We start from the raw sequence: 70,810 nt of genomic DNA on the forward strand, positions 1-70,810 counted from the left end.
TCTAGGCCTCAGTTTCTTTATCCACTGTATGAGGACAATAATCCCTGTTCCACATTCCTCACCAGGAAGTCATGAGGATCAAGTGTGAAGGGACTTTGTAAAATGTGAAGTGTTGTGATCATGTAAAGGTTTGCTTTGAGGAAGGAGTGCCCCTGACCCAGGGCTCTCACAGTCTGCAGGAAAGGCAGCCCCACACGGTCACCTCTGTACAAGTGGCCAGTGCTCCTCTTCTCTCACCTGAGTCTAGGTTCAGGAGACAATACTGAGAGAAACTGAGGGCCCTGACCCACTTCTTCAGCTTCATCCCTCTTAATGAATTCTCTCTTAGACCACATTGTAGCCCTGCTGAACTAGTAGAAATTTCCCAAGCCTGCCAGGAGCTCTCTGTATGCTGAGGTTTTACCTGTGTCATTTCTTCTCCCTGGACACCATTCCCAACTTCTCCACCTGGTGTATTCCTGCTCATCTTTCAGGACTCATCTTAGATGTCCCCACTTCTAGGATGCTTCTCTTGACCTGGTTCAAGGCCTCTTACTTCTCCTCTTGATTAGTGCATCAGTCTCCTGCTTGAGCTCTTGGCCTCCAGCTTCCCTTTTCCACTCAAATCCCCCATGCTGCAGCTTGCAGCCTTTCTAAAACACAAATCTTGTCATGGCACTCCCTGCTTAAAATAACTGGTCAGTGGAATGATCCATCAATCAATGCTTCAAGGGCTTCTCCTTGCCCTCAGGAAGACATCCAAAGCCTTCAGCTGGAACTCAACTGTTTGTCCCCACTGGTATCTCTGGCCTCAGCTCTCCCCTCTCCTGATAGCCCTGCATGAGCAGTACACCCCAATCACATCACTCTTGTACCATATCTTGCTCTCTCGTGCCTTCCTATCTTTGCTCATCCCATTGTTTCTCATGCTCAGTTATGAGGACTTCCTGCCTAATCTTTAAGGCCAGCTCTGATTTAATCTCTTTTGAGAAGCCTTCCATGGTGGCCCCAGGAAGAGTCTGTGATTTCCTCTTCTTCCCTCTCCTATATGACTACCCACTTTTGCTACTATTTACCAGCTTGTCTGCTTACACTGGGAGTTTCCTGTACTGGACACATGGCTGTGTCCCCAGCAGTGCCAGCACAGGGGCATAGAGCAGCCATGCAGGATTTGTTGGTTGGTTGAATAAATGAATGAATGAATGGTGATTGAATTCACCCCTGAACCATCACTTTCTGGCTAGCCCAAGAAAAGCTATTTCCAAGGGTAAGCCCATTTTATAGCAAAAGGGGAAGCAGAAGGAAGAGACTGCTCTGGAAGGGAGAAAGAAAATCAATAAAAATGTAAATCTGGTTGAGGAAAGCTGTCCCAGGCTGGCTGTGGGGAGAGATAAGACTGGGCTGGCTGAGTGCTGGCTGACAGTGGAAGAGAGATTAGGGGACAAGCAGAGCTGCAGCCAGGGCAGGGCAAAGGGAGTGTGTTTCCCCTCAGTGATGCGTCCTCAGTCTTCACCACCTGCTCCTACCGCCATGCTCTATGTGCCTCTTAAATTCTTTCAGGGACGGGAGCAGGGAAAGGCAGCTTACAAACACTGATCATCAGGTGCACTGCCTATGACTGAGTATGCCATCATTATTTGGTCTTCACAATTTCTGGGAGACAGGAGATAGGAATGATCAACTGACTTTACAGGTGAAGAAATGGAGAGGCAGAGAAGTTAAATCACCTGTTCAGGGTCACACTGTGAGTCAGTGGCAGAGTCCAGATTTGAACTCAAATCTGACTGACTCTAAAATTCTGTTTTTACGCCACTCCACTGAAGGTCTACAGCCAGGCTTCAGATGGTTCTCAACCTCTGAAATCAGATGCACAATTATGTATAAGTGTGTGTGCACTTTAAATGGAGAGTCTGTACCTTTTATCAGATTTTCTAAAGTGGTTGTTCCACACCTCCTCATTGCTTATAGCATGCTGCCTACCTGAAGATGGTGGCCTTTGAGCTGTGTCTGGAAGATTGGGCAGGGCTTCATTAAGTGGGATGGAGAGGCAAGCAGTGGGATGGAGAGGCAAGCAGTGGGGTGGGGATGAAAGCCAGCTGGGCAGAGGGAAGAGCACATGTAGGGGCGTGTTAGGGGGTAAGAATTCAACATGTCCAAAGAATGGTGAGGGTGCTGTGGGGTTTTTCTCACTTATTTGTGCTCCAATCATGGCTCCTGGCTCCCAGCTCCTGATGGGCATCTGTCTGCCCTGCAATTTCCCTGCATGAGTCTCCAGGACAAGCATCAAGATGTCAATTCTGGTCTAGTCCTGTTCTCTGCTGGATTTTTACCACCATAGAATCTAGCAGGGGGACTTAACACCTTCTCCTCCAGTTCCTGGGGACAGGGTGAGAAGACAGTGAGCTCACAGACACAACTAATTGCAGCTCCTCATTGGCCAGAGGCCATATCAGGGAAGAGGGCTGCTCCCTGGGCCCCTACAGTCCCTGGGAAGACATCTGACCCTTACCTTTTCCACTTCTGGCTCTCAGCCCACGTCTCCCTTATGATTACTCCTGGAATCTCCTCACTCTAGCCAGTCTGGATGATTTTAAGCACAAGCACCTCATCTTCTTTGAATCTCGGCTCAATGCAGAGGTGGACTCAGCGTGAAGCTAATGCTGCTTGAACATCAGAGCCTCTTTGCAGGCCCAGGGAGAAGCCTCTGCAATATGTTCATGTTGTCATTTTCTTGGGAAATTTGCAAAGGTTAAGATACCTTCGCTACAATCAGTTTAGATTGCTAGTTCTTTTCACTCCAACTTCCCTTGTGTCCCAGTTTCCCTTTACATGAGGTGGCTGACATGGGCATTTCTGGGATTTGGCTAAGGGAGAGTAGAGTTGGGGATTAATTTAATTTGGAATCACTGGGATATATTTATGTGGTTCTCAGTTACCTCTGTGTATGGATAAATCATTGTTAGCCACCTCTGTATAGAGAACGGCTTCTAGGAATCTTCCTACCCACAATCCAACTCATTTGGCATTGTGACATCAAGGTGTCATATCCAGAGGTCATCTTGTGACATGAATGTGCTTTCTGCTGCCTAGCCTTGGAAGTATATGAACAATAGAGGAGAAACAGGTTTGCAGTGTACAACCAGAAGCTAGTCTATGCAAAAAACTTTCAATCATTAGGGGAAAAATTTCTGGCAATGTGCACAGCAGTTAGTGAAAAATCTTATGCTATTTTCCTGAATTGTATGATATACTTGTTTTGACTTCTTTTTTCATTCTAAGTAAATATTCACCTTCTTACCTAATTTTATGTTCTTTTTCTTAAAGAGATCTCTCCGGATTGTATAAGCTTCAGTTCCCACAAAATCTAGATCTAGCCCTGGCTCCACCATTTATTTTGTGCAATCGTGGGCAAGTTGCTTATCCTTTCTGAACTGTTTCCTCTTCTGTAAAACGTGAATGACAATTTGGACAGGTGAGGACTCAGAAAGTCTCGTGACTTTATTCCATTTCTGAAACCATTACTGGAGGAAGTACCCAACACAAAAGAAAATTAGACCACAATATACAGATAGGGAAAGATGTAATATACAAGAAATGATAGTGAGCAATGAATGCAGTAAAACTTAAATCTACATAACTAGAAATAATATGGTGGTTGCAGACTGTAATGTAGTTTGTAAGAAAGGATCTTTGTAATAGAAGAGACACTGTGCAAGAACAAATATAATAATAAGTTATATCTGTAATTCCAGATTATTTCTGCAGAACCTGGGAAATAGGAGGGAAGGAGAAGGAATATGAACACACCAACAGCCTCATCTTGTTGGGAGAGACTTTGAAATTCTTAGTATTGATAAATATAGACTCAGATATTTGTATCAACCAGTAAAATTCCCAATAAAAATGGGAATTAGAACTTCTGAACCTCCCTCTTCTTTGATGTGGGATAGCCTCAAAGCCCTGCCACTGAAAGCTGAGAGCTGTGCAGAGGGCTAGAATCAGCCCCCCAGCTTCTCCCCTATACAGGGTTTTGGAAGCCTCTGCTGACAACTCCCTGCCTCCTGCCTCCCAAGCAGCGAGTCCCAGCCGGGTCGGGTATGTGTGGCAACAGAATGGGTTGGGAACAGATCAGAAAACTCTCCCCATCCCAGGGAGATAACCAGGTCAGATGAGACTAGCTATAAAACAAGACAAGGCAAGACAAGGCCTGATACAAACAAGGACCAGTTTGTTCATACCTAAGCATCCCATAGACCCACTCATCACACAGAGCTAGGCATTACTGCTCCCAGCATTACAGATGTGGGCATTACAAAGAACAGGTTCTTACACCAACCTGACATCAAAGAGAACCAAATTTACCCCAAAACACTGGTGTTACAGAACCAGACATTATTTACATAGTCCCAGGGGACACAGAATCAGAAATCCAGGAGGAAACGGTGAAATTAGGATTCTAGTCACAAAAGTCACAGTTACTTTGGTAGGCTCAGGTCAAATGGGTGAAATCTTGGCAATGCATGGGTAACAGCTAGTGCTAAGTGTGTTTGGTCTTTGAAGTTAGAAAATTCGTAAGTGTGTCTCCCTCTCCACCAGAGCCCTTAAGGCAGAGAATAGGCCTCACCCAGACAATGGCTCCCTGAGGGCAAGGGCTGGGGCTTCCTGAGTCCAGAGAGTGAGTCTCTCACACCAGGTTTCCTGAAGACCTCACCCAGCCTGAAAGTCCTGAGTAGACCCAGTTCCTTCCCCAGTGGGTCTCCCCAGAGCTCAAGGCTCTGCCTCCAGGGGGCGCCAAGTGGATACTTCTTGACTGAGGCTGTCTTGGCCCCACCTCCAGGCTGAGTAGGGATGGGGAAGAGATCTGAGTCCACCCTGGTCACACAGATGGTCATGGCTGGAAGGGGCCTGAAAGCCGACAACTTCATCTCCATCTGACAGAGACGGAGGGTGAGACTCAGAGAGGGTGCTCCAGATGAGCAGCAGAGCAGGGCCAGGACCCAGTATGTGGGGCAGCCTGGCCTGCTATTGTCCACTTCTCTATCCTAGGGCCCTGGGAGAAAGATATGCAGTCCTTCCACCCAGGAAAGCCTTGTTTCAGGTCAGCCTGTCTGGCTGGAAGGAAAGGGGGAAAACCCTCATGCGTCAGAAGTGGCCAACACAGCAAACCCCCAAACTCTTTGGTTCAGATGAGCAAAGGCCCAGAGAGGGTCAGTGGCTTGCCCAAAGCCATACCGCAAGTTAATGAAGGACTCAAAATTGGAAAACAAAGTTCCCAATACCCAATCTCAGGCAAAGGGCTTAGAGGAGGTACTCGCCATGGCTGCCACTCTTCGCCAGGTTGGGGCCCTGGGACAGCTCACACTCTGGATTCCTCAGGCTCCTTCTTTGGCCCTGAATCTAACAGCTGCTGCTGTAGGCCAGGGCTGGGTATGGTCTCCTTGGTCCCCTCCTCTTTGTTCTGCTGCCTTAGGATGGCCAAAATCAAGGTGAAGCAGGCCAGTGAACCTGTCTTGAAGAAGAACTGGAGGCCGAGGAACCTGGGAGAAACAAGGGACCTTGAACTCAGGACCTCCGCATTCAGGGCTTGGATATTCTTGGGCTGGAGCAGAGTAGGGTCAGCAATCATCACCCATTATACAGTTGGAGACATTGAGACCTTGTAGGGGAGAGGCCTCCAGCTTTATGACAATGGACCCTGTCACCATGGCCTTGGTTAGGGAAATGAGGGAACCCCTGGAGTTGGCCCCTGTGGGAGCCCTTCCCTGAAAGGGGTTAAAGACTCTGAAAAAGGAACCCTGGGTGGGGGGCAGAAGCCTAGGCATCCTCCCTGCCCTGTCCTGATTGCCTCATGGCCTGGGCCAGCCCTGCCTCTCTCTGGGTCTTCCTAAGGGCTCAAGGGGCCTGACAATTGCAACTTTGGATCACCTTCATCTGCTGCAAGAAAAGGAGGATGCCCTCTCCCCTGTTTATCTAATTCACCAAGGCTCTTGTTTGACTTTTCCTCCTCTAGGAAGCCCTCCTGGACAATCTCAGCCCACAGGAACCATGTGCTTTTCAGAGCTGGAAGTGACCAGCTCCCTGCTCCCAGCCCTGCTAGTAAGTTCCTCTCCCCAACTGCCCATCCATCCCAGGGCCAACAGCCTCTCTGCCTTCGGGTATCTTTGGGCTCCCCATTGTACAGATGGAAAGACTGAGTCCCAGAAAAGGCAGGTCTCACAATGAGGGAGACAGAGCTGGGCCTCTCCAAGGCTTTCTGTGTCCTAAGTAGAGCCATCTTCCTACCCTACCCTAACTCCCTGTCTTTCTTATAGCTGGGCTGCTCCCCTGATTCTTCCCACACTCAGCCAGCACAGACTTCAGTCAGGTCCAGCTTTGCCAGTTACCAGCTGTGTGGCCTTGGGCCACTTACTTAAATCCTACTTTCCTCATCCATCAAAGGGGGAGATAGGGTATAGCTTGTGGGACTGGTGAGCTCAGCACTGGATAGAGCACCTGTCACCTTGCAGGTGGATGTCAGTGGACCTTCCCTCCCTGCTGGTGTTCTGCCTGGGACCCTGAGGGTATTTCCAGAAACTTTCCCACAGCCTCCTGGGAGCCCCAACCCCGGTCTCACCGGTTTCGAAGCAGGTTGTGGTCATAGTAGCGGCAGACGGCCCGACGCCCACAGCTCTGGGCCCAGTACACACAGGTGGTGTCGATCGCACTGCCATGGATCACAGGGCTGGGCATCCAGGCTGGAGGAGGAGGTGCTCAGGGAACAAGTGGAACCTGTACCCACCCCCTTGCCACTCCCTGGCATATATAACCCCTTCAGGGAATTTGAGCCACTGGGGGCCTCTTGACCCATTAACTCTTCAGCCCTCAAGCCCACCCTTTACCCTGGTATTTACCCAGGCATGTCTCCCTGATGGGCTATTTAGCTGCTTGCACACCCACCTCCAGGGTACCTAGGTTGGATCTATGACCCTGTGGGCCAGTGAACCCTAAGGTCAGGGACTGGGTCCCACTCATCCCTGTACCCCTCCAGCACACAGCGGGTATCTGGACTAGTGGTCCCCAGCAGGTTCTTTACCCAAAACTCTCTGGAGCATAAACTGGATCCCCACAGCCAGAGTCTTGTCTTCTTTCTTCACTCCCCTAACAAGCAGGGATACAGCGATATGAGGATTGAGAGGATTTCAGCCCTCAAGGGGCTCTCACCATCCACCTCTCTCCCACTGCCCAGCCCCAGCCTGCCCTCAGTCTCCATACTCTGTTTCCCTTCAACCTGCAGAGCCAGGTCCCCATGTGCTAGGCACAACCACTGACCATCAGGGCCCTGGGCTACCCTCCTTGTGTTCCTGGTCACAGACACATCTCCTCTCTCCCCACCCTCTGGTCCTACCAAATTCTCCCCTTCACCCTACACTTGGCAAAACCTGGAGCTGGGGAGCCAGACACGCCCTCTAGCTTCCCCGATCTGTAATGCCTCAGCCTAGGGTACCCTGGCAACCACCGGTTTCTTCTAAGTAATCACAGGGGCTGGCATTTGTGGAGTACTTTCTACAGCTCAGTCATTCTGTGCTGTATCCCCCACATCACCCCCATATGGTGGGTATAACATTAGGCCCACTTTACAGATAAGGAGACTGAGGATATTTAGATGGGTTAAGTGACTTGGCCAAGACCCCACAGTCGATAGATGTAAGGGGTCAGAATTTGTGTAGCACACTGCCTGTATTAACTCCTTTTAATCAGACTGCCTGCTGGGACATCTTATTCCTCTACTTTTGTTCTTACAGCCAGCCTTCTTTATAGTTCTACGTGCCTTCTTATATTGTAAGGTGCTCCATCCCCCTTCTAATTTTCTAGAAAACAGGTAGAGAATAAAATAACCTCAGCATAATGAAAATTTGGAATTATTCTGCTTTGAGGTCCTCTTATTACAGTCCCCACCCACCCCAGGATATGCTGACTTTGGCCTCAGATGACAATTTGTCGGTCCCAGCAGGACAACAGCCAGAAACATCTTTGACCAAGAGGTAGTACTCAGCACGGACTGGGTCCACAGTGGACACTTAATAAGTGCTTATTGAAGTGGCATTCAGAGTCATGGACCACATTAATGGGGTCTGAATTTCTAGATGCACCACCTGTGGCCGGTTCACTGCTGGTAGGTTGGGGTGGGCAGTCAGGTGATGCTCCTCCACTTCCTCCTCATTGTGACTAGAGGCCAGGGCATGGCCTTAGGTATGGCCTTCCCTCCTATGGAGCAAGTCAGGGCCTGAGCTGGGGGTCCTGGCCCCAGTACTCTTCCGTTCAACACTTGCTACATGACCTGGGGCTAGCTCCTGAATTTCTCTGGGCCTCAGTTTTCTTATCTGTAAGATGAGGAGAAAACTTCATCTCAGTAGGTTGCCATGAGGATGAAAACAGGACAGTGAGAGCCTGGTCTGCTGTGGGGGCCCAGGACACCTTCTTCTTTGAAGGTTTCCCTCAGGATTCCTTGTCCTGCCTATGGTTAAGGATCTCTTGGTATCCACTAGTTCTGGCCTACCCTGCTTTCACCTTAGGATGAGCATGAAGGAGGGTGTGTGGGTGACACTGGCCAGTGCTGCACCCAGGCTGACCAGGATCATGAAGGGCAGCACCAAGTGGCTGCAGGTTGAGTCACAGGAACCTGCTGGCACAGGGCCACCCCCTGCCACGCAGCTGCAGTTGGCGTAGAAGACCTACAGTAGGGAGGGGGGAAAAAGAGCCTTCAGGAACCTCCAAGGACAAGCAGCTGGTCAAGGGCCTGAGGCCCCAGGACGCTTATGAGAGACCCATGGACACAAAAACACTGGGGCAGAGCTGGCTGGACACTGGGATTTCTGACCCTTTGGCTGAGTCAGGATGCCTTGAGCAGCCAGACAGTTACCTTGACACAGGCTATCTGCACATCTGCACATAAATGGGCTGAGCCTGGGATGAGGCTGTGGGGAGAGGGGGACATGGAGAAGAGAAAAAGGAGAGGCAACTAGAAGAAAGTCACCCCCAACACACCACACATACACGCACACAATCTCTCACACACACACATATCACTCACTACATATACGAACTCACATACCGCATATACTCATTCTTTCACCTGGTGATGTCGGAATGTTCCAAATTCCTGGCTGTCTATGCAAGGACTCAAAGCAGCAAAGAGTGTTTTGGGGGAAGGAATTCAGATTTTTCAGTTTAGTATCTCCTCTTCCTGCTTTACTGAGGTGTTGCAGGGCACTAGTTTCCAGAGCAGATTCTCAGGGAGAGATTCAAGCACAAGATGGACAGAGACAGTACTGTGGGAGTCCTGGTTCAGCAGGTGAGGGCCAAGGAAGGCTTCACCAAAGAAGGGGTTTTGGATTTGGGTGTTGAGGAATGCATAGGAGTTCACCAAGAGGAAAATCAGAATGAGTAGTGGGAGAGTCAAATGTAAAATCACAGTGGCATATAAGACCCCAGTCAACCTTTCCTCCTGCTGGGAGCAGAGTGCATGCAAGAAAGGACAGAGGGGAGGCCTTTGGGAGGTACGCTGGGGCAACACGTGAAGAGCCTTGGACACAAAAGAGAATCTGGACTGCTGTTTCCAGAAAAACAGTGGACTAGGTACCCTGCCAATCATCCTGCTGACAGTTTAAAATGCTGAATAAAGTGTTGAAAACATTGTCCTGAATACGTCCACGAGCTGGCAGAAAGGGAAAAAATACTCAGGTTCAGTAGTAAGTGAGGTAAACTCAGAGGAGAGCAGAGTCCTGAAACAGGCTTTGGCCACAAGGTGTTTGCAGAATTTTGTATGATGGAACACAGCTTTCTGAGGTTTGGGGGTCTACGGGGCCTGAGGAAGTGTCCTAGCCCTCCCTTCTGTCTGATAGAAGGTCTGATGGGAGACCCCCAGAAAACTGGGACCCTTCCAAAGCCTGAATGAAGTATGAGGAAAAGCTAACCCCTTTCCAAACAGCAAGGGAATGTCCCCAGGCTGGTGTGGGGGTGTATTTGATTGCAGCCTGAATTCCCACTCCCCCCAGGTGGCCTGGAAAACCTCCAGATTCTGTCAGAATTGGTTTGGACCAACAGTGCCCTGAGGCAACTGACAGGAAGGAAGCCCTGGCTTTTCTTTTCTGCCCCATAGATCAGTTTCCCAACCAGTGTGCCCCAGGGGCCCCTGGCCTCAGCTGGGAGACCACATGTGCAGGGATCGCATCAGCTCTTAGCGTCACCTGGCTGGCTCCAGGCAGCTGGAACCCTCTGGGCCTTTAACCTCCAGCCCTGACGGCCTCAGACTCTTCCCAATGTGAGAAGGGCTGGTAAACCCTGAGGCAGATGCCAGGAGCCTCAGAAAGATTGTAAGCTTGGGAGAGACAAGACCTGATAGTACAAAAGCTGCTCTGGCTGCTACAAGAGGATGGATCTGATGGGGGAGGTCCATTAAGAGGTAGGGAGTCAGGGAGTGTTTTGATTTGCGAGATATTTAGAAGGTAGAATTGGGACAAGGTGAGAGAGAGACAGAGAGACAGAGAGGAAGAGAGAGAGAGAGAGAGAGACAGAGACTGGAGGCCTAGAAGTCCAGCTTGGGTGCCTGGATGTTCCGTCCACTGCATGACAAGGTTGTGCTGTCATATGTGCATGCCCTCCTGAGCACACACCATGTGGACCTTCACTCCAGGCTGAGCAACCCACTGGGCTGGAGATACAATAGAGGGACAGGTATGTGGAGAAATATGCCAAGGCAAGGTGACTGGAAGAGAAATATCCTGTTCTTTTTCTGAGAGGCAGAAAGTTGCTGGGAGGGACACAAAACTAGAGGCCTTTCTCTTGAAGTTTTTCCAGCCCTTCATTCATATTTATCTAATTCCATGGCAGGAAGTTCTTCTTACGAATGCCTTCAATCTCTCCAGCTGCCTCTGATTCTTATTCTCTATGGGGACTCATTCCTACCCCCTGAGCTCTAGATGCCAGCAGCCGTCCACCTCTCCCCATCTTTCCCCTGGTCCTTTACTTCATAAACAGTTACTGAGCACAGCTGTGCTGGACACTGATGACCCAGCCCTGGGCTGAGGAGCTTGCAGCTGCCCTGAGGAGGCAGGCTAGCCAAGAAACAATTCCAGGCCAAGGTGACAGTTCCTGAGTGCTGACCAGGACTCAGCTGCACCCTCCTTCAAACACGATACCCAACACAACCTCTGCGGATGCTCTGGAGAAGGGACCAGGCTCGGAGGCCAGAGTACTGGGTTCTAGTTCTAGCTCTGGCATTAAGACTTTGTACAATGCTTGGTCCTCTCCTGGGCCTCCATTTCCCATCTGTATAATGGGCATAATAGGAGTGTGTATTAATCCATATTTAATATTTCCCAGGCACGTGCTAAGTGCTTTTTGTGAATTTTGTCATGTGGATCTTCACTTACTATTTAATGAATTTATCTAGGTAAAGCATTTAGCACACTGCCTGGTATATAGTAGGTACTCAATACCATCACCTCCATTTCACAGACCAGGAAACGGAGGCACAGATGAAATATTTTACCTAAAGTAACAGAGTCAGTTAGAGGCCGAATAGGGATTTGAACCAGGTGGCCTGGCCTCAGTGTTCAGGGACCTATATCAGCAAGAGTTCACTGTCCTCTTGGGGATCCTTCCCCAGCTGCCAGGGTCTCAGGGAACTCAAACCAGGTCAGAACAGTGAGTACTAGGAGGCCGGAAAACCCAGGATTACAATTATTCCAAATGCAAACAGTTTACACAGCTCAGGTGGCACCTGGCTGGCTTCTGAAGCACCATCAACCAGGTGCTTTACTCTGTGCCAGCCAGTGGGGCCCAGGTCTCTCCATGCGGGAGTCTTGGGCTTAGATGCTGATGCCCAGCAGGACACAACAGCAGGGGTTCTGTGTGATGGGGTGCGGGACTCTGGAGAGAAGGAGGCGTCATAACTACTAACCTGACACCACACCCTCACACATATGCTTTACTCCAGCCTTGGGGCCTAAGGAAGGTGAGTCCTGTCCCCACTTGTCCTTTGGGGTCAATGCGGTGAGAGGGGAGGGGGAGTCAGCTGGTCTTGGTGGCCTTTCTAAGATACACATAGAACACACTGCTGCTGCCCTCTTTCTCCACCTGTGAGTTCCTTGAGGGCAAGGCCCCTTGGCTCTGAGTTTGTCCTCAGCCCCTAGCACAGGCCCTGGCACAAAGGAGGGGCACCATGAAGGTTTATTGACTGACTGACTGACTGTCTGAATGGGTTCATTGCGTCAGCCTCCCCACTGGTTTTCTTGTCTCCTGGTCTGTGTTCTGTTCACTTTCCTCCGCACTATGGCCTCAAATGTGATCAAACACAGACCTGACCTAGTCACTCCCCTGCTTAAAACCCACCCAAGTCTCCCCATTACTCCTTGGATGAAGTCCCCACTCACAGCCTAGCATTCAAGGCCCTTCCCTGTCTGGGCCTTGCTTACCCTCCATGAAACTTTTTTTCTGCTCCAGTAAGTTCTTTGCAGTTTCTTGAAACACTGTACTTACGTGTGTGTGTGTGTGTGTGCATGTGTGTGCATGCCATGTGATGTGCTTGCTTCCGGAATCTCTGCTTCTGTTTCCTCACCCCCACCCCCAGCCCCCATTGCCTGGAAAACCCTTCCTTAGTTTCCCTGATCATCCTTGAAGATCTAGTACAAATGCCACGTCCTGAGAAGCCTTCTGGGACCCTCCCAGATGGGCTGTATCTCCTTCCATCCTTGTCTATACTTCTCCTGCCCCTGGAATTCCTGAGTTATTTCCTTTTGCATCTCCCCTGCACAGACAGCTCAAGCCAGATCTGGCTCACCTCTGTGCTCTGAGACCTGGCACATGGCTGGACCCAGGCTGGAAATGAAAGCTTATTGAAAGAATAACATCCTACATCTGCTAACAGAAGAAGACAGACAACAGAGAGAAGAGCCAGAGAGTGAGAACATTCAGAGGTGGAGAGTGTGACAGGCACACAGAAGATGGAGAGTGCAGAGCCCATGGGAGGCAGAGGAAGCAGCCAGAGGCCTGACCCACCTGGCGTTTGTCCGGAGCCTCCTGGACTACCCTTGTGCAGCCAGCGTGGCAGGGTGTGAGGTACTCCACACCGGTGCTGGTGTCGCAGACAGGGTTAAAGTCATCTGATGGGCAGGAACAGGGCTCCATGCAGCCTGGAAATAGCTCCAGCCCAGGCTGGACACTATGGGAAAGAAGGCCAGCAGGGTTGGCCTGGCTCTCCCTCCCTCAGGCCACAAGCTGGAGCCACCTCAGCCCTACAGCCCATCTCCCCACCCCCGAGAGCAATAGCCAGAGATTTCAGCTCCACACGGAGGTTTTTCACTGTCAGAGCTGCTCCATGACATGCAGTGGTGAGCCCTTTCCAATGGAGCAGGGAGATGGGCTAGAAGCTGCAGGAGGCCTCCAATGGGAGAGGTGGGGAGCCGAGTCTGGACCAGAGGCTCTTCCAGCCCCAAAAGCCTACAAGTCTTTAAGCTGCTTCTGCAAACATCTTTGCTCCTTTTTTTAGGGAACATAAGATAAATTCTTCCCCAAATTTAGTCTCAGATGAAAAGTGCTTTTTTCTCAATAAGCTGGATTGCTTCTTTTTCTTAGAAAATTCGAGCTATATGTGTGGGACCCAGTCAGGGTACCTGAATAGCTGTGGGATCTCCAACCTGATCCTGCTCCTCTCTGCCCCTCTCAGTTTCTCCATCTGTCAGCTAGGCCGGTCCCCCTTGCCATCACCATCCTGTAGTCTCATGACCTCTCTCTCACTCTCGCTACCCTGTTCACTGTCCAGGGCACATTTTAGTCCCACCCAACTCCCTCCCAAGGGCCTGCCCCCAGGTCCCAGGAGTGCCCCTTCTAGTTGGCCAGGGCAAGATGCGGTGCACAGGGGCAGGAGATCAGAAGAGAGGCAACTTCACCTCTCTGAGCCTTGCTCTCCTCATCTGTGAAGTGGGGATAATGGTAGGACCCATCCCCAAGATCCTGCAAGGGTTCAGTGAAACGCAATACGAGAAGAGTGGGTGTGTGGGAGACCTTCGGTCCTTGGCAGCTGTCCACACCACTAGTTGTGCTGGAGTATGAGAAATTCTCCTGAATTTGCTCAGCTGGCCCCCAAAGGCTTCTTCAGTGAATTAGAACCCAAGGCTCAGTGAATAAATCACAAGAATATAGTTGAGAACATGGGTGATATGAGATGTCAGGGTCAAGGTGAGAGGCAGAAGAGAGAAATGGGGCATGTGAAGTAGACTGACTTTTTCCCATTTACCTTTTTTAAAAATTGTGGTAAAATATTCATTTACTTTTTACTCTCAAAATCACCTGAAGGCTCTTGTTCCCTCCTGAGACCAGGGGCTTCATGAGGGCCTGGCTGAAGCGCCACCTCTGTGCCTAGAGAGGGGCTCTTCAGACAGATGGCCCTGCCCTAGACCTTTGGGAAAAAGAGAAGGGACAAGGGAGGAGAGAAGAGGGAAGGGAGATGGGGGAGAGGTCGGTGAGGTGGGACCTGGGACACAGTGGGCAAGGGCTGAACATTTCTGGACTGAGGCCCTCCGTAGTCAAACAGAAGGAGACCCAGGTGTGGAAAGTTGGCACCTGGGTGGAGGGACGAGATACTGAGGGAGAGGAAGGGAGAGAAAGTTGGAGGATTCTAGCTGTGTGTTGGGCCAGCCTAAGCCTGGAGAAGTTCCTAGGAAAAATGAAATCATTCTGGAGAAGAGGCAGCAATACAACTTGCAACATTCTCTCCAGAACGGCTCCCAAGGGAAGAAGGTCTATGTCTGTGGGGCGTTGGGGGGAAAGAAGGAAAAGGGAGATAGGTATCAGAGGCTTTCCTCCTGGAAGGTGTAGGCAGGTGCTGCCCCACAGACGTAGAAAAAGAATTCTAGAATTTTAGGGTCGTAGAACAGAATTTTAGCTCCCAGGCTCTAAGGACAAAGAATCTCCGAGGTCTCAAGGCCAACCCCTTCCAGGACGTAAGTCCCCTGTGCAGCATTCCTTCTGGACCCTGTTCGCCCCTTCTCTCACCCTCACCCCCCAGGGACGGATAGCCTGCTCCCTCCTGGGCAGGCCTTTCCTCTGCCTGGGGACAAAACCTCTGCCCCATCTTCTCTAGGCCCACAGGGCCTGACCACTCTGGAGATGCCATCCACACAAGTGGCCTTGTCCTGACTCAGCCTCTACCCTTCCCCAGGCCTGAGCTATCATGCCTGTGAAGTTCCATCGCTACCCCTTCTAGGGGTGCCTGACACCTTCACTGGAGCCTTCAAGAGAGAAGTTCCACTGCTCATAACTGAGCTGATCGGGGAGAGGAGGGGAGGGGAGATCTGAGGTCGAGGGTGCCCCACTGACCTGGCCTTACTGGACCACACCTCCGTGTCCCACCCTCCCCCGTACTTATGCTGGTATACTCTCACACATACTCACTCAGGCTGGTGGTAGATGCCTGCAATCTGGTGGGTAGAGCAGCCCATGAAGAAGAGGGGCAGGCTGAAAAGTAGGCCGGACAGCGTCCCCAGCAGGCAAAGGGTGCCACAGCGCATGGGGCCCAAGCGGAGGCGCTTGACCAGGATGCCCCCCACCACAATGCCCACGATGGCCAGTGGGATGGTGAGGCAGCCTATGAGCAGGTTGGCATATGATGCTGTGATGGAGAACTGGCGCTCCAGAAACTTGGGCAGAAAAGTGGCCATGCCTGCCACCATGGATGACATGCACACCTGGGACAGGACCACCAGTAGGAAGATAGGGTGACGCAGGGTCCGCAGCAGCACTCTGGGGAAAACTGTTGGGGTGAGTGGGGAGAAGGTCAGAGTGGGCAAGCTGGTCATGCCATGTGTTTCCGTCCCATCATGCTCTGTTCAGTTTAAACTGTTCCGTTCCTTCCATCCCATCTCATTCCATTAGGTCCATCCCATTACTTTTGACTCCTTTCCATTGAATTCTATTCCATTTTTGAAATTTGGTTGCATTTCATTCCATGGAGTTGGATTGCATTTTATTCAATTGCTTTTCTTTCCATTCAATTCTATTCAAAATGCGATTCCATACCATTATATTTGATTCTATTCCATTCATCCCATCCTATCGCTTTTCATTTCTTCTACTTATCATTTCATTTTTTTCCCCACTCAGCCCTTTCCATCCTGTCCTGCCGTAGCTCTTCCCAAGCCAACCCAGCCCTTTGTCTTCCCTTCTGTGCCCCTAATATGGGACATCAACCACTCCCGGATCTCCCCATTCCTAGTTTATGTTTCTCCATAGCACTTTACCTAACATACCATGCAGTTTACACATTTAGCCATTTTATTGTCACCCCACCAGGATGTAAGCTCCGTTTAGAGAAAGGGTTTTTGTCTCTTATGTTAATTGCTGAATCTCCAGAGTCCAGGGTATAGCAGGCACTCAATAAATATTTCTGCAGTGAATGAGAGAACGAATGAATGGACATACAGACTAATAGATGATGAAACAGCAAAGTGTTGGGGCAAAATCTAAAGCCTCCAGAGAAGGTGAAACCTGAGGAGGCCTGGTGCTGGGCAGCTTCCCGGAGGTAGGACAGAGGTAGGGCCTGAAGAATGGGAAGATCTGGAGAGGTGGAGGAGAAGGAATTCCTAGTAGAGACAGAGCCGAGACAAAAGCAAGGAGACAGAAATAGAAGTGATGGCTCTAGCTTTGAAGCCGTTGCCTATCCTGCTGTGTACAGGTCTCCCTTGTTGCAAGTCTGCTAAACTGAAAGGCACATGACATTGGATAAGTCCTGAACTCTGGGCTTCAGGGCCTTCATCAGCAGGGGTAGCCAAGGTAATGGCCAAGAAGGCTTTGTTCTGACATGTGCAATTCTCTCCTCACTAACGACAAGAGAAAGACATGTTTCTGCCCTGAGGAGGTGAGATGGAAGTTAGACCTAAGGTGTTAGGGAGAGAGGAGCAAAGGCCTTTCTAAGACGGGGCATCAGAGAAGCAAACCACTTGCCAGGTTGGGCTGGTGGGGAGAGATAGCCCTGGGGTCCTCTAGGCTGAGTGGTGGGGGGCAGATCCCTTCTGTTCTTGCAGCAGCAGGACCTGGGCCTCTGTCACAGAAGATTTCTCTCTGTCCTCAGAACAGGGCCAGAGCCAAGCCAGCTGGTTCCCTAGCTCCCTGGTCCTGGCCAAGAACGGTTTCCTTGGGAGCCAGGAAATAAAAACAAAGAGTCCAGGCAGGGTGGCTTGGAGCTGGGGCTGTGGAATTCCCCCTTCTTCACGTCCCAAAACTGTCTCCTGACCCTAGTCCCTTGCTTCACACAGTGCATTCAGCTGACACTGGGAGTGGAGAGGTGTGACGGACGCCAAAACTTCACCCCAGGAAGCTGCTCCAGCTTCTCACCCTCCGTGAGCTGTCCTGACCAGGAGTAGCCTGGGCTTGGTTCAAGCTGTGCAGGTGTCCTTATTGTACAGGTGAGGCCAAGAGAGGGGCAGGGACTTGCCCAAGTTCATCCAGGGAGGTCGGGGCCAGGCCAGGAGTTGTTGGGGGTTTTCCTGACTTCTGGTGTAAAGGCCATTCCCTCTTCTATTCACCCCACTTCTCACCCCACCCTGCATTCCTGTGCCTCTGGCTGCCTGACTCCAGAAGGCTCCATCTCATGGACTGTTTCCTTCCCATTCTCTTGTGCTAATCACTGCAGTGCTTTTTGTCCCCATTCTTTATCTTTTCAGCATCTGCAACCTATCCCTAGAACAGATGGAAAATTCCTGGAGGGCAGGGCTATGCCTTTCGCTTAGATAGGGATGCCTGAAGAGAAACTCCAGGGCTGTCTCTAGCTCAGAGGAGGTCTTCTCCATTAGATAGGAGCTTCCCTTAGCTCAGCACAAGGTTTCTCCCACAGACAAGCCAGGGCCTCTTTCCACTTAGCGACTATGTCTCCCTTATCAGACATAGGGATTCTGCAGCTCAGAGGCCAGGTCTCCTCTATTAGACAAGACAAATTTTCCCTCCATTCAGGGCCTATGTATCCTCCATCAGACAGTGACCTGTTTCTCTCCCATCAAACAGGGCCTCTCCCAGCTCAGGGACTAGGTCTCCCCCATCAGATAGGGGCCTTCCTTAGCTCAGGGACTGTCTTACCCTAAAGGTTGAGGGCTCCTCCAGCTGAAGGACCATGGTTCCTCCTCCCTCTGCCTCGTCACTGGTCCTAGGTGGTCAAGGCTAAGCCTCAGGAGCAGACTGGCCCCTCTGGAGCTCAGCAGAAAGCCCAGAAGCTAGGGTGGCTGACCAGCCACAGGGCTTGTGCTGGCCCTGCCTTGGTCTCCCCTAGGCTCATACAGAAACTGAAACCATCGGAGACAATCTGGCTTAGGACACCCGCTCCAGGATCCAATTTCCACAACTGGCCCCAGCTTTCCCCTGGGCAGGAGCCAAAGTAATGATTAATAAGTTCTTCCATGGAGGAGCTCACTGGGGCCTTCTAGCAGCTGGAGGTGACCTGAGGTTAGGGAGCCCAAGCCCCTGCCTCTAAGCCCAGACCCAAGGGGTCCATTTCCCCCTTCCCCTGGGCACACTGGAAAACTGGAGGCTAGATTACTGGTCCCCCAACATCCTAGTCTTAGGAAACTCTTCCCAAGAAGTGGGCCTAATTAACTTCCTATTGTAAAAATCCTCAGGGGTGAGGTGCCAAGCAAACCCTGTGGTTATCACCCTCCTAAATCACAGGCAGCTCAATTCACTGGCCCAAGACATGGTCAAAATAATAACAGTAGAGCAGGAGTGATCACTGAAGGAATAATTATACCTTATATAAGTACACTTTCTTAATAGTATACAAAAGGCCTTCCATTCATCATCCCATCTGATTTTCCTTACAGTCCTTGAGAGAAGCAGAGTCTTTCAGATGAGGAAACTCTGGTTAGGGGAGGAAAGTAACGTCTACAAGATTGTACACTCATTAGTGTCAGAGGCCGGCCTCTTAATCAGGTCTTCTGACTCACTGCCCAGGGCTCTACCAGAGCCTGGTACTCAGCAGGCACTCCATCAATGTTTGTGGGATCAGACTCTTTAGGAAGGGTGGCCTGATCATAACATGGGCCTTGGTTACTGATCAATTGAATTTGTAGTCTCCGGGTCAGAGCGACATGGATCTTACACCTCACTGTACAGATGGGGAAGCTGAGGCCCAGAGAGGAGCAAGGACCCAGGACAAAAGCCCACGTTTCTGGACTTCAGCCCAGAGCTCCTTCCACCCATGCCATAGCCTAGGAACTTAATAAATGTAGTGAAAGCCTCCTGTTTGCAGGCTCCATGCGGGGAGGAGAAGGATCATAGATGACACAGCACAAGGCCTGACCCTCAGGAGGTCACTGCCTGGGAGAAGGGCTGGACAACACAGATCTGAACTGATACAGGGGCCCTGAGGCTTCAGAGAGCTGAGAGGAAGGAGAGCCAGCCTGGGAGAAGGAGAGGAGTGGTCTGACCTAGAGGAACAAGGAAGATTTTAGTAGATAGTGATAAAAATGGTGTTCCAAGCAAAGGGGATCCTATGAGCAAAGACTACTGAGGAACATATGGTGCTCATGGGGGGCCTGTAGGTGTGGAAGATGAATCAAGAAAGGCAGGAATGGGCGGGTCCTGGACAGCCTCAAATGTCCCTCTGGCCTCACCTCTGGCCTGAGCTCACCTACCTTTAATGAACTGGGTCACAGTCAGGTCTGGGGCAATCTGGGCCAGGCCATCCTTCTCTGGGTTCTCCCCAGAGTTCTGCTCAGAGGAGGCGTCTTCACCCTGGGAAGACACACAGCCCGCAGTCAGCTGGATGCCAGGCTTTCTGCTCAGAGCTGCTGTGAGCTGGAGAAGGGAACTCTGGGAGAGGAGAGGGTGGGGGTCTGTCACCTCTTCAGGAACAATAGGGGCCAGCTGTGTCCTATTTGTTCTTGGCCCTATAGGTATTAATAAGTGGTTTTGAAAGACTGGATGAAATTCCATGATTGAACTTTGTCATCAGCATTATTAACATCGTAATAATCACAAACATTACCATGAAAATTCCCACCACAACCACCATCATCATCATTCCTATCACCTTAGATACCACCCTCATTTATGTCACCAATATCATCATGCATAAACAACTAATATTGTCCTCACTAATACTGTTGTCTCTAAATACCAGCACAATCATCATCATCACTGTCACCTGACCCTTCAGAATCACCAGCAACAACATCACTATCAGGATCACTAATATCATTATCAAAGCCTCTGACATCATTATCCCTACCACTATCTCCACCACCATCAGCATCACCAATCTCTAGCTGAAGTTATTGCCACACCAGTATCTTCAGTTATTACATCACTCATGGCTGTCATCACGTGGAGAGTCACCAAAAGCAGGGGCCTCCAGCATCCATCCTGTTCTATACTGTCCACTGTGACAGGAATGGGACTAGGTCAGGGGAGGCAAGAGGCAACAGCCCCTTCCTCCTTCGGCTGAATCAGGCCACACCCAGAAAGTATTGTTCAGCTCTGTGCCCACACCATGAGGAGGCTCATGGCCACTCTGGAGTGTGTCCCTCCACCTGGGTGAGGATGGCCTGTGCGAGAAGACGGGATGACACAATCACAGTCTTCTGATTGTATCATCGAGGAAAGGAAATAATGATAAATAATGATTAATAGTTACTAAGCACTTACCAGCCCAGTGCTATTTTAATGACAAATCCATTAACTCATTGAAATCTCACAGCAACCTTCTAAAGTCAGTACCATTATAATCCCTATTTTTCAGGGGATAAAACTGAGACACAGAGAGATGAAGTAATTTGCCTTGTCATACAACTAGTGAGTGATCTGGCTAGGTTTGAACCCAGACAGCTTGAGTCCAGGGCCTGTGTACACTTGGCTGGTTCACCCTAAGGGAGGGGGGAACCAAAGCCACGGAGTGCTGGGTATTCTACATGCCTTGCTCTGACACAACAGTGTTTTTAGGCAGTACTACTAATGTGCACATTTGTAGATGAGGACCTATGTCTTGGAGAAGTTGCTGCTGGTACAGGGTCATTTGAACAAAAGTGATCGAATAGGGTCTGATTTTACTACACTTTCCTGTGGAGCCTGAGACCAGGATTAGAAGCAGCAAGTTTCATGGAGGAAGACTGAGGCCCAGTGTGATAAGCAGTTTGGACGAGGCTGCCCTGAGAAGAAGTGAGTTCCTCATATCTAGAAGCATGCAAGCGCAGGCTCGCTTCCCTCAGGTCTGGGTGCTAGATGCCCTGGGGAAGGGTGGGTTGAGCTGGAGAACTCATCTGGGGTCTCTGGTTCTGCCTCTTCTCTCCCATGGAGCCTCTGTGAGGCCCCTACAGACTTCACTCTCTGGCCAGTGTCTGATAACTTCTCTTTCCTCTCCCGTCTTTTAAAAAAAAAAGTTAAGGGAGCAAATACTGGGTTTCCTCACATTTCGGAGACTCCATGCAAACCCCTACCCCTGGGAGTGCCCTGTTTCAAGCTTCCTCCACCTCGCTCCCAGTGGGCTGGCTCAAGACTGGGAATTCAGCAGAGAAATTCATTCAAACATCAGTTTAAGTGTGTTTGTCCCCCGAGGGCTTCTCCCTTCCTCCTCTCTACATTTATTCCAGCAGGTAATGGGTTCTTGGGTTTCCTGGTCTCAGAGGAGGTTTGTATGGGCAGAAAATAGTCATGGTTGTGTTAGAGCTGGCAGGTAGCTAGATATGAGCAGAGAAAAGGGGACATGGGCAAATGGCAGAAAACCATACATCCTATAAATAGCGGGGGTCCTGGGACAGACCAAGAAAAACAGGATCCTCTGGACTGATTGAAAAACCATACCTTCTGGGTTGATAAGTGTCCTGGAGGCAGAAGGGTGGGACAGGACAGGAATCCCAACCATCTGAATGTAACCTTTTGATCATTATGACCTCATCTAACTTCCCGATAAAGACTAAATAAGCATGAATAATCCCTCCTCCCCACCTGGGAAGGTGGAGCAGGGATGAAGATCAGGAAAGAGGACCCCAAACCCCTCCCCACCAATGAATATTCTACACTTATATAAGGAGCTTGCCAAGGAAACTTGGGGCAGCCACCCGCCTGGGTCTGCCCGCTCTTCCCTTGAGAGCATACTACCTATCCCTTAATAAATCCTTGCTTTGCTTTCTTAATCTCCATGTCTTGTCTCTGAATTCTTTCTGCGACAAGACAGGAACCTCTCCAACCCCAACAGTTGCAAGAATTTCCTTCCTAGCTTTTGTTTCCAAGGCCTGACTTAATTGAGAGATTATATTGGGTGTTGTGGGAGGTATGAGGAGAGAGAGAGATCTCTGAGAATGAGAAGAGAAATGGATTCTCCTACAACTGAAAACAGAGACCAGTTTGGGGGTGGGCTCCCCCTCAGCAGTCTGTAGATTCCGTGAGCAGCAGGGAGCCACATAAGCCTCTGAGATAGAACCCAAGGAAGCAGCTTCATCTCTGAGGGGCAGGCTGCAGGCTGACCTAGGGAGCTTAGGGACCTAGGGAGGCTGGGCTCCCATTTCTCAGTCACACCGAGCTCCTCAGCTTTAAGTATGTTAAGGGGGACCATGAGGGTCAGTCAGGCTGGAGTGAGGCTGATGCCTGCTGATTGCGGAGTGGGGGTGGGGGTGGGGGTGGGACCTCCCTTGATTCTAGGCAGTGTGTAAGACCTTAGGAACTTTGCTTCACTTTGGTGGGGGATCCCTGAGAAAGGCTGAAGTTAAATTTCTTGCTGATCCAGCAGAATGGGCATTCAGAGTAGAAGTTAAATTGACTTTCAGAGAAAATGAAGAACTAACTATCTTACACACACTTAGGTCTGAGTCAAATCTTGTTCATGGTCTCTCCCCTGCTGAACTCTGAGTTCTGCAAAAGCAGGGGCCATGCTTACCTTTTTCTCTGTCAAAACTTTGGTGCCCAGCACAGGGCCTGGAGCAAAACTGGATGTCTGATAAATATCTATGAAAAAAAGGAGTGCGAGAGACAGTTCCAACAGGCAGTGGCTGCAGGCAATTCCAGGCTCTTGGAAGAGAAATGAGAACATCAACAGGAGATGCTATTGTGCTGGCAGCAAGCTCTGAGACAGCTGCCAGTTCAAGGAGGGCAAAGAGTCCACACTGAGTGGTCCCCAGGGACCTCAGAGTGGAGACTCTAGGAGTGCTGAGCCTCCTGAAATGTGGGCTGGTGGCTCCAGCTCCATCCTCACTGGAGACCTGCAAACAAAGGAGGCTTACACACCATGTGGGAGCAAATAAGTTGCGAGGTTAGGAAACTTACTCAACATCACACAACTAGAAAGAGGCAGAACTAAGATCTGAGCTCAAGCCTACCCAAGGAGAAAACTCACATTTTATCCACTAAACCCTGTGAGTCAGAGGTGCAGGACTGGCGGAATCAGGAGGCACCTTTGTGGTGTGATGTGAAGGGGCCTGAAATCTGAGTCTTATTTCTCTGGGTGAGGTGCTGTGGGTCTATTACTCATTTATATCTTAGAGCTGTGCTGTCTGATACAGCAGCCACCAGCCATATGTGGCCACTGAGCACTGAACTGTGGCTGGTCCTAACTGAGATGTGCCGTAAGTGTACAATACACATTGTGTTTCAAGGATTTAGTGTGGGGGAAAAAAAGAACAGAAAACATCTCATGATTAATTTTTTATATTTACAGTATACCAAAATGAGGATATTTTAAATGTGTGAGTTAAAGAAAATATATTATTAAAATTAATTTCTTTTACTTCTGAATGTGACTACTAGACCATTTAGAATGACATTTGTGACTCACATGAAATTTCTTTTGGATATGCTGCCTTAAGGAGAATTAAAGAATCTCCTTACTCCATTCTCAGTCCTAGCCAAGCAGTGGGAGGGCCATGTGGGAAGGTGCTGGGTCCCCAGTGGAGAGGGTTGCTGTCCCAGGAATGAAAGTAGGAAGGGCGAGGATAGATTAACAACTTCCCAGGTTTCTTATCAGGGAGTGGCAGGCTCACCCTTCAGATAGGCAACATCTTATGAGTTCCTTGCCTGGGGTTCCTTATCCTCAAGTAAACAATAAAAACAACCACAATGTCATCTGCTGCCACATGTTATAACCCTATGTGGTCTACACTGCACTTTCACATCCACCCTGTCAATTAATTCCCACAACAGTCTGGTGTGGGGATTATTATTGCACCTATTTCACAGAGGAGGAAACTGAGGTCCCCAAAGGGGAAGTGTCACCCAGGGAGTAACTGGCAGAGCAGGCTCTATTATCACTCCCCTGCGCCCACCTTGCCCTCTGGGGTTTGGTGATGGGAAGAGAGGGACAGACTTTCAGGGGCAGGAGTCAGGAGGACAACCAGGGAGAAGTGAAGTTTAGGATTTTGGGGTTGGATAGACAGAAAGGGAGAGGTTATTTGAAGCAGGGGCATAGTACCAGCAGAAGAGTGATGGCGGGAAGAGGCGTGTTGGGTGCAGGGAGTTGGGTAGGAACCAACCTGACTACAGCCAAGAGCCTCTCAGGGCAGGAACCGGGCAGTCAGGAGGGCCGGGCTGAGGGCCTTGGGCTTTCTCCTGTGGGTGCTGGGAGAACTGACTTTCTCTAACCTTTGTCTCTGTGTTCTCCAGAAGTTTCCGCCTCTCTCCTCACATCTGTTTTGAGGACTCCTGACTAATAGCAGGCTCCAGAAACAGGAAACATAGTGCTTCTGCTCAGACTTTGCCTCAGAGTTCAAACCATCTGGGCTGTGGTTTGCCCAGGTCAGCAGGTCTGGGCTGAGGAAGCTGGTCAAAACTTCCCCTCTGGGGCTGTGTGCTGACTGCTGCAGCCTGCAGGACCCAAGATGCTGTGTGTGGTCCACAGAAGGCCCCACTGCCTGCCAGACCTCCAGGGATCCAGGAGCTGTCCTCAGAGGAAGCTGAGTTCCTCGAAGCTCTGGGCAAAGGCTGTGTGTGACCTCAGCCCCACAGAGCCAGCACTGCCGCTGGTGGGTAATGTGGAACTCTCTGCCAGCCCTCAGCTTCCATCATATATGGCCACAGGAGGCAGCCAGAGGGATGGGATTATCTGCTTAACTTCCTATCCCCTACGGCAGGGAGAGCGTGTTTTCTAGCAGAGTTCCTGGACTTGTGAGCTTCTGTGAGGGATGCGATGTGCTTTTGGCTCTCTTACAATGGGACTCTTGCAAGTGGCCATGCCTCTGTTCCGTTTGGCTATCAGAAAGCTGAGGACCAAATAAGGAGTTTATCTCTGTTCTCTCTCTCGTTCTGATAACCTTTTGCTGTTATTTCTATCTTCCTGTTTCTGGGTCTGGATTGAGTGACTCAGCACAGGCCCTGCAATGGCTCTTCCTAGGCCTGAATCCCAGCTCCACCATTCACTAGTCATTCTGCCAGGTTTTTTAATCTCTCTGTAACTCGGTCCCTCGGGTGTAAAACGGGGGTAATAACCGAACTTATTTCATAGGTGGGTTGTGGGGATTAAATGAGCAAATTAATACAAACAGCTTAGAGTAATACATGTTGGCCTAATTTCCCACTGTCTTAGTAGTACTGAATATGTTCGGTGTGAGCTGCCTCAAAACTTTTATAGACTATAGTGGAAGCAGGATATAAAAAAGCACCTAAAAAGAAAAAAGATAAGGTTCCCATTATTTTTCCTCTTAAGCTTGATCCGTGCTAAGAACAAGCTCTTCTGGTTAATGAGCCTGCATGTCAGGTATTGAACCACCCACCTCACCACTTCAGCTCATTACTTTCTTACAAAATCCCCAAGATGTAGATGGTAGGGTTATACCCATTTTACAGATTTGAGACTTAGTAAGTGGCAAAGTCAGGAGTCACACCTGGGCCAGCATGCTATTGGCCTTCCTCCCTGCCACTGAGGGATGCCTCAGACACTGAGGAAATGCTTGCATGATCACTTCTCTTCTTTAGCCTCAGTCTCCTCCTCTGTCAAATGATGGTGTTGAACTAGATCAGTGTTTTTAAAACTGACTTTTAAGGAAACCCTCCTACACTGTTGGTGGGACTGTAAATTGGTATAGCCACTATGGAGAACAGTATGGAGGTTCCTTAAAAAACTATATGATCCAGCAATCCCACTCCTGGGCATATATCTGGAAAAGACAAAAACTCTAACTCGAAAAGATACATGCACCCCAATGCTCACAGCAGCAGTATTTATAATAGCTAAGATATGGAAGCCACCTAAATGTCCATTAACAGATGACTGAATAAAGAAGTTGTATATATATATACACACATATATATAAAATAGAATGTTACTCAACCATAAAAAAAGAATGAAATAATGCCATTTGCAGCAACATGGATGGACCTAGAGATTATCATACTAAGTGAAGGAAGTCAGAGAAAGACAAATATTACACAATATCACTTATATGTGGACTCTAAAAAAATGATACAAATGAACTTATTTACAAAACAGAAATAGACTCACAGACATAGAAAACAAATTTAGGGTTACCAAAGGGGAAAGGCGGGGGAGAGATAGATTAGGAGTTTGGGATTATCAGATACACTCTACTATATATAAAATAAACAACAAGGACCTACTGTATTAAGCTGTAATGGAAAAGAATCTGGAAAATATACATATATGTATACTAAATCACTTTGCTGTACACCTGAAACTAACATTGTAAATCAACTGCACTTCAATAAAAAATAAAAATTAAAAAATGAAAAACAAACAAAAAAGTCCTACTGTATCGCACGGGAAACTATATTCAATACTTTATGATAACTTATAATGGAAAAGAATCTGAAAAAGAGTATATATATGTATAACTGAATCACTTTGCTATACACCAGAAACACATTGTAAATCAATTATATTTCAATAAAAAAGAAAACAAAAAACAAAAGCCAAAACTGTTTTTAGCAACAGAACCCTTTTCCTAATTGAAATTTCACTCAGAAGACTGGTATAAAAACACTTAAAGTAGAACTGATCTGTTTGAAATGTGTGGGGGCAGGGGAGGGTGTCCTGCTGGGGGACACCTCTCCTCAATCTCCCTGTGGTGGCATCCTTGGGGTTCTATGGGGTGCAGTTTGAAAATCACTTGAGCAGATCACCCCAAAATGCCCTATAGCCACAGTGTTGAGGGGGCTCTGATTTGTACCAGGCCAGGGAGAGGAAGGCTCTTTCCAGCCCTTTGGGGCCAAGACCTGACCTGGTACAGACTGGTGCAGGGGGAGCTGGTGCTGGCCAAACTCTGAGTACAACCTTGATCGTCTCTGGGCCTCAGTCCCTCTGTAAGTTGGAGTGGGGGTTGAACTGGATGATCACACAAGTCCTCCTACCTTAAAGAGCTAAAGTGGTGTGAGGATGGAGTCACAAGGCCTGGGTCACCAGGGATGGGGAAGGACACAAGAGGGCTCCCAAGCCGGCCAGGAAGGGTCTGGAGACAGTGCCAGCTAGGGAGAGACACCAGGCACAAGGAAGATCCACGTCACCTCAGACCTCACAAGGCTGCAGTGGAAACACAGAATCCTAGGGGAGCAGGAGCCTCCTGGCTGGGCAGACCCCAATGGTCTGGCCCTAAGTCCTGGGTTTTAAGGGCCATTGCCATTGCTGACTCCTGTCTCCATCCCTGAACATCACCCCCCTGCCCCACTACAGTAGCACACTGAGGTTAATGACTGGGAGACAATGGATTTCATAAACTCTTAGACTCTTGGGTCAAAATTGTAGCCATTTAGAAACATGAATGTTGCCAGGGAAGTATGGCTTAGTGGTAGGGTGCATGCCTGGCATGCATAAGGTCCTGGGTTCAATCCCTAGAACCTCCATTAAAAAAAAAAACCTAATTACCTCTCCCCTACCAAAATAAGTATATAAAATAAAAATAAAGTGATATTATTTAAAAAAACATGAATTTTGGGAGACAGAGGCATTTGAGGCATAGAATCTTAAGAATGAAAGAACACAAATACTTGAGAATCTTTAACTACTAGACACACAGAACTTTAAAACCATGTAATCTTAGAATCCCAGACTCTGGGAAATGCCCCAGAACAACAGATGTGGAGGCTCCTGGGAAATACGAGAGGCCAGCGGTGCTCAGAGGCTGGGCAGGGACAAGGGATCTCCATGGACAAGGCCCTTCTCAGCCCCTGGCCCAGCCCCGAGGGCAGCAGCTCAGAAGGACCTTAGGGCTCAGGGAACACAGGAAGGCTGCTGGCTGAATGGGATCTTACAGCCACAAGGATAAGTGGGGCCCGATGACCTGCTAGGCAGCCTTTAGGAGACCATCTTTATTCCCTGGGCTCTGCACTCTGCAGAGCCATCTGACAGGAGTCCTGGGACTTGATAGGACCTTAGAAACTGGCTGATTGTGGGAGACTGAGGCCTAGACAGAGATGAGGCCCACCCTGATTCACTTCTAGAAAGATGTCAGGATGGCCACCTGAGCTGTGATGTTACAGATACATGGACAGAGCCAAAGGCAGGGAAGCAGAGCTCCTGCCCCTCCCAGGCCTGGTATGGCCTCCCCCATCCCCCATCTCATAGTCTTATCTGTAGAGACTGTTAATGCTCCCCTCCACCCAGGTAGAGAAAAAGCACTGGCCATGGGGGAAAAGTGAGCTGTCATTCAGCCATTCTCAGTCTGTCTGGCCTTCCTCACTACCTGAGAGCTCCTTGGGGTAGGGGCTGTGGGATGCACCCCTCTGTGCCCCTATGAAAGTGCTCACGTATTGCTCCTGAGACAGGGAGCCATTTAGAGGAGGCATCATTGCACCTGTCAGATAAAGCTGCATTTAATTCTAGGAGGGTATTTAGCAGACCCCTGAGCCTGGGAGGGGAGCTTGAAGGGACTTCAGAAATAGTCCCCCCTTCTCTTTCTTCCTCTGCCCAGTCCCAGTCCCTCCAGAAGATACATATCCCATGTTTGAGGACCTGAACTTTCTGGTTGCTGATTTTGCCTAATTGGGCTCTTCCACCGGCTCCATCCACCTCTCCATCAGTGGCCTGAGTGGGCTGGGTCAGCCCAAGCACCTGCAAACAGACCCAGCCAAGGCAGCCTCAGGAGGCGGGGGAACAGTTCTTCCCACATCAATATTATTGCCTGAGAGCTGCTGGAAGCAGATCATCACGTTCCCAGCCTTCGATTCTTTTTTAAGAACCTCTCACCCCCTTCCCTCCCCACTTCCCCCATCCCTGATGCGCTGACAGAATGAATCCAGACAGCCAGACAGGTTCACAGCTGGGGAGCCAGGGTTTCAAGGCATCACAGAGACACAGCTCTTAAAATCTGAATCTCTGCATCACAGCAGCTTAGACTCAAGGAATCGTGCATTCTCGGAATCTGAGGCACAGGAATCTAACCCCAGCATCTTACACAACATAACAGAGTGGGGAAGTGACTTGTTCAAGGTCATATGACTGACATGTGACTGAGCCCAGCAATAGCCAAGTCTCACCCTTGTTTCTTTCTTTTGCTTTTCTTTTTCTTTTTGTGTGTGTGTGTGTGGAAGGTAATTTATTTATTTATTTATTTATTTATTTATTTATTTATTTATTTATTTATCTATCTATCTATCTATCTATCTACCTACCTACCTCCCTATTTATTTATCTATCTATTTATTTGTTTATTTTTAGTGGAGGTACTGGGGATTGAACCCTCACCCTTGTTTCCTGTACCTATTCCACCCCATAGCCCAAATATGGGACTGAGCCCTTCTCTGTTCAAATTTAGGAACCAACTTAAAGATTACCCGTAACTAGCAATCTAGTTTCTTCCCTCCCTCTATGATCACCCCCACTTCTAAGAACTCTTCCTCAAGTTCCAGGAATTCCCTCTCATTCATAACTTGGCCTGAGCTAGGCAGAATTGGGAAGGACCATCTGTGGTTCTAAGCAGTCTTCTTCCCCTGAAACTAGTCCCTCCCCTGCCTCTGAGGCAGCAACAGCCCAGCCCTTCACTGTCTCTGGGATGCCCATCCCACAGCAGAGCAAGACCCGGCTCTGTGCAGGTCCCCTCTTGTATGGTTCTTGGACCTACCCCCATACCCTGCCTGACTGTCAGTGCACTGACCAATGCCACAGCTGTCACATCAATCACCCTATCCCCAGCTGCTCTTTGCACTCTCCTGTCCCTTGCAATCCTTTCTGTGCCTACCACCTGGTGATAAAGCCACAGGACTCCCTACTTACCCTCCTTCCAGGGCTACCCACTGCTCTTGAACGTGGCAGGCAAGGCTTTTCATGTTCTGGCCCCTGCTGGCTATACCAACATCAATTTTTTGGTCCCCTCGGCCCCATGTATACAACCTCTGTTGCAGCAGGGGGTGGGGGATGGAGTGGCAGGTTTGCAGGGCAGCTGGGTCAGACAGACTGAGGTTCAAGTCCCAGCTTTTCTAGGCAGAGACATTTTCAGTTCTTCCTCTTAGGCCCAAACTTTCTTCCTATAATGAGTCCCTATCTCATATTATGGCAAACATATTCAAATGAACCAAACTGCCACATTAAATAGAATTATTCTTGCTACAAAATATTTGACAATATATAAATTGTCCCTTTGAAATTAGAATTAGCAACTTAACAACAACTAAGTTCCTTAATTTATAATTGTTTATAATTTCTCAACAATTCCTCACTGTAGAATAATAAGAATATATATATATACATGTATATATATATATTCTTATTCCTGGCACAGAGCTTCTAAAACGCTTATAAATAACAGTGGTAGGAGAATCTTTTGTTCTAATATTTAGTTTTTGACTCCCATTCCTGACGCAGGGCTCTTGAAATCTTTGTAATTTCCTGAGTGGTAAGAGCATCTGACACTAAGCACCTAAATCCCTTGGAATTTCCTGAGTGATAAGGACATCTTTTGTTTTAATGAGGTAACTCTGGTGGGCTCCTAGATGACGCTGGTCACCAGAAAGCCCAAGCCATGATTGGAAGCTTGGAACTTTTAGCCCCCTGCCCCCAGTTCTACAGAGAGGGGAGAGGGGCCAAAAATGGAGTTAATAATCAAACATGCCTGCAGGATGAGGCCTCCATAAAACTCCCAATAGTATGAGGTTTGGGGAGCTTCCAGGTTGGTGAACACATCCACGTGCTGGGTGGGTGATACACCCCAGCTCCACAGGAACAGAAGTTCCTGTGCTCTGCACCCTCCAGACCTTGCCTTATGCATCTCTTCATCCGGCTGTTCATCTGTATCCTTTATTGTACCCTTTATTGTGTAGTAAACTGGTAAACATACGTAAGTGTTTCTCCAAGTTCTGTGAGCCATTCTAGCAAATAGTCAGATCCAAGGAGGGGGTTGTGGGAATCCCCAATTTGTGGTCAAGTCAGACAGAAATTGTGGGTTACCTTGGACCTCCTACTTGTGGCTTGGATCTGCAATGGGAGCAGTCTTGTGGGACTGAGCCCTTAACCTGTGGGATCTGATGCTGTCTCCAGGTAGATAGTGTCAAGACGGAGTCAAGTTGTAGGACACTCAGTAGATGTCACAGAGGATTGACCAGTGTGGGAATAACCTCACACATCTGGTCACAGAAGGATTGTGTGTGTGGGTAAAGGAGAAATACAGGAGTATTTTTCCTTTACACTCCGTGTATGGGGAAAAAGAAAATCTAAGGTAAAAATACCAGAATGTGATGAAATGTTTATTAATTATTAAAGAAAAATTAATGAAGCTAACAACAAGTTCATACTGTATAGCACAGGGGACTATATTCAATGTCTTGTAGTAACCTATGGTGAAAAAGAATATGAAAATGAATATATGTATGTTCATGTATGACTGAAGCATTATGCTGTACACCAGAAATGACACAATATTGTAAATTGACTATACTTCAATAAAAATATATATGTACAAAAAATTACTGAAGCTGACATTAATAAGACATTTCTATATTGTCATTTCCTTTTGTATTTTAGACCCAATTAACTGTTTTTCAGGCTTCATGTTTTTATGGGTCCCTGGAAAACTTAGAGGCCCTTGGCCTGAAATCATCTCTCCTGCCCAGTGGTTCACATGGTCCCGCCTTCTTTTACCAGCTGTGACCTTGGGGGCATCCTTGCAACTTCTGGGCCTCAGTGTCCTCTTCTGAGGGAAGACCACTTGCCCCATGAGCCGAGCAGAGGGATTCAGCGAGATCCCCCTGAAGTACCTGGCCAGTTGTTACTTGTCAAAGAGTCTCTGTCCTGACCAGGGTATGCCTGTTTTAAGGGTGAAGACCACGTGTTGAGCCCCGGTGTCTAGCCTGATGCCTGGCCCCAGGAGGCACTCAATACATGTATGTCCCTTCACTGTCCCTGGAAAGGCCAGGTTAATTTCTACAGCCAAATCCTTTGCCCAGGCTGTTTCCACACTAGAGTGCCCCTCCCTGTCCTTTCTGAGCTTCTACATGTCCTTCAAAGCCCAGCTCAAATCCCTTCTCTTCAGAGAAGTCTTCCCAGACCCTCTTGCACACCCTCCACCACCTCCCAGTTCTCAACATTTTCATAGCACATTCAGAATCTACCAAGCACTTTAAGTGACAAGCATGAGACAGGAGGGTGATGATTAGAGCAAGGGGCATGGGCTCAGACAGGCTTGGGTTCTGGTCCCAGCACTGTCTGTGCTGGCCTTGTGATCTTGGGCAGGTCACTTTCATCTCTGCCCCTTGATCTCCTCAGCCATGGAAAGGGGCAGGAAATACTCACTGTGCAAGGATGTTGTGGGGTATGTGATGTAGCCTGGACAGGAATGGCTTTGTAAGCTGTGAAGTCCAGTGCCCAGAGGGATGAAGTTTAATGCTATAAAGGAAGACATGTGGATGAGGGCTGAAGCCTAGACTAGGATGTGGTGTGGAGGGGGCTTACTCTGTTGACAGGTGCTTCTGAAACTGCCAAGCCCTTTCGCCAGAAGTGAAGCTCATGCCCCTCCTTGGGCATCTCCTTGGGAAAGAAGAAGTAGGGGATGGCAGCCAGGGCCACTGCACCAGCAGAGATGAGGAAGCCCAGCCACCAGGCACCCACCCATCGGGGGTCCTTTGAGGTCAGGCTGATGCCACCTGGAAGAGAAGACCATGGTGATGTTAGGGTCTGGATGGGCTGTCACTTCTTGGCCACCACCCTGGGACTGACCTCTGAGACAGGAGGTGACCTGGGCTGGAAGACAGGGGACCTAAGTTCCAGTTGTGGCCCTGCCAGTTATGTATGTGACACTGAGCATGTCCCTGACCCTTTCTGGGCCTCAACTTTTTCAACTACTAAGACAATGTGTGTCATAGTCAAGGTCATGGACTTTGGAATTGCACTCCTGGGGCTGAATTCCATTACTAACATAACCTTGGGCAAGATACTTAACTTCTTTGTGCCTCAGTTTCTTCCTCTGTAAAATACTGAAATTAGCAGTAACCTACATGATAGGGTTGTTGTGAGACTCATAGAAGCTAATACATGAAAAGTACTTAGAACAGTGCTGGAACACAGAATGTCTGCATAAGTGTTTGTTTTTTGTTTACTGTTACTATTGCGGTTATTATTATCATTAAATTGATGCTTAGGACGACACTTGTGGTTCTCAGACCTGTGTAATGATTAAAATCACTAGGGGTGCTTGTCAAAATAGCTGGCCTTACTCAACACCAACTTCGAACTTCCACAGGATGGGATGGGAAGGTGGCCAAGGACTTTGTACCTTTTACAAGTTCCCTAGGTGATCTTGATTCCCCTCCAGGTGTAATTAGGAGAAGATTATCCCATATGTACCACCTCCTGCCTGGAGGACCCACATCTCCCATCAAATCTCTTGACCCCAGGACTGAGTTGGGTGCCTCCTCCTTCAGTTGCCAAAGCATCTGCAAGTACTTTTTAACAATACAAATCAGTAATGACACCAACCTGAATGGAACTGGTTCTCAGGTGCTTAATTCTGAGCTCCTCCTGGACAAGGGCCAGAGTACGCAGTCAGCACTCAACAAATGTATCTGTAAAGCTGGGGGTGGAGTTGGCTGTTGAACTGATTCCCTCCTCCACTTATTATTCCCCCGGCTTCTGTGCCAGGCTGGAGAGAGGCTGGAGCCTCAGGATGGAGCCATGTGTCTCCTCAAATCCTCTGCTTCTCACATACCAGTCTGTGCCTGTGGTGGACATGATCTGCCTAACCCATGAAATCCCCCAGTGAGAAAGGAGGATCCTGGAGGTGGCACATTGGACCACAGGAATGCCACATCTGCCTGTGGAGGTGTCACAGCTGCCAGGATGATGTCAACAGAGCCAGAAGCATACTCCTTTCTCCTGAGCTGGAGTGTGTGTGGGAAACTGACTCCCTGACTCTCAGGACTATTCCATCAAGGGAGACAGGAGTTGCAACCAGAGCCCACATTTGGCTGCTGAGCCCAGCTTTCTAGAAGGAAGGGAGTAGGGTAGGGCTATCCCTAGTGACTCTTGTTCAGAGCTTCCCAGACTTGTCTTGACTAGAGGTACTCTTGGGCAAAAGCCAAAGAACAAGAAATACTGTCTGCATGTCCATCTCTCCATACATGTGTCACCGGAGGCTTCTAGGGCTTGCTGGAAAATCTCCAGGTGAAGGATTGGACATCTGAGCAGCAGGAGGCAGAGGGCAGAACTGGAGGCTCAGGCTGCTTGGTGGGCAGATGAGATGCCACAGTGACCTGGTCTGAAAAGAATCCACTCCCACTCCCACCAGGCGCCAGAGCTCAGGGACCTCCAACACTCCTCCCTCCTGGCTGCCTTCAGACCAAACTTTGGTCCCACTCCTTGGCCCACCCTCACCACTACCTGGACCAGAGATTTCTGTTCCCCAAATGGTGCCCTTGGCACAGGTTGCCAGGCTATGAGATGGTCAGAACTAGACGGGTCTTTAGAGGTCACCCAGTAGATTTCCCAACCGAGATGGGCCCAGGGTAGCTGAGTCCTACTCTGAAGTTCTGTTCAGCATGCCAGTGTCCTCCCTGTTTCACCTGGGCATTGTTCCCTATAAAGATGGGGGTGCCCTACAGGACAAGAGAGTAGTGGCTTTGTCTGCTCCACAGTGTATCTAAGCTGGGGCTGGGGGAGCTCAGAGGTGGAACTAGGTGAAGATTCGTAACAATAGAGGCAACAACCACAACTCCCCATCCAATGACACCTTATAGCTTATCTCTACCATCTCACTGCATTCTGACTGCAGCTTTTGGATGGGGTCAGGACAGAGAGTTTTCTCAAAGATGAGAAAGCTGAGGCTCAGAGAGGTTAAGAGTCATCATGTCCAAGGTCAGTGGGATTGTTGGGGTTTGAACCTGGGACCCTGGCTCAGTATCTCCTATGAGACCAATGGTCAGTCAGCTGTGTCTGCGTGCCCCTGGAGACAGCTGTGTGCTCTGAGGCTCACCTTCTGGCATTCGGTCAATGTCCACGTAAAGGCGCAGCATGAGGCTGCCCAGCCCATAGGCCATGCCTGGCCCCATCGTGGTCACTGCAAACAGGATCCCTGCAATAGGAAGCCTGGGTTAGGCCCCTCTGACCCAACTTCCCTCCACAGGTCACTGTCTGCCCAGTCTCCAGTGGGCAAGAGCAGACCTTCTCCCCTGGTCAGGCCCAAGTAGTTTTCCAGGGCTTCTCCAGACCTTATTGATCACATGGTGCAGAGGTCAGGGTCTCAGCTCAGCTCGACTTGGGCCTCTTGTCCTCCTATGTGAACCTGGCCCTCCCTCAGAGCCCAAGGTGGGGATGAGTCCTCACCAAGGTAGAGGGGCGAGTTGCTGTTGTGGGCAAAGTCATCGATGTAGGAGATGCCAAAGGGCTGAATGGGCACACTGCCCACGCCAAGCAGGGTCTGGGCCATGAACATTATCCCCACCACGGTCAGATGCTGGACCTCCGTGTAGCCTGAGCAGCTGCTGTTGGATGGGGCTGAGGTGGGGGTGTCGGTGGCAGGCAGGCACAGGGAAGCCTCCAAGTCCTGTGGCATGTCCACTGAGAGATGATAAAAAAAAATATTAGGACAATAGCTAAGACTTACATAGAGCTTAATGATGCAAGGTACTATTCTAAATGTCGTGTATATAAATCATCTTAGCCCCATAACAAACCCAGGGGAGGGAATGCTATCATTACTCCCATTTCACAGATAAGAAAACTGATGCTCAGGCAGCAACTAACAAGGGGTAGAGACAGGATTGGAACCCAAGCAGTCCAGCTTCCCGTCTATGCTCTTAAACCGCTTTATGCCACCTCTCTGAGCAGAGAGGTATGTGGAAGTGCCATGGCAACGGTGGCTCTTGGGTGGGGGTGGGGTGGGGTGGTCAAAGGAGGTATAGTTTGAACTGGGTGGAGAAGAACAAACAAGATTTTCCAGAAGAGAAGGCAGAGAGGAGTGTTCAGGAAGAGGCCACAGCACATGCAAAACCGGGGGCCTGAGAAGTTCAGTACATCTGGCTTACAGAGTGTGAGGGTCAAGGACAGGGCTAAATGTAGGGCCAGGCAGGGGGTGGATGCTGGTTCTGGATTGTGGAGGGCTCTAGTGGCCTTGGCCTTCATTTTGGGGAGGGCTCGGTGTCAGCTCGGGACACAGACGCAGAGTGCAGTAAAGGGAAATTTCTTAAATTAGTACCAGACATTTGTTTCCTTGTAGCTCACCAATATTTAGTGAGAAAACTTAAAGAGACCCTCATGCTATTTTTATCCCAAATGTGGGTGTAAAAGTGGCCTTGTCTCTGTGGCTAGCCTTGCCCTTCCTGGGAGCCAGGGCCCTGAGCCATGTCAACCTTGCCCAGAGAGCTACTCTCTAGGGCTGAAAAAAGCCATGTGAACCTAGGTCAAGGAGGAACTGGACCCTCACCAAGGCTGCCTGGGTTGAAGACAGTAAAACTTCAAAATGCCCTCAGCACCTCTGGGCCTCGGTTTCCTCATCTCTCTAATAAGCCTCCTAGAATGGAAGTTCTACAGAAATACAGAACTCAGAAACAGAATAATCTAGTAGTTGAGAGTAGGCTACCCAGGCAGGCTCCACTAGCCATGGGCTGTGAAGTCCTTCCCTCTCCAAGTCTCATTTCCCCCCTTTAAAATAGGATAATGATAACACCCCTCCAAGGGCTGTAAGCATTAAGAGTGGTGAGTGGTGCCTGTGCTCAGTGCTTACTAGATATCAGATATGAGGATTATCATAGGGGTCTGTCTTCTTTTTCCACCCCTGAGTCTCCATGCCGAGCAGAGGGCCTGGCACATAAATATTAATGATAAATACTTAATTAATATTGAGTGAGGAATGAGTGAATGTAATAGCCTTGAATGTCAGAGCTGGATGGGTGCTTGGAAGCCAATGAGTCTGGTCCACCCATTGAACAGATGTGGAGACTGAAGCTCAGACAGAAGGGTTTTGCTTGGGGTTTCATAGGGAGCAGAAGGGTGTTGCAGTGAGGATGAAGAAGACCATGTGTGACCCTGCAAAGGAAAATCTCTGCTGCAGTGAAAATTCTGGACAGGGAAATGTGAGGAAGCGTAATTTTTCGGTATCCCAATCAGGCCCCTTGACAGCTCTCCACTCAGGCCTAGATGACCACTCTGCTTCCTTCCCGGATTGTCCCACTTCCCAGCCATTGCCCATGTGGCTCTCTCCACCTGAAATGCCCGCCTTCTCCCACACTGCAGCTCCTCCCCGTCAACCAGCCTCGTGTCCTTCCCCTATCTGGGGCTCTACTGGCTCCCAGGGTGCTGGAATCTCTACCCTGCAGCAGAGCTGCCCATGCTCATGCTAACCCATGCTCCCCTTAGAGCTTCTCAGGGTTGGTCATATCTGGATGGGTGGATGGACGGGTAAATGGGTGGATAGGTGGATGGAAGGGGGGAGGCTGCTTGGGTCATTCTGCAAGAGACAGGCATCCATCTGTCCAACTGGCTCTCAACAAAACCCCACTGGGCGGAACAGAGGTTTCACTATTCTTGTCTAAAACTCTTACATTTAAAAAAATAAAATAAAATAGAATAAAACTCATTTTTTTTAATTTGTTCATTCACTCATTCATTCTTTCATCAACGTCTTGGCTTCTGAGGATTAAATGCATCAATACACATAGTGTTTAGAACAGTGGTGCATAGTAAGTGGTGTGTGATACTGTTATTACTCCAACAAACATTTCCTGAGGACCTACACATACCAGGCCCTAAAGTAGGCTGTGTTGTAAATTCCCCTACACCTCAAAAAAAAAAAGCACTGACATACAAATAAGACATCACCAAGAGAGGCCCAGAGGGCCTCATCTTTCTGCCCCAGGACTACAACCTATCCCACTGCCCAGGACTGCCAGAGGGATCTGCCCGGGCTGACACCGAGGGAGGCAGTGGGGTGGGGTGCAGAGGACTAGCAGGTGTTCTGGGAAGCTGGACCCATCCTGACTGATGGAGGCCTAGGAATGGACCCTGGTACACAATAATGTGGCAGCTCATGTCTACCTCCAGCCCAGCCCCTCCTGTTCTTACCGGAGCCGGTGTGGTCATAGCGGTATGGCTCTGAGATGAAGTGCGGGACAGTCATGAGCACGCCTGCCAGGGTCACAAGGATAGCCCCATAGCCGATCAGTCGGGGCCTATGTACCCGGCTGCCAAAATAGCTCACAAACACAATCAGGGCTGTGTTCCCCACCTGCAAAGGGATGAAGGGATCCATTAAAGTGTTGCAGAGGGCTGTCCTTGTCACTATCACCAATCTCAGTGTTCCCATCTGTATAATGGACTAGCTGGCTGAGTAAGAATCATTTGGGTCCCCCTTAAAAATACAGATTCTGGGTCCTTCTAGGAAAGGCCCCACTGCCCTATTAGGGGAGAGAAATAAGAGCAGAGTGACAAGGTAAGAAGTTTAATTTCATTCTAGAATGTGGCTTGGACCCCACGTTAGAACATGGGGTGATAGGGCATTCGGGGAAAGGGGTTTGAGCTTCTGGGATGTCATGAATGAGAAACAAATAAGGAAAGTCTAAAGCCAGAGGACTAAGGCTTAGACTTTCCAGCCTTAGAATCAAAATCCTTGGATGTGGGTGCTGGAGGGGATTTGAGAGCTTGCAGGGAAGAGGCAGGCTCTGCTGTCAGAATCTGGGGTGTGCACCCCACTTTGCTGCTACTGGCTGGTGACCGTAGGTGAGGTACTCACCCCCTTAGCCCCAGGCTCCTTGACAATGGAATGGGGCATTATAAGCAGAGGGTCAGTGAGAGGACTGACCCTGGAAAGGACAGTCTCTCCAATACATAGATGGGACACTGAGGTCTAGAGTTGGGAATGACTTGCCCAAGGCCCCAGAACTAGTGCTGATGTCTCCTTCCCACCTCTGAGATCTGGAGGTGGGGTGCTAAGGAACACAGGGGATGTGGTGTAGACTGCAGGGCTTGGGTGGGGAGAAATGTGACACATCACCCTAGGGGGAGAAAATTTCACAGAAATCTCCTGGAAGTGGCAGAGAAAGAGTGTTTTCTGGACAGTGGCCTTCTCCGAGGGTGAAAATGTCTGGTGGGGGAGGGGCTGGGCACAGCTGGACTCTGATCTCCAAATCCACACAAAGCAGCCTGTCCACTCCTTGCTGCTTGGCTGTCGGCCCAGAGGCAGAGGTCTATGGATCCTGGGGCAATTCCATGCTGTGGTATCATCCCCTCCCCCCACCACCTCAAGGTCTCAAAGCTCTGCCTTTGATCTAATTTAAACCTCTCCATTACTGCTGAGGTGACTTCCTATGATTCCTTCCCAGGCAATAGCTGGGCATCTGAAAACGTCAAGGAACCAGAGGGAGATTGGGTGGATACAGGGACCCTGGCTGTCTCTAAAATCCCTCATGTCTCCAAGGGTGGGATCAATAGAAGAGAACTGTGATGGGATTGCATGTGGCCCTTGGGGTAACAGTTTACATTGGGGTAGTGAGGGAGATGGTGGGGAGAATAGGGGTGTGAGTCTCCCTCAGTGTCCACCCCTGCAGCTGTGCCAGGACCAGTACCTCGTTGAAGGCAGCCAGCAGCCCCGAAGTCTGACTGGAGAGGCCAAAGCGCTTCTCCACCGTGGAGATGGAGCTCTTGAGGTAGCCGGAGATCATGAGCTGTGCCAGCTGCAGGAAGCTGTGGCACAGGATGAAGAACTATGGGCAGCGGGCAGAGGGGCAGGAGACACGTGGGAAGACAAACGGGGTTGGCAGGTAGAGAGGCAGAGACAGAGTTGGAGAAAGGGAGGGAAAGTGAGGCAGAAGACAGCAAAACAGAGAAACAGAGCCAGAGGAGACAGACACACAGGAGGAGAAAGAGTAAGGGAGAGTCCGGAGCAAGAGGAGAGAGAAAGAATTATTGGCGTAGTGCATGGTTTTCTATACAGGCTTAAAAACTAGAAAAGCTGTCCTGGGTACCCTGGGGGTCTGGGGGTGACCCAGGAGCCACATGACTGAGAGCAGGGTCTTTATGAGGCCGAGAATGATGGGAGACTCTCTGACCCTCAGAGCTCCTGCAGGCTGGACTGGACCCCCGTTCTATTCCACCACTCTGCCCTCTCCCCAGGAAGCTTCCCAGATCCCCACCCCTCCCCACCCCATCCAGTCCTCCCCTGGAACTCCCCTGGGAGACCACCTGCACACAGCAAACCCCCAAGCTGCCCAACTCCACCCCACCCAGCCTCACTCAAACACCCCGCCTGTCTTTAGCCCTCCTGAAAAACTGGCAGAATGCCTAAGAGAAGAAAAACTTATTTCAAAAAATTAAAAATAGGGTGTTTATGCCAGAGCTTAAAAAATAGAGTGGTTGTTCTTCTGCGTCTCAGTTTCTTCATCTGTGGGACAAGGATGGCATCCCTACCTCCCTGGGTTATTGTGAGAACTAAGTAAGACCAAGTGGGAATGGCTCCTGGCACCCTGTAGGTGCTGGTGGATGCTTGGACATTTAGAGCTGCCCTTGGTGGAGCCAGAGCTCCCAGTATTCAGAGAGGTTCAAGATCCCTGGGGTCCTTCTCTTTCCCACTAGAGAAACAGGAGGCAAGAAGACTTGTCCCCCATTGCCCACAGAGCAGCCCCTCTGGAAAGAGATAGCATGTGCCTGAAGCCAAGTGAAGTGCTTTTATAGATCATCCTTTTAATCCTCATAGCCATCCATTTACAGATGAGAAAACTGAGGCTCAGAGAAAGGCAGTAACTTGCTTGGCATTTCACAGCCAGTAGGTGGCAAAGCCTGCTCTGCTGGGCTCAGATGGTCCTGCTCCTGCCAGGCCTTGAGAGATACCTTGATGCTGTGGAACACACTTGGCCGCAAGTCCTGAGGATTTGGGCTAGATTTGCCTCCAGGTGTATCTTCTGTGTCCACCATGACCTTCATGTGTTTGTTGGGCATCTGGAGCTCCTTACCCACCGGCCCTGTGGACAGACAGCAAGGGGGTGAGAGTAGAGATGCAATCCCATAGAACAGCCCTGACACAGGCAGCCCAAGGTGTTTCAGGGGTTGGTGAGAACCTGAGTCAAAGCACTGTCAACTTTCCTGCATCCCAGGTGCTGGCAGGGCTCTTCTTAAGGGTGGGTGTGTGCTCCATGTGCTCTTGCCGGCCAGATCCCGCTGGGACCACCTATTTCACACCTTCATTCCATTCCCAGCATAAAGCTTCCTTCTAGGGAGAAGCTGCTGATGCTGCCACATAACCTTCAAGTGGAGGCCCCGGTGCAGAAATGCACAGCCTGAGCCCTCCCTAGGGCCTATAGCTGTGAGACATCTGATGCTCCTGGAGCCTGAGTCTGCGTCTGGGTCTGTTTGGCTCAGTTTATGTTCAGAGGCCTAGGACCAGGTGCAGGGTCAAGGCTTGGTCCAAAGTCAGGGCATAAAGGCTTTACCTGGGGATAGTTTGGAACAGATACTAGCACCTCCACAGGACACCACCTTGTGTAACCACAGAGCTAACCAGCCCAACGCCCAAATCATACATGAACCAAGTTGCTGGTCTGTGCAGAAAGGGCCCTCAGAGATCATCCCATTTAACCCTCTGCCCACCTACACCAGACAAACTGAGGCCCTAAGTGTGACGACAACTCAGGAGGCAGAGCTGGGTTAGAATCTGGATCCTTGGCCCCATTATGCATGTCTGGTTTTCCTCCCATGGCAACCATGTTAATCATGTCAGTCTCCCACTCACTGCAATGAGAGGAAAGCTGAGCCCCTTCAGAGGCATCTCCAGGGTCTCAACGTTTAATCTCAGCAAGGAGCCTGGAAGTCTGGCCTTGGGAAACTCCACTCCTCCATTTAGATGAAAAATACCTGCACTTCCTAGCAGCCCAAGAAAGGCCTCATGGACCTTCCTCCCCTCCTGGGGCCCCACGTCCTGCGGAAGCCTCTCCATTGTCTCAGATGCCTCTCAACCTGACAGGAGTTTCCCTTCATTCAACAAGTTCCTTCTGGAGCCTGAAAACTGCCCTGAGGACACCTCTGACCCAAGGAAGGGGTATGGGGACTCTCCAGACCTGGGAGACAAACACTGGGAAGGGGCTTCAGAGGCCTGCATCCACCACCAGTGAGGGTTTTGTGTTCCTTACCCAAGGTGCCTAGGAGCCTGATTCACATACCATAAAATCTACCCTTTCAGAGTATACAATTCAGTAGTTTGAGTATATTCAAAAAGTTATATAGATCACCACTATCTAATTCCAGAACATTTTCATCACCCCAGTAAGAAATCCCATAACTATTAGCAGTCTCTCCCATTCCTCCCTCCCCCCCACCACTCCTGACAACCACTAATCTATTTTCTGGCTCTCTGGATTTGCCTATTCTGAATATTTCATACACATTCATATAAATTATATCATACAGTATATGGTGTTTTGTGACTGACTTCTTTCTCTTTAACATAACATTTCAAGGTTCATCCATGTAGCGTGGATCAGTACTTCATTCCCTTTTATGGCTGAATAATATTCCAGTGTATATCAATCACATTTTGTCTATCCATTTATCTGTTGATGGACATTTGGGTTATTTTAAGTATGGTGAACATTCATACATAAATTTCTGTGTAGACATAGGTTCTCAATTCTCTTTGGTATGTAGCCAGAAGTCAAATTTCTGGGTCATATAGTAACCCTATGTTTAACTTTTTGAGGAACTGTCAAACTATCTTCCAATGCCATTTTACACTCCTGCTAGTAATGGATGATAGTTCCAGTTTCTCCACATTCTTGCTAATACTTATTATTGTCTGTCTTTTTGATTATAAACATCCTCATGGGTGTGAAATTATATCTTATGTGGTTTTGATTTGCATTTCCCTAATGACTATTGATGGTGAGAATCTTTTCTTTGCTTATTGGCCGTATCTTCTTTGGGAAAATGTCTCGAGGAATTTGGCTGAAGAAATGGAAGTGTGTGTGGCTGGGGAGGAGTCCCTTTTGTGGGGCATGAACACTCAAGAGGAAACAAGGAGATATTGAAATAAAAGTGACACCTGACAGGGAGGTGATAAGGAAGGGGCTTGCCTAGGAAAGGGAAGTGGGGGTGAGGCTCTGTGGAGGTCACTTTGAAGAAGAGGGGGTGGAGGGTTCTAAGCGAACTTGCCCAGAGGAAACTGAACCATTTTGAAACCCCAGTTTCTCTCACCACTAGAGACCAGTCACTTACTATAGTGCAGAAGCTGTGCTACATGCTTTTCATGTATGTAAAGGCTTACACGCACATTCTGCTTGCTGGTGAAGCCTCTCCACAACTGTGCCTTTGGTGCTTTCCTGATCTCTATACTGTTGCCAAGGAACAGAGGCTCGAAGGTCACCCGCTCCACTGGCTCACACTGGTGCAGGGACTCAAGCCCAGGTGTTGACCTCAACATCACTCTGCGCTCCTTGTGCAGATTTGATGTGGGGAAGAAGCACAACTCTCTTCTCTGTCTCAGCCCAACCAAACCTAGCCAGGCCACCTGGAAGGCAGCAGTGCCCCCACCAGGGGCCAGGCCAACCAGATGATGAGGCTGGAGCTGAGGCTGAGAGGAAAGAAATCACCGACCTGGATCCCCTGCTCTGAAAGAAACCAGGGGGATGGGTGAGCCAGGGGAAAAGGTCAATGGACCAGCTCAGAACCTCCTACCTTCCTGTGGACCAGCCTATAGAGTGAGCCTCTGGGTGGAGGAGGGAAGCCCTGTGCCCGTCCTCCTGGGTTCTGAGAGCAGCCACCAGTGTGTTGGGTGGCCAGTTGCTCACTGAAAAGGGCTGGTCAGACTGGTTGTCAGTCCCCTTTGAGCCCTTCCTTGGGCTAGAGGCCTCTACAGAGGGGCTGGCAATAGGCAGACTGACTCCCTGACAAGGGATAGAACTCCCCCTAGAAGGAGGGTCCTGAGTCCAAGGTTGTGTGTCCACTTCATGTGTCATCTCTGAGGCCCTTCCTGTCCTGTAAAGGCTTTTTTAAGGGCTAGCCCTGACAGGAGAGAGGGCAGCTGTGGGAGTAAACCTGGGCTAGGCCAGGGTGACATGTAGGAATGAGGGGAGAGGCTGGAAGCCAGGCCTCAGGAAAAAATTCCAGCCCCTTTCTCTCCCAGGTGGACACCCAGGTTTTGGGGTTCCACGTAAGCCAGATGGTTCCAAGGGCTGGCAGCCAACAGCCCCAGAGCTGGCAGGCAGGTGGTCTGTGTGCCTGTTGGTGGGTCACGTGGCTGGTCATGCACAAAGGCACACTCATGTCCATCAACTGGTAAGTCACTGGTCCACTAGTTCACTGTCCTTTAAGGGGGCTGTCTGTTTGGGCTATCAGTTGGCCACCTGTCCTGCAGCTGCTCAGTAAGCCAGTCAGAAAGTCGCCCTGAGAGTGTGTGCTCAGTGGTAGAGTGTGTGCTTAGCATACATGAGGTCCTGGGTTCAATCCCCAGTGCCTCTACTAAAAATAAATAAATAAATAAATAAACCTAATTATACCCCCTCAAATAAGTAAATCACAAATAAAAAATAAATTAAAAAAAGAAAAGTAACCTGAAAGTCTGTCAGCCAGGGACTTTAGTTCAGACTCCAGAGGTCTGCAAGGCAAGTCTCCCTCTAGCTAACCCCTCCATGGCCAGGAATCTGAGTGCAGAGGGTAAGGGGCAAGATTCAGAGAGCAGCCTGACAGAGAGGGCTGCTTTTCTTTGCCTGTTCTTTCCTGTCAAGGCTCAGAGGCCTGCCTCCTCCAGCCACCTCCCAGCTATAAACAGCAAATATGGGCAGATATGGGGCTGGGTGTAGGTTTAAGAGCCCTCAGACCTGGGTCTGAACCCCAGCCTGCTCACTGGTCCCTGTATGAGCCTGGATGTGCCCCTTTATCTTTCTGAGCCTGTTTCCTCTGTAAAGTGCAGATATAGCATTTACCTCAAAGTAAGCCATCTCAAGCACCTGGTTCAGGCCTGGCACACAGTAGGCCCCCTGAGGGCCACTGCCATCCCCTTTCCGGATAATCTTCAAGCACCTCTGAGGTCACGAGGTCCAAATGAATCCATTTCCTTCCATGCACACCTGGCTCCTCCACGTTAAACACCTCCCTCTGACAACATCATCATTCTGTCTCTGGATTATTTCTCCCTCTCTCATCTAAGCCCCAGTCATCTATAGATCTGAGGACCTGGACCCCTTCCCCTGTACCCTCACTAGCTGTTAGAGGTAAGTGCCCAGGTTTGAATCCCTCGGCTGCAATCCATCTGTGTGGCCTTAGATCAGCAGCCCTCTGGCTTTCTCATCCTTATTGCAGGGATGGTAATCTGTACATCCCACTGCACAAAGCACTCACTGAGAACCAGAACCTTTCACCCACATTCAGCCTGGACACTAAAAACCCCAAACCACACCTTACCAAACACTTGAAACTTGGCTTTGCTACTCCACTGTCTTCATTTTCCTTCTTACTCTTCTTAGACAGACTAGCCCCAGCAAATCCCTTGATTGTTCATTTCAGGAAATTCTGGAAAGACTGAGCAACTTTTCAAGGGAAACCGGCAACAGAGTGTGCACCTCAGATTCTTCTAATCTCTCCCCTTCAAATCCTCATCTTGCTGTTTCTACCACCAAACGCTGGATTGTTTTATCATGATTTTTACCCAATCCTGGTCAAGCCTCCCTCACTCACCTCCCTTCCTGCACTGACGAACTGACCTTAAAACAAACTTTCAAATGCTCAACAAATATTGACCTTTCCTCCCAACTCTGACACATAACCAAAGCTTTGAGAAGTGGTGTTGTCCCTTGTCGCCGTAAATAATAGACTTTGTCTTATCAACAAGTTGTCTCAGTGATGTGTGGGGAGCCCGCACTGACACGATGCATAGTAGGTGTACAGTGAACGTTGTTTTCTTCCCTATCAGGTAGTCCCTCTTTCTGTCAGTTGTCTGTCCTGCTACAAACACCCTGCCTGCCTCCACACTTGCTTTGGGACAGCAGGGAACATTGCTGCATCTAGAACCTGAGAACTAGAAGAAGTTCAACCATGGAGAGCTGGGGAGGCAGTCAGAAAGCTGGCCCAATGGAGAAGTTTGTCCTGGGGCTACCACAGATGGATAGACAGACAGACAGAGCAACATTGTGTGCTGGACTGAGCTGGGCACACTCATCCATCCTCCTAGCAAACTGTTGAGGTAACTGCTGGACTCCATGACACAGATGATGAAACTGAAGCACAGAGAGGGGAAGGGACTTATCCAGGTGCTGGGGCTGGTAAGTGGCAAAGCTTGGACCAGAACTCAGATCTGCCTGACTCCTGGGCCCCCAACAGTAACTACAAGATGGTGGCTGCCAAAAATGGCCTCAGAACAAGTGGAAAATAATCTCCATGTAAGCTATTTCTTTTTCTGGCCTGGCTTCCCTCCAGTGAATTGTCAAAGGTGGTTGTATGTGGACAGTCAGCCATTCTACCAGCTGATTTTGTAGCTGGTAAGTCAGTCAGTTTGAGGTTCTCAAGAGAACACTGTCAGAGCAAGGCTGGATGGAGAAACGTGGTGAGAAGGACAAATGGCCCCCAGTGAGAGGGACTCGAGTAAGGTACAAGCTCAGGACTCATAACCAAGGCCCAGATATGAACTTTTAGGAGAGATGTGTTAAGAAATCCCCAGAGAGCCTGGGCAAGTTCTCACATCCTGAGGTTGGAGGAGAAGGGCTTGACCAAGGAAGAACAAGAAAATTGCACATTCTCTCCAGAACCCTCAGCAGAGAGAGCAAGATCTGGGATCATTTAGACCCAATGTGGCCTTGGCAGCAATTAGACCTCTCTGAGCCTCTGCAAAATAGGAATAATGAGCCTCTCCTCTCAAGCCTGCACAAGGGTCACTTGGGATAACATCCTCTGTCAAGTTTGTCCCAGACTCACCAGGGAGTCTAGTTCCAGGCCTGGTCACCAGCCCTCCTGTGGGAGACTCAGCCCTAGCATTACTCTCTCATCTCCTCTTGATCTCTGAAGAGGCACAGACCCTTCTGGAAGCTTCCCTTTGCTGTCTCCTTGTTCTTGCTCCCCATCCCGTCCCCACCAGCTGCATTCTAAGAACTTTTTGGTTCTTTTCTAATAATTCCCCTGTGCGAGAGAAGGAAAGGCCTCTCCCTTACATCTGCTACTCACACATGCTTTGCCAAGGCCATCCTGGCATCCTGGCATTCGAGCAGAGAGAGAATACAGGCAGAGATTACAACTGTGAGGCCCTGGCCAAAGGCCCCATGTGCAGCTGTGTGAGCTGTGTGCCATGAGGTGAATGGTGCCCTTTGGAGTTGTTCAGGGCATGGCAGTCCTGCCTGGGGGCACATCTGGCTCCTAGACATTTTGAGGGCTTGCACAATGCTGGCTAGCTAAGTGTTTTTAAGTTAGTTGCCAACATTCAAAAATCAGGAAATTTCACACAAAACTCCTGATTTTTGTTTTTTTCTTGAAGGATTACCAGATCTGGCAACACTGGGCCCACATTCCCATATGGAAACATTCAGCTGGTCCAAGATGCTGCACCTGCATGTGGCAGTTTGCCCTGTTGGAGCCTCTTTGGGCCCACCTGGCTGGCTCCAGAACACTTCTCACCTGCCTGTGGGCTTTCCCATCTATGACCCACAGCAACCCTGGGCCTGAGGAATCTGCTGGACAGGAAGACAGGGCTGGATTAACCCTCTGATGGGTGAGGCAACTAGGCCAGAAAGGGTCCATGATGACTCGCCCAGGGTCACCATGGCGGGGACAGAGCTGATTTCTGCTGGTTCTAGGAGTTAGACTGAAGATTGTTTCCATACATATTAACAGCTCTAGGAGGCAGTGGCTGGGGGCCCGGAAGCAAGCAGCCTAGGTCTCCACTTTCAGGGAGCTTCTAAGGGGTGTGTGTGTGGGGGTGTATCTAACACTGAATCACAATGACATATGTTCACTGTGTGACGTGAGTTCCAAGACTATAGAAACATAGCAGAGAGGCCCCAGTCTACATTGGAATGTTCTGGAAGGCTTTCTGGAGGAAGAAACATCAGAGTAAAGTGTAGAAGTATGAAAGTGCAAAGACTGCTCAGGGAACAAATAGTCTGGCAAGACTAAAGCACTGGAGTCAAGATGGGGAGATGAGGCTGCTGTGGTTGGAGGAGCCAGGCTATGACCACCTTTGAACGCCAAGCTGGAGGGTTGGGCTTTTTCCTGAGCCCAGTGATGAGATCTGACTTGGCGTCCTAGGAAGACCTCTGTGCCTGTGTGGGGAGAGTGGAGAAGTTAGGGGCCAGGGAGAAGGCAGGAGTGGGGTCCAGAGGAGCGAGTGATAATGGGACCTGGGCCAGGTAGTGGCAGTGGCGATGTAATGAGCTGATGCACCACTTGGGGAGGTGGGATGGACAGGACTTGGTGGAAAATCAGGTGGGTGGGGAGCACAGGAGGCCAAGGCGTCCTGGTGGGTAGGGAGTGGGGAGAGGTGCAGCTTTTGCTCTGAGTGACCACCGTTGAGGGCAGGATTATACGGTGATGATGAGCTCAGTCTTGGATGTGGTGAGTTTGGGCTGGCAGGGGGTTTCCCAGAAGGAGACACCTAGGAGGCCACGGACTCCAGGAGAGCCCAGGAGAGGATATGAGCTGAAGCCAGACCTCTGGCTTTCAGTCTGGAAAGCATGTGTGGTGAGAAGGGCAAACTTCCTTTTGAGAGTGAGACACCATTACCATATGCCCTTACTGAGGAGAACAGAACAAAAGGAGGAACCCATCCTAGAACTATGTTCAGGTACCAAGGTTGAGGGGGCAGTTCAGTGTCACAAAGGAGCCAAGATGTTTCTGGAAAACCTACTAACCTCCAGTACTCACACACCTGCAGCCCGAAACTAGGAAGGGAAATATTCCCAGCAGCAGACCTTGGGCAATCCATCTGTCACAATGATGGCAGATACTTCTCTCCGGAGGTGTTGGGGTGGGAGGCAGCCAGCGTCATGGCCCACCCCTGCCTCCAGCCCTTCCTACCTCCTAGATTGCCCTGGGCTCCCTCAGCCTGCTGGCTCCCCTGCCTAGCTCCTGCAGCCCACGCCAGCTGTCTCCCCCTCCATAAACCTCCCCTGCCCCTCCTGGTCCAGTTCCCTCAGCCCTTTCTCTGGGATGCGAGGCTGGTCACGCTCCTGAATTATGTATGTCCCCATCTTATCTGCCTGATTAGCCAGTGGACTTCCCCGGGCAGAGGCTGTTCTCTCCTGGGTCCTGATGGACCCCCCCCATCAGTTCTCTGTTGAAACCCTCTGGGCCAGAAGACTTTGAATTCAAATATTTGTTTTGGCACATTGTGGTTGTGACCTTGGGCAGTTTATTTAACCTCTCTAAGCCTCAGCTTCCTTCTCTGAGACTCTCATAGTCTCATATAGCATTTTTGGTAGGAGTAAAGGAAAATGCGCTGCCAGGTACACCACGGTCCTCAACAACGGTGAGCCCCTTCCTCCCTCCTCACCCCATCTGCAGCACATGGGTACAGGCACCTCAGCCTCCAAGAGGTCAAGGCCACCCTAATGAACATTATTCCCCAGCCCCAGTAGATGCTTGCCATTCCCCAAATCCATCTGTCCTTTTCCACCTCTTAGCCTTTGCACACACTGTACCCTCAGCCTGGCGTGTCCGATCTTCCCAGAAAACTACTTCTCATCTTTCAAGTCCTGGCCCAGCTTAAGAACATGATTGTTGAATTCTGTTAAACTGAATGAGGGAGAAGAGAAAGTCAGAGTGTGGGGGTCTAGAGAAGCAGAGGCTACAGCATGGTCCTGGGGTTGGATGGGGGCCATGTGAGGGCCCTGGGGGCTCCAGTTCCCAGTGTGGCCCTGTAGGGCTTCTGGAAGGGGAAGAGTCAAAGGCAGGAATGTGGGGAGGTCTTGGGCTTTGGGCTTGGCTATCATCTTTGGGAAATTCCTCCCAGCAGAACCCTTGGGTGGTCTGTTGAGAGGACAGTAACATGCTTGAGGTCCAGTTGTTGCAGGCCTCCAGCTGTTGCTCTCTGGTGGTTTCCAAGCTGGGTCAAGGACCCTGCACTGGGGCTTTCTATTCCCGATTCTGGCACTGACTACCCCATCTAGACCCAAGATGACTCTAAAAATAGTGGTGAAGGGTGAGCCCTGAGCCCACAGGGAATTCAAGCCAGCCTCCTCGGGCCCAAAACACAGCCTGAGGTTCAGAGATAATATGACTATTGGCCCCCACCACGCTGCCTCCCCCAACCACTAGCCCCAGTTTATTTCTTTCTGTGCTTACATTTACTCCCCAAGGGCCCCACTGTATCCCACCTCACTCCTTATCCTGAGTCTCCAGTCTTCAATAAGAGTAGGATTTCAAAGCAGGTTGGAGGGAGGGAAGGAATGTCATGAGGCAGGGAGGAAGGAGGGCAGCTTCTGTACTGATACTTCCTCAATACCCTGACTCTGCCCAGCTTCTGCCAAGATCTGGGGCCTCAGGAATGGATCAGATTGGACCCCATCCCCAGGGAGCTCCCAGTCTGGTAAGGCAGGCATTGTTCTCCATCACTTCAAGCATTAGTGCTTAGGGCTCTGGGCTGCAGCCCAGGATAGGTAACAGAAACCAAATTTACCTCCTCTCCACATCCAGGGTAGCAAGCCTGTCCCTACAGAGAAACTGCTGCTCCATTGCTCCCTCCAGAGACAGAAAACTGAGCTTCTCAGCACAGGTAGGGTCCAAGTGACCACCTCAGCAGACTCCCACCATCTACTGCCCAGATGGAGAAAGTGAGTCCTGGAAAGGGACTGAAGCAGACTGGGCACTGGATATCTGGCACCCAGTTGTGGCGTCTAGGCAAGCTTGCCATCTGGTTCCCAGCAGCCTGAGATCTGGCTCAGCGGGTAAGGCCCAGCCTGGGAGGAAATAGCTCTCATCTCCTGCCCACTCGCTAGTCATTAGCTCCCAGAGAAAAACTTACTTTGTCTGAAATCAGTGGAGAAGTACCCAAAGTGGGTGGAGGCTCACCAGCATGGGGTGTTTGAGAGGGAAGAGGAAGCCCCAAGGTTAATGGCACAGACAGGAAAGGGCTTTGGCATCAGACAGACCTGGGTTCTTGCCTCCACTCTGTTGCTTGATTGCTGTGTGACCTTGGACGAGTCACTTGCCCTCTCTGAGCATCTGTTTCCTCATGTATTAAAGAGTGAGGGCATGTCACTGCATTCTCATAAAACTAGTGATGCAGCGCTGCAATTTAAGCCTAGGGCTGCTGGTTCTTTCCCTTGCCCCACCTCCCTGCCCTGGGTTGGCCCACATTTGAACCTAGGACTGGAGTGAGCAGTAGATACACAAGGAACAAGGAAGGATGAACAAAGAGAAGGTCAACAGCCTATGAGAGCGGTTATTTCCAGCTGGGAGAATCAGTCTGAAAGGCTCCCTAGAAGAGTTGGTGTTTGAAAGAGTTAGAAAACAGGACAAATGTCATCAGAATGGGATGTGGGTAGGTGCCTTCTTGGTGAAGATAAAGCTGAGCAAAGGTGCAGAGGTAGGGAAGGGGCTACTGGGAATCTCAAAATGGGAATGGCCTGGGGAGATCATTTTCTCAAGCCCCACCCTCACAGACAGGGAAGCTCTGCTTGTTGCTTAAAGGCATGTGGTGAGTTGGTGGTGGGGCATGGCTGAAGGCTAGATCTGACTCTGACTCCTCTCTCTTTCTGATGTGGGTCCCTGGCTAGGACAGCTGACCCCTCTCCCTCAGGCACTGGTCTTTTTCCAGGCTCTAGGCTCTATATCCTGCCTCATCTTACCCCAACATCCCTCAGACCAGAAAGAGAGCATGGGGTGTGGTGGGAAAGCCTGGCCACAGCTCAGACTGGGGCTCAGGAAGGGAGGTCACAGGTGGCTTCTGGTGGCTCATTGAGCAGATGCTGGGGTCAGCCTCCTGCTGTATGTGTGGGAGGTGGAGGAGCAGCTAGAGGATATTTCAGAGCTGAGCCATGCAGGGATGAGAATCACAGCTGGGGGACAGGCACAGTATAGCCAGAGTCATTAGTTTCTTCCCATACCTGTAGGATCACCAACCCTCCAATCCCATAGCACACTAAGGCTGATTGGGAGTTTGGTTTATCAGTTGCCCATCTTCAAACCAACCCACCCATATCTTACCTCATTGTCATCTCTCCTGTGAGGCCCCCAGAGGAAGCATCCATCCCACCCTTCCTTCCATACCGTGGGCCTCAAGCCATGACTGCAGCACAGCCACGTCTGCCTGCTCAGCCCAGGAAACCCACACGCTGCGCTCCAGGCGCGAGTCTGGCCTTGCCTGAGTGGGAGTGAGGCAAACAGATAGCTGGAGGGAGGCCAGAGGTGATCCCCACAGGGCTTCCTGCTTGAGGGCCACTCTATCTGAAGACCCTTTGTTTTCTCCACCTCCCTCCTCCTGCCCAAGAAATGCTCAGCTGGGCGCTCTGTTCCCAGAATGGCCGCCATCCCCACGTGGTTCTTGGGTCACACTCCAGCTTGGCTTCTCAAGGCTTCAAGACAACTCCACTCCCGCCTCCTCCCACCCCACCACCAACAAGCACATGTAGGTCTCTGCAGGTATCTCTCTGAATCCACTTCTTTTCTGTGTTGATCTTTCTGATTTTCTGTCTGCAGGCCTGTCTCTCCCCTGTATCTGTCTCTGTCTGATTCTCTCTCTCTCTCTCTCTTTCTCTCTCTCTCTCTTTCTCTCTCTGTGTGTGTATTTGTGTGTGTGTGTGTGTGTGTCTCCACTTCTCTGTTTCTTTGGGCCTCCTCTGCAGCCCTCTCCCAGGCTGGTAGCCCCTGCCCCTGCACACTCCAGCTGACACCTGTTGATCTTTGTCTCCCGCTGTCTCTCTCTGGCCTTCTGTCTCAGCCTTTGTCTGACTCTGTGTCTCTGGACTTGCTCTGTTTCTGATTTCACTCCTCCGTATCTCTGTTTTTGTCTTCTTTTCTGTCTCTATCTTTGCCTGTTTCAGAGGGTGAACAGGGCTCTGTGAGCAGTCGGGGGGCCCCTTTCCGTCACCCTTTCAGTTTCTCTGTTTCACCAGGGAGGTTAGGCTGGGTTCTCTGCCTCCAGCTGAGTAAACAGTGTCCCTTCCTGACCCTCTGCTTATTCACTCATTCATTCCACACACCCTCACTAGGTCCGGCCATATGCCTGGCTCTGTGTAGAAAACTGCAAGCCATTTCCCCCATTCCCCGCCCATTCCAGCACACACATGTTAGCTCTGCAGCTTCACCTTTTGCACTGGCAATGTGGCCCCCAGTCTCCCTCCCAATGTCCCTTCCTGACTTTATGGTGACTTACCTATCCTGGGTCCCATGACTTCCGGGATGCAGTGAGTTTCAGCCCCTATTTCAATCTCAGGACTAGAGTTGAGCAGGGGAGAAGGAGTGAGAACTTATTGGGGGCTCTTGGAGACAGCAGCTGGTTTCCACAGCAGGGATGCTCCAATGTGGGGACTCCACGCACTGAGTCGATCAATGCTTCTTGGGCCACACTGGACAGTAGCCACCTCTTCCAGGTATGAGCTAGGAAGTCCTGCTCAATCTTGATCCCACTCTCCAAGTGCCTAGCTCCCTTAGTCACTTGTTTCTTCTCTCTCTGAATTCCTCTGATGTCTGGCTGGGGCAGCCCAGGGCCAGACTTGTGGAGGAGGCTGGGTTTGTTTAGATCCAGCCCCACTGATGGGAGGAGGCTGCTGACTAGCCTCCCCTCAGCCTGCTCCTTCCCAGCCTCTTTGTTTGGCATTTCCCTTGGATATTTTCTCTTCCCAGCAGTGAAGAGGTGGGGGGTCGGGCAGAGGGAATGTTGACATGCCAGCCCCTCCCAGCCCTGGAGTCATTCATTCCTGATTTTCCAGTCTGTTTTCTGCACCCTCATTCTTGCTTTGAGCCTCCTCCCCCACCAAACTCTTGTCCCAGTCACAGGTTATTTTTCACCCTCCATGAGCCCCATACAAAGCCCTTTTCCCCAGTGATCTCCTTCACTGAGCCTCTGTCCCCTTCAAGCTCTCATCCCCTCTCACTGAATGCCCATCTCCTCTCTGAATTCAATGCATCCAGAGCAAGGAGGGACCCTACCTACTAGGACTCAACAGCCACAGGCCACATCCATCTGTTGGGGGATAGGGACTCATGGTAACACCTCCATAAAAAAAGGCCATCTCAGTGGAGGAGCATGGACAGCAGAAAGGCAAATATGAGTGTCTCAGAGTTTTCTGGACTAAAGACCGAGGATGGAGGTCTTGGAGCCAGACGGACCTACCTGAGTCCCATTTCAGCCTTGTCATTTGCTGATCAAGTGGCCTTAGGCAAGTCCCTGAACCTCTTAGTGCCTCAGCTGCCTCATCTATAAAGAAGGGAGAATAGTTCTCACTTGAAGGGATGCTGTCCAAGTTCAGTGTGTGAGAAAGAAGCCAAGCTTGAGGTCTAGAGACCAGAGAAGGCAGTGGCAGAGGCAGGACTCAGAACAAGGCAGTGAAAAGGAAAGTGAGCTGGTTTACCTCTTTAGGCTTGCTCAGCACTTTCACAGGAGGCCTTGTTGTGTCCTTGCAGTGACCTTGTGAGCCTGTTACTATTCCCCCATTTTACAGAGGAGGCACTGAGTCTCAGTAACTGCCCAGAGGCCACTAAGCTAGTAGGTGGTGGGGTCATGCCATGAACCTCTGATGCCAGAACCAGATCTTTTCCTCTACCCAGGCTGCATTTTCTGAGGAAGAATTCTGGGTTTCCCCAAATCCAAGATACAGAAGTGAACCTGACACAGTTCCAAGAATAGAGTCCTTGCATGAAAGAAGGATGTGGGATTGGAGTCCTGCTTTTGGGGGTGCAGTGATAGACATACGTCAGCCCTCGTGGCTTTCTGGGATGCTAGAAGGAAGTGGGGAGTATCTGAAATCATCACAGATTGGCCTGGCACATAGTAGGTAGGCCCTCAGTGGATACTCATAGTGTGAACGAATCTCTGAGAAACCAGAAATGAAGATGTAGGACTGTTGCCTGGAGAAAAGTCAAGAGGTGGCTGGGTCCCTGGTCCTGCTTGGGAAAGCCAAATTGGCTCTCTCTCTCTAAATCCTTCAAACCGAAGTTGGCACTGCAAGTCCTCACAGAGACTAGCAGAGGTGCAGCCTTCCAGACAGACTCCAAATTGCAGGTGCTTTGTTGAGAGAGAGAAGGTCCCTTTAGACTTTCTGGAGGCTCATGTGCCCCCCATCTTGGCCCAGGAGGCTGCAGAAATTCTGCACGTGGAATGGCCTGGTTATGTGCTGGGACCAGCTTACTGGCTAAGTTCATTTCATCAAACTTTGAGTAAAACAATGCACAGCACTCCTCAGGGCACAGAACATACAGCAACCTCAGGCATGAGCAGCCTTCATTTATCACCTATCACAATATCCAAGAATATTCCTGAACTCAGCTATGGAATTGGAGCAAGAGCCCGGTCCCAGAGACCTTCTGGGAGTTAGGCTAACAGGCCCTCAGACAGCTTTTGGACTAATCCTGCAATGAGGTCCCACTCAGGGTGGCCCAGTCTTGAGGTTCAACCAATCTGGTTTGCAACCTGTCTTTGCTACTTGCCAGTGTAGTGTTTGCTGAGCCCTGGATGTTTTACAGAGCCTCATGATGTGTGTGGATCACAACACCATCTACGGATTCCCACAGTTTGCAAAGCTTAATGCCTTTTTAGAGTCCCATGCTGTTGGCAAAGCCTGGCACAGTTTGCAGAGCCCTGCAGCTTCCAGGGCCCTGTGATGTTTTCATAGTCCCATGTATTACACTGAGTCTGATGCTGCTTGTGAAACCCAGGACGTTTGCAGAACCCAAGCCCTTCCCCTCTTTAAGTCAACCCACATAGGGAAATGTCTTTTCGCAAACCAAGCAAAATAGGAGACTTCATTTTGTAGAACAATCTGAATTTGAGTGCAAGGGGAGAGAACTCTGTTCTGGTCCCAGCTCTGTCACTACCTTGCTATGGGTCCTGTCTCCTCTCTGAGCCTCAGTCTTCTTATCTGTTCAGTGGAGATGGTGACATCAAAGAGCCTACCCTCAAGACTGTTGTGAGGATGCCCAGAAGAAGGAGGGCGGGGCAGGTGGGGGAAGGGAAAAAGTAGCCAGAGACTCCTTATTGAAAAAGGCTCCAAACTGTCACGTCAGCACCTTTGCTCCCGCTTCCCTCTGGCCTGGCAGCCAAGGAACGGATATCTATAAATGAGCCCTTGGCCAGGCAGACAAGTAACAGCCTCATTCAGAGTCTCAGTCTTCCCCACCCCCAGATGCTGCCTGGGAGTCAGACCTCAAGCTATGCTGACATGCTTCCATTCATGGCTCATTAGATCTGCTCAAGGAAGACAATGTCATATTTATTTCACCCATGAGGACTCTGACACTCAGAGAGGCTATGTGACTTGCCCTGGGATACATGTGGAGGATATATCAGGGGCTGGGATCTGAGTCAAGGACAGCAAGGATGGATACATGGTACTCAGAAGGTCAGAATGGGAAGAAACTTGGAGCTCATGTAATTCAACCCCTCCCTTTTTCAGATTGGGAGACTGAGGCCTGGAGAAGGGCAGGCTCTGCTGTGTTCTGACCACAGAGAAGTCACAGTCTCTCCCTAGGCTTCAGTTTCTCCCTCTGGTAGATGAGAAACAGACAACGTCGTGCCAAGGGTTCAGGACTTTCCCATCTTTGTTGGCATGGCTTCTGATTCAGAACCCAGAAAATTCCCCAGCTGTGTGAGGAGAAGCATAGATCTGTAGGCAGGTGGGTGTCTAGCTTGGCCATCCAGCCCTACCCACCTTGGCTCAGCACAGCCACTGGCTCCTCCAACCCACCCAGCTTTGCACAGCCCATGCTGTGCTCTCTACAGCTTAAACCTTGCCTGCAGTTTCTTCCTGGAGAAGCCTTTCTGCCCTAACAGCAGTTCCTCTGGGTCCAACTGCCTCCACCTCCCACTAGTCTCTCCCTCTAGTCTGTAGAGAATATGTACTCTGCTAGAAATTCTGCACCCCTCCCTGAAAGTGGCAGCCCTGTGCCCCATACAGAGCATGAGGTTGGGCATCAGATAATTCAATTCTGACCCAGTTAGTCTCTGAGACTCAATTTCCTCATCTGTAGAGATGACTGGAAACCCCTTGGCAGGGCTGCACTAAACCCAATCACCTCACCCTATCTTCAACTCCGTATGTGCATAGCTTTCCCAAGAGATTGCAAACTCCCCGGAGGCCTAGCTGAGTGACCTGAGTCTGGCTACGTCCTAGCTCTGATCCTCAGTGCCCTTGTCTATGAAATACCCGCCCAGGGCTGTCCTAAGATCTAGATGAGTTGATGGATGAATGCTTGCTAAGTCTGAGAGCTGAGCAGACGCAAACCTTTATTAAAATGGTGATGAAGGTAATGGTGATGACTCTTGTAATTCTGGAAGCAGAGGATGAGGAAGCAGTAAATCAGGTGCATGCCAGGTCAGTCTGACCTCATTGACAACCCCATGGGAATCAATCACTGGGAAGGCCCTCTGAGGTGGGAAGGCACTCAAGGATGAAATTGGGGTTCACAGGCTGATGAGGTGGCTACTGTTAACAGCTATTCTGTGGAAGCTGTAGGCTGTGCCCTCTCACAGTGTCCAGACTGGGCAGTGGGTGGCCTGTGGCCCCGGCCCCTCCCGGCTCTGCCACCAGATGGGGAAGGCAGGAAGCAGAATGAGCACGGGCAGCTGCTTCTCAACGAGGCTGGCATTGGTCAGGCCCCATTTCCTGCTTGATCTTCAGTTTCCTTATTATGAAGTGGTGGTAGTAGGTCTCATTCTATTCTGTCCCTGTCTTTAGGGAGGGAGCACATGAGCTAATGGATGTATCACTGCTTTTGTAAAGTGTCGTGTGGGACAAGAAAGATTGTGGTATTAATAATTTGGCTCCTGAGAGAGAGGACTTGGGGGAGGGGAGTACAGCAGAGTCTGGGAGAGGAGACAGAGGGGTGCAAGTATCTGCCCCTGGCTGCAAGGGCCTTAACTCCCTGCAGACTTTGTAACATTGCCTCCTGGTGGCCAGAAAGGAGATCTATGCCCCTGGATCTTCCTTCATGACCCCAGTTCCGGAGGACGGGGCCAGAAGGACCACTGTCAGAGGAGGCTGATATGCAAAAGTAGAAGGAGCCAGGGAGAGCAGTCACTGCCTGCCTCCGCCTCTCCCTCTCCCCTAACACCTGCTTCTCAAATTGGCCCACTTCTTCCCATCCTGCTGTCACAGCTCTGGACCTGGCCACTAGCAGCTCCTGCCTGGGCTGTGTTTCAGCCTCCTCCCCACCTCCAGTCTCCATCTTCCTATGAGCCAGAGGGAACTTTCCCGCTTTTAAATCTGACCATGGCCTTCCGTACTTAAAACCCTGCCTGCCCACCCCATCCCCTCAGCACCCTTAGGATAAATCTTTCTCAGCCTGATATGGAGTGCCCCCCTACCTCTCTGTCTCCTGCCAGATCAGAATCTCCACTTGCAACTGATAGAAAATAGTGGATGGTCATGAACAAGGCTTTGGGGCAGGACTACTGGCTTCTCTACTTGATAGCTGTGTTACTCAATTCTTTGCTTGTTTGTAGGGTTTTTTGGTGTGTATGTGTGGTAAAATATCCAAAACATAAAATTTACCATTTTAACCATTGTAAGCGTAGAGTTCAGTGGCATTAACTACATTTACATTGTTGTGGAACCATCACCACCATCCATCTCCAGAACTTCTTAATCTTCTCAAACCAAAACTCCATACCCATGTGTTACTTAATTCTTTATGCCTCAGTTTTCTCATCTGCAGGATGGGGCTAATAAGTGGATGTGCTTTGCACAGTGGCTGGTAGGTAGATAATAGGTATGCAGCAAACATTACTACTATTTTATTCTCTGGAGCAGAGTAGCACTGCAGGGGTTAGCTACAGAAATCCAGGGCCATCACTGCCTAGGATTCATCTCTGTGACTCAGGCGGAGTTTATGACAGCTGCTGGGGAAGCGTGCCTCATGCTTCATCTAGGAAGATGAGTCACTTCCTCTCTTGATGGAGTTATGAGCTGGAGATGGGGAAGGCAGGAAGCAGAGTGAGCACAGGCAGCTGCTTCCTAACCAGGCTGGCCTTCTGCAGATACTCCAGTGACAACCGCACAGGCAAGAAAGATTCTGACTGGCAGTAGGGCCCAGGGTGGGGCCCCGAATTTGCCTCTGTTCTAACTCTCTCAGGTGGTGCTAGAACAGGCTAACCTGTTTTCATCAGCGCTGTTTATTCAGAGCATTGTCGGTTTGCATTTTGCTTGGTTCTCTCCTTCTCGTGTTCCACCCTAAGCACACCCACTCCCTCGACTCCACACACGTTTCCTACATTCACTTGTTCCAACTGTTCCTGGCTCTCATGTCTAAAATTCTCTCACCATTGAAGTGATGCTGTCCTTATTTAAATGTCTGCCTCCTCTTTTTTTTTCCCCCCAGGAAGTTGTGGGGAGAGACCCGACCTGAGGTGTCCCAAATGGAGCAGGCCTGCTCTCTGGCCAGGGCAGGGGTGGCTCTCCCCAGCAAGCAGTTTTTATGGTGGTGTCCAAATCAGAGCTGGGCCCAGACAGGGAGCCTAGAGGGCCACAGAATCTCCTCCCAAGTATCCTTATGTTGGGGGCTTCTGTCTCTTGAATGAAAAATATCAGTCGTCTTCCAGAAATAGGCACAAAGGAAGGCAGTTCAGCATAAGCAAACCAATTCACTCTTTGGAGTCCCTTAGGCCTGAGCTCTGCAAGCAACTCGTTGTGTGGCATTGCACAGTTACTTCATTTTTCTAAGGCTCAGTTTCCTCAACTATAAAAGGAATGTGATAATTATGACTGCCATTCTTTACATGCCAAGCACTGTTCTAAGTACTTTACTTGTATTAACTCAGTTAATGTTCCCAACTACCTATGTTAATCTTATATAACCCTGTACAGCTCAGTGTTGTGGGATAAGGGGTCAGGTCTGACATACACATGCAGTAAAGTCACAGGTGTCGACTGAAATAAATGCACAACCTAAAAGTTGAGAGCTATGTTTTACTCAGTGGACAATTCTGAGAACTCGAGCCTGGGATAACAGCCTCTCAGATTGCTCTGAGGGACTGCTCCGAAGAGGTAGGGAAGGAGCTAGGATATATAGGAGTTTTACAACAAAGACCAGGTAGTCAGAACATTAAAAGATTACTTGTTAACTGAAGAAAACCAGAGATCTCAAGATAAAGAATTTAGCGCTTTTCTATATACGGGAGGAATCAAACATTTGGGCTCACTGAATTCATTCCTTTGACAGCACCTAGGGCCAGTATCCTGTCCTTTCTGATTCCGTGTCCCCTCAGAATGCACCTTTGTGAGTGGCTATAGACTGGGCTGCAGGCTTGTCTCCACTAGGGGGTGTACACATGCACTGCTATGACAACCACTTCAGGTGAGGAGACTTGTGGTGAGTGGTAAGGTCTGAGGTACACGAGCACTGCTGTCTCTGCCTTCTCAGGTGACCGGACATGTTGTCAGTGGTCAGGTCTGAGGTACAAATGCACCCCTCCTCAGGTAAGGGGACATCAGTGAGTGGTCATGTGTGGACTCCAGGTGCACTGCCGTCACAGCCTCCTCAGGTGAAAAGGCGTGTGGTGTTGGTCACGTCTGAGGTACATGTGCACTGCTGTCTCAGCCTTCTCAGGTGAGGGGACATGTGGCCAGTGGTCAGGTCTGAGGTCCACGTCCACTAGGTGATAGCTTCTTCAGGTGAGGGAGCGTTTGATATTGGTCACGTCTGAGGTACACGAGCACTGCTGTTACAGTCTTTTCAGGCGAGGGGACATGTGGTGAGCGTTCATATCTGAGGTACGTGTGTTCGGCCCTGACAGCCTCCTCAGGTGAGGGAACATGTGGCCAGTGGTCAGATCTGCAGCATAAGTGCACTGCTGTCACGGCTCCACTAGGGAGGTAGCCTGTGGAAAGTGGTCACGTGTGAGGTCCACGTGCACTCCTGTTACAGCCTCCTCAGGTGAGGGAACTTGTGGTGAGTGGTCAGGTCTGAGGTACACTAGTGTTACCGGAGAGTAGGTTCTTATCATAGGAAGAATTCAGAGATGAAATAAGGAAATCAAGAAAGCTAAGCAAGGATTTGTCATTAGCGGATAATATGCTCTCAAGAGGAGTGAGCAGACTCAAGGGAGTAGCTGTGCTGAGGTGCTTTGGCGAGCTGCTTATATGGGGTGTGAAAATGAGTGGGCGGAATATTCATTGCAGAGGGAGGGGCTATGGGTCATATTTCCTGATTTTCATCCCAGCTCCACCTTCCCGAGGGGAGGAGGGATTTCCATCCTTATTTAGTCTGGATTGGAAGTGTCACAGTGTCGGTGCATGATGGGTACTTCTTATCTGCAAGTCTAATTTTATTGTAATGAGGTCATAATGAGCAAAAAGTTACATTCGGACCCTGGAGATTCCTGCCTTATCCCACCTTTCTTTGTCTGCCTCCAGGACACTTTCCAACCCCCAATATGTGGTTTCTTATCAGTCTGAAGGTTCCAGCTTTTCTTTGTCTGCCCCGCTATTCACGAGGGATATGATTTCCTGCCATTTGGCCCATGCCTCCCTTTCTTTGCTCATATCTAGCTGTCTGCTCTAACATGAGCACTGCTGTCACAGCCTCCTCAGGTGAGGCGCAACAGCCTTGATAACCAGGACCCTGCCCCAAGCCTGCACTATTGTTTTTTGATTGTTCCTCACTTGTTTCTGCGTTCCCTCACTTCCCTGATTAGCAAATGTTTGAATGTGCCCTTTGGAGCTCATGGAAGTTCAAGGAGGCTGAATGAAGCTTATTTCCTACAAACAAGAAATAAATTTGTACCAGGGAGGAACCAATGGGGTCCTGCTCAGTATCACCCTCACCTGAGGTAATGCCCATGTACCTCAGTCCTGACTGCTCACCACAGCTCCTCTCACCTGAGGAGGCTGGGACAGCAGTGCACTTGTACCTCAGACCTGACCACTGACGACTTGTCCCTTCATCTGAGGAGGCTGGAATAGCAGTGCACGTGTACCTGGACCTGACCGCTGACCACTTGTCCCCTCACGTGAGGAGGCTGTCAAGGCAGTGCATGTGTTAAAGGAATACAAGTTCATGTGCCCAACACACAGTGAGGCCAAACAATACCTAAATGTCAGAATTTGGAATAGAGAAAAGTTTATTGCAGGACTGAGCAAGAAGTGATGGCTCATGCCCCTCAAACCCCGAATTCCTAGAAGGATTTCAGCAAAACATTTATAAAGGCAAGGCGAGGGAGAAGTGTATCAGGTATGTGATCACCTTGTCCACAATTCTCTGGTTGATGCTGAGGTAATAGGGCAGTTAACGTTATCAATCCTTAGGTGCTAAGAGGTCTGGGGGCTAGGAGCTCATGATCAACAAGTAGTTAATTTCTTCGATTTGGTGGTGGTTTTCAGCATCTAAAAAACTCAGGAAATATGCATCAGATATTATTATCTAGGTACTTCAGAGAGGAGCCACAGGAGGGGTATGGGGGAAGTGACCTGTGCCAGGAAGGTCCCATAGGGTCCTGCTCGGTTACACAAGTGTACCTCAGACCTGACCGCTCACCACAAGTTCCCTCACCTGAGAAGGCTGAGACAGCAGTGCACATGTACCTCAGATGCGACCAACACCACACGCCTTTTCACCTGAGGAGGCTGTGACGGCAGTGTTCCTGGAGTCCACACATGACCACTCACTGATGTCCCCTTACCTGAGGAGGGGTGCATTTGTACCTCAGACCTGACCACTGACAACATGTCCCGTCACCTGAGAAGGCAGAGACAGCAGTGCTCATGTACCTCAGACCTTACTACTTACCACAAGTCCCCTCACCTGAGGGGGCTGTGATGGCAGAACTCATGGACTTCACACATGACTGCTCACCACACACCCCCTGACCTGAGGAGGTTGTCACAACAGTGCAGGTGTACCTCAGACCTGACCACTTACCACAAGTCCCCTCACCTGAGGAGGCTGTGACATGTCACCCAGGAGGACTTTGAGATGGCAGTAGCCAAGGTCATGCAGAAGGATAGTGAGAAAAACATGTCTATCAAGAAGCTGTGGAAGTGAGGCGGGTGTCCCTAGTGTGGATCCCTCAAATAAATCTCTGCAGGACAAAAAAAAAAAAGTTAGAGCAGACAGCTAGATATGAGCAAAGAAAGGGAGGCATGGGCCAAATGGCAGGAAATCATATCCCTCGTGAATAGCGGGGCAGACAAAGAAAAGCTGGAACCTTCAGACTGATAAGAAACCACATATTGGGGGTTGGAAAGTGTCCTGGAGGCAGACAAAGAAAGGTGGGATAAGGCAGGAATCTCCAGGGTCCGAATGTAACTTTTTGCTCATTATGACCTCATTACAATAAAATTAGACTTGCAGATAAGAAGTACCCATCATGCACCGACACTGTGACACTTCCAATCCAGACTAAATAAGGATGGAAATCCCTCCTCCCCTCGGGAAGGTGGAGCTGGGATGAAAATCAGGAAATATGACCCATAGCCCCTCCCTCTGCAATGAATATTCCGCCCACTCATTTTCACACCCCATATAAGCAGCTCGCCAAAGCACCTCAGCACAGCTACTCCCTTGAGTCTGCTCACTCCTCTTGAGAGCATATTATCCGCTAATGACAAATCCTTGCTTAGCTTTCTTGATTTCCTTATTTCATCTCTGAATTCTTCCTATGATAAGAACCTACTCTCCGGTAACACTAGTGTACCTCAGACCTGACCACTCACCACAAGTTCCCTCACCTGAGGAGGCTGTAACAGGAGTGCACGTGGACCTCACACGTGACCACTTTCCACAGGCTACCTCCCTAGTGGAGCCGTGACAGCAGTGCACTTATGCTGCAGATCTGACCACTGGCCACATGTTCCCTCACCTGAGGAGGCTGTCAGGGCCGAACACACGTACCTCAGATATGAACGCTCACCACATGTCCCCTCGCCTGAAAAGACTGTAACAGCAGTGCTCGTGTACCTCAGACGTGACCAATATCAAACGCTCCCTCACCTGAAGAAGCTATCACCTAGTGGACGTGGACCTCAGACCTGACCACTGGCCACATGTCCCCTCACCTGAGAAGGCTGAGACAGCAGTGCACATGTACCTCAGACGTGACCAACACCACACGCCTTTTCACCTGAGGAGGCTGTGACGGCAGTGCACCTGGAGTCCACACATGACCACTCACTGATGTCCCCTTACCTGAGGAGGGGTGCATTTGTACCTCAGACCTGACCACTGACAACATGTCCGGTCACCTGAGAAGGCAGAGGCAGCAGTGCTCGTGTACCTCAGACCTTACCACTCACCACAAGTCTCCTCACCTGAAGTGGCTGTCATAGCAGTGCATATATACCTCAGACCTGACCCCTCACCACTTGCCCCCTCACTTGAGGAGAAAGCTGAGGCACAGAGAGGTTGGGAGAGTTGCCCAAGGTTACAGTTGGTAAGAGGCAGACCAGGATTTAATGTACACTGGCCCCAGAGTTCATGTCCCTCACCATGGCACTGAACTGTCCCAAAGGGTTAGTTTAAGGACTCAATCATCTGTCCGCCAGTTCTTAAGCCAAGGTTTGAATGCAGAGTAGAGTACTGAGGGTAGCACCTTTGACTGGGTTCCAGAAAGAACATGGATATGGTCAGGATAATATCCTTGTCCTCTACATAACCTTAGTCAGTGAGCATTGAAGAGGCTGGTCGTACCCTCAGAGAACTTTCATCAGCCAGCTTCTCTGCCTCCAGCCTTCCAGGGTGAAAAACCTCAGAGAAGAAGATATCCAGGGGGTGGCCTCTCAGTGGCTATGGTGGTGATGGCAGAGAAAACTCTTCATAGCACTTCACAGTTTGCAAAGAACTCTCACCTAGAGTGCCTCACTAAACTTTCACTCCAGCCAATATTGCTGGTGGTATTACCCTAGTTCACAAAGAGAAGACAGAGGCAGAGAGAAGTGAAGTCATTGCCCAAGTAGAGCTGGCAAGTGAATGAGCTAGGATTTGAACCCAAGCATGTTTGGCCCACGAAGCTGATGCCACACCGCCTCCTGGTGGCGAGAAGGATAGTCACAGTGATGAGAGTGCTGAAGGCCCCAGCAGTGGTCCCAGATTCTGGACTCTCCTCCCCAGAGCTCCAGGAGCCTCCTACCCACACTGGGAGGCAGCCCAGTCTCTCCATGAACATATTTATAACTTTCCTTTCCTCAGCACCCTCCTTTTCCAGCCTCTCGCGTCTATTAGAACCTGACGCCAGTGAAGGTGAAGAACTGTAGGGGCGAGACAGAGAGAGACGGAGCATCACTGATGACTTTCTAGGGCACAGGCAGGTGGCCTCTGCTTGGGAGGAACTTTGGAGGGCCGGGCTGTCCTCTGTTTTGAATTCAAAATGTTCCTGAGGTACATGGGCTCCTCCTGGGGACATTTCTGGGCCTCCCCACTTTCTCAGGACGGAGAGACCTGGGCTAAGAATGTTATGGGACCCAGGGGAGAGGGACAGGGCTGGTGTTACCTGGGTGGAAATGCTTATGACCCCTGCAGGTACCCTTCACCTCTTCTCAACCGGCACCATACCACCACACTGAACAAACCCCATTCTCCAGAAGAGGAAAGAGAGGCTTAGAGAGCTCTGGGCTTGAATCCAAATTGGTCTGGCATCAAGATCTGGGCACGTATCCACTATACTACCTCCCCAGACCCATTCGATGCAGAACAAACTCTCCTCTGCAGTCTCAGCATCCTCACAAAATTCTCCTGCCACTCTTATCTTCAGTGAGTCTTGTCCCCCTACCTGTGCCACTAAATCTGTAATCTTACGTTTATCCCACCCTCTCTGTCTTTGTCTCTTTTAAAAAACCTCCTTCTCCCCTACCTGATTCACCAGGAGTCCAGACACTCAGCTCAGAAGCTCTTCTTCTCTGCCTCTGCTGACCATCCCTTCCTCTCCCATTTCTTCTTCCTCTTCTTCTCTACTGGCTAATTTCCACCAGCAAATGGTGGGAAATCTGCTCAAACACCTCCAAGTGAAAAATATAACAAAATCCTCCCTGACCCCTCATTGCCCTCCAACCATCCATGTCTCTTCATAGCCAAACATCTTTTTTTTATTTTTTATTGAAGTGTAGTTGATTTACACTGTTAGTTTCAGGTATATAGCAAAGTGATTCAGTTATATATATACATACATATATATTTTTTCTATTCAGATTCTTTTCCCTTATATGTTATTACAAGAAATTGAATATAGTTCCCCATGCTATTCAGTAGGCCTTTGATATTTATTTTATCTATAGTAGTGTGTATCTGGTAATCCCAAACTTCTAATTTATCCCTCCCCTGACACAGCCAAACACCTTGAAAATGTTATCCACTTTTTCCACTTACCCTCAAACATTCACACCCCACCCCCAAACTTCCACTCCCACCATTCCAGTGGACCTGTTCACCCTGAGGTCACCAGTGACCGCCTCCTTGTTGGGTCCCCTGCACTCTCTTCACTTCACATTCTTCTAGTCCCATCAGCAGCTTTTAAGTTGTTTTTTTTTAATGAGGGAGGTAATTAGGTTTATTTATTTATAAATGGAAATACTGGGAAATGAACCTAGGACCTCATGCACACTAGGCAGGCATTCTACCACTGCACTATACTCTCCCCTCATCAGCAGCTTTTACTGCTGCTGGCCAAACATGGCATTTGTAGTGCCTCTGTGATAGCAAACTCCCTGGCTTTGCTTCACTCTCTCTAGCCATTTTTTTCCCCAGCATCTTTTGCAGGCCCTTCTTGTTCTGCCTCAATCTCATGCTGGTTTCCTCCAAATTTCTTTCCTTCTAAGTCTATACTCTCTCCCTAGCTCCATAAAGCATAGACTTCCCAAGTCTGTCAGCAACTCAGTTTTCTCTCCTGAGCTCTAAATGTAAACCCTCCTATATCTGCTGGACATCCCCACTTGGATGTCTCATGGGCTCCTCTAATGCAACATGTCCAAAAGGGAACTCATCACCTTCCTCCAAAAACTTCTTCCCACCTACACTGCTCACCACCCACCACCCACCACCCACCACCATGGTCTTCAAATTCAGACAACATTACCACCATCTGCCTTGTCACCCAAGCTAGAATGCCAAGAGTCTTGGACTCTTTCATACACAGTTATCAAATTCTGGCTCTCCTGCCTCTTGAGGATTTCATCTGATTCTTTATTATTATTATTTTATTTTTATTTTTAATTGAAGTAAAAGTCTCTGATTCTTGATAGTTAAAAAGTGTGGCCTTCAACATTGTAAAATGATTATAAATCAATAAAAAATGTTAAAAAAAAAAGTGTGGCCTTGGAGATGGTTGAATATTAAAAACCACTCCTCAGATGGACTGAAGTGATGACCGTGACCACCTGGGCACAGTCATTGGCACAAGTGAGCACTCAGTAAATGGCAGTGGTTTCTGTCATTGTTGTCATTGTTCCTTCACTCTATTTATCTTGTCACTGTCTAGCTCACTGGCTGGCCTCCCTGCCTCTAGCCTCTCCCATTTAAATCCATTCTCCATGTGACAGTGGGTGTGATTTTTCTGAAACATGCATCTGTTAGTCCCCTGCAGGAAGGCTGGCCCTGGTTCTTCAATGTCCTCAAGCTGAGTTCTTATTCCCTGGCCTGGAATTTGAAACCCTTCTGGTTCTGGCCCTGCTGACCTCTTTAGCCTCGTCTTTTGAGACTCCCAGTTTCCCTCGATACTGCATCCCAAACAAACTTCTGTCTGCCCCTCTAACTCCTACCTTTCCACCCCTTTCTGACTTTGCCCCTGCCTTATTGGCCTGGAGAGCTCTCTTCATCTGCTTACAATTCACAACCCACCTGAAGGCTGTCTTTCATGGTGCAAACCTGCTTTGTTCCCTCCTCTGAGCCCTTCAACTCTATCGTAGCACAGATCGCATTGGATATGATTGGCAGTCAGTTTTTTCCACTGGCTGCCCCTGCTAGACTCTGCCTATTCCCTGTAATCAGGAACCAGCATAAAGCCAGCTTCATTCAATGTGGAATGCATGATGAACCTCAGTTCTCCTAATGTTTAAAATGGGTGGCATAGGCAGCCAGCCTGGTTAATCCAGAGGATAGCAAGAGCCCTGGGGGCTAGAAGAAGATGAAGTCACAGAAGACTCTGTGGAGGGGGATTGGGCTTAGAGTTATAAGGAGTCTAAGAAAGAGTGAGAGTGAGTAAGAGAGGCCAAGTGAGAGAGAGTGATGATTTGGGAAACTGAGTGGTTCTTGCTCTGTCATACTTGTTCCTCTAGCTTCAAAACACTCAAAGGGTATCCCAATTCCCTGGCCAATATAACAGCACTTTACATTTACAAAGATTTTTTTTTCACAAATTTTTTCTTGTTTGTGTAACTGGTTGGCTCAGAAGCTAGACTGGGTTACCAAATCTGAGACTTTGGTCCTGCCTTGTCCTTGGCCTGCTGTGTGACTTGGGCAATTTCTTTCACCTCTGAGCATCCATTTCCTCATCTGTCACATGGGGATATGAATTATTGCTCAATAAGTGGGAGAGCCTCCATAGCCCACAAAGTTCTATGCCCCAGTGAGGACTATTAATTTTGTTGTTCTAATATCAACAAAGCCCAGTAGTAGCTGTCAACCAGCCACTTGGGAGTCCCCAGAAAAATGCTACACAGGACCCTATTAGAAGGGACCACAGTGGGCAGGATCCCAGCAGGCTAGGGAGGTTTAATGGAACCAGTCTCAGCCCCTATCTGGTTCTCCCCACTGAGGCAGTGCTGGCTTGGAAGCAGGGCAGCTGGAGGTGGCCCAGGTTGCTGGTGAGCCAACCCACCCTCATGTAGATATAAGAGCTACAAAGGAAGTACCCAGAGCCTGTCAGAGCCCAGGGAGGGACAAGGTTATGGAAGGGCACAGTTTAGGGGGGCAGGCAGTTAGGGACATTCACCCCACAATGAGAAGGGCTCTAAGAGAAGGGAAATGGGCCAAAAATTTTCTGCCCCAATTTACAGCATTCCAGGCTGGCTGGCTCTGTTATTGATTTACTAATTGTGTGACTTTGGCCAGGCATAGCCCCTCTCTGGACCTTCTCCTCCCTATCAGCAACAATAATGGAGCAGAACCAGAATTTCCCCACAGAATCAAGTGTTTGATTCTGCAGGGGTGATAGAGGGAAAGCCCTGAGGTGGTCAGGACAGCTGTGCTCCAGTCTGTGCCTGTGGAAACACCAAGAAGCCAAGTACTGGGCCCCTCTGAAATGCTGGTTTTATAGGGAAAGAGTCAGAGCCAACTTCCAGGCTCATGGAACCCCCAGGTCAGTGAGGGAAACACGGATGATGACACCCAGAATGATCTGTACTGCCAGACAGGGAAGCTTCAGTGGCTATCCCGTGGTGGACCCTTGGGAGCCCTGGGCAGGGAGCCAGGAGTCTGGCTTCCAATGTTGCTCTGCCACAAGTTCCCTGTGTGACCTTGAGCAAGTTGTTCCATTCTCTAAGTTTTTTAATTTGAAAAATGGGGGGAGGGCAATGGGGATGGGACTTCATTGCCTGCTTTTAAAGAGTCTTCTGACTCTGATGCTCCATGATTGCCCTGTTAACCTTGCACAACCTGCTTACATGAGCCCAGTCAGTAGAGAGAACAACTTCTTAGAACTGCAGCAACTTTCAAGGAAATGTGGTTTGTATCAATTTAGATGCTAAAATAAAAGGGAAAAAAAATCCCCCCTGACTAGTCCATAATGGGAAGAAGTTCAGTTTAACTTAGGTTAACCCTTCATTCATTAATTCATTTATTAGAAAATATTTATTGAAGGTTTATAATAACCCAGCTTCTAACAGGCACTTGGGTGTACAACAGTTCTTCCCAGGACATGGGGCCTGGCTGTTGTGACTTCTTTCCGTGCAGATGTGCCTAGTCCACCTCTTCCTTAAGCCATTTTTTAACAAAAGCACTTTTCTAGCATGTAGAGCCTGTATTTAGTAACCAGTCCATATGAAACCGTTTGAAAATGCCCTCAGAACAAAACAAATTCATAACTGCCTCTGACATCAGCCTCAGAAATAGAGAGAGGAAAATTAAACCTTTGGTCTAACTTTTCCTCAGGTGGAAACCAGAGCTTCCAAATTCTCCAGGAGGCCCGTCTTGGTGGAAAGAGTCCAAGGTCAGAGCGAGGGGCCTGGTTTAAGGACTAAGTCTGGTACTGACCTGTTGTTGACCTCGGGCTACTCCCCATCCCCACCCCAACCTGACTCTTTATTTGTGAGGAAAGGATCAGGGACTCAACTATCTGCAGGGCCATTTGCACACTTACATATTCTGTGACATAAGACAGTTTTCATTAGAAGAAGAAGCTGGACATGGTTTTGGAAAACCAAGTGGTTCTGTTCCAGGGGTCATTGGGGCAGAGAAGCAACAATCTGAACGTCA

The 70,810-nt window shown here is 49.6% G+C and overlaps 1 protein-coding gene and 1 long non-coding RNA gene across 4 annotated transcripts; one reads left to right on the forward strand and one right to left on the reverse strand.

Moving 5' to 3' along the window:
* Window positions 1-3,456: 3,456 nt before the first annotated feature.
* SLCO2B1 (solute carrier organic anion transporter family member 2B1) lies at window positions 3,457-54,069 on the reverse strand. 3 transcript variants are annotated; one of them, XM_072969191.1, is made up of 15 exons: window positions 53,634-54,069; window positions 41,180-41,310; window positions 39,919-40,056; window positions 38,420-38,582; window positions 35,684-35,917; window positions 35,334-35,432; window positions 32,819-33,009; window positions 19,638-19,737; window positions 15,412-15,769; window positions 13,018-13,180; window positions 8,527-8,690; window positions 7,052-7,116; window positions 6,593-6,713; window positions 5,295-5,516; window positions 3,457-4,910 (listed from the first exon to the last, which is right to left on the reverse strand). In XM_072969191.1, exons 1-14 carry the CDS (start codon window positions 53,647-53,649, stop codon window positions 5,336-5,338), a joined length of 2,124 nt encoding a protein of 707 aa, XP_072825292.1. In that variant the 5' UTR covers window positions 53,650-54,069; the 3' UTR covers window positions 3,457-4,910; window positions 5,295-5,335. The 3 variants fall into 3 exon arrangements, with proteins under 3 accessions (XP_072825292.1, XP_015093927.1, XP_072825293.1); XM_015238441.3 differs by having other exon boundaries at window positions 3,457-5,516; XM_072969192.1 differs by lacking the exon at window positions 53,634-54,069 and adding an exon at window positions 52,466-52,582 and having other exon boundaries at window positions 3,457-5,516.
* LOC140698680 (uncharacterized) lies at window positions 14,749-19,240 on the forward strand. Its single transcript, XR_012076509.1, has 3 exons — window positions 14,749-14,960; window positions 17,271-17,420; window positions 19,074-19,240. It is a non-coding gene; the product is annotated as an uncharacterized lncRNA (long non-coding RNA).
* Window positions 54,070-70,810: the final 16,741 nt, after the last annotated feature.

This window comes from Vicugna pacos, chromosome 10, assembly GCF_048564905.1.
Source record: "Vicugna pacos chromosome 10, VicPac4, whole genome shotgun sequence".
Classification (NCBI taxonomy): domain Eukaryota; kingdom Metazoa; phylum Chordata; class Mammalia; order Artiodactyla; family Camelidae; genus Vicugna; species Vicugna pacos.

Coding starts and splice junctions, on each gene's coding strand:
- SLCO2B1 (XM_072969191.1), bottom strand. Junction 15,770..19,637: donor TGTGACCCAGTTCATTAAAG/GTAGGTGAGCTC, acceptor TCACCCCAACAG/TTTTCCCCAGAGTGCTGCTG. Junction 5,517..6,592: donor CACAACCTGCTTCGAAACCG/GTGAGACCGGGG, acceptor TGTTTCTCCCAG/GTTCCTCGGCCTCCAGTTCT.